The following is a 72,089-nucleotide window of genomic DNA, read 5'->3' on the forward strand; positions in this document are numbered from 1 at the left end:
ACCAGCACGGTTGGATTCTGAATATTCCAAAGTCTCAGCTGGTTCTGGCGACACGTCTACTGTTCCTGGGGATGATTCTGGACACAGTCCAGAAAAAAGTGTTTCTCCCAGAGGAGAAAGCCAAGGAGCTGTCGTCTCTAGTGAGAGGCCTCCTGAAACCAAAACAGGTGTCGGTGCATCATTGCACGCGAGTCCTGGGAAAGATGGTAGCTTCCTACGAAGCGATTCCATTCGGCAGGTTCCATGCCAGAACCTTTCAGTGGGACCTGTTGGACCAATGGTCCGGATCGCATCTTCAAATGCATCGGTTGATAACCCTGTCTCCAAGGACCAGGGTGTCTCTGCTGTGGTGGCTGCAGAGTGCTCATCTCAGAGAGGGCCGCAGATTCGGCATACAGGACTGGGTCCTGGTGACCACGGATGCCAGCCTTCGGGGCTGGGGTGCAGTCACACGGGGAAGAAACTTCCAAGGACTTTGGTCAAGTCAGGAGACTTCCCTACACATAAATGTTCTGGAACTGAGGGCCATTTACAATGCCCTAAGTCAAGCAAAGCCCCTGCTTCAAAACCAGCCGGTTCTGATCCAGTCAGACAACATCACGGCAGTCGCCCATGTAAATCGACAGGGCGGCACAAGAAGCAGGACGGCGATGGCAGAAGCCACAAGGATTCTACGATGGGCGAAAAATCACGTGTTAGCACTGTCAGCAGTGTTCATTCCGGGAGTGGACAACTGGGAAGCAGACTTCCTCAGCAGGCACGACCTCCACCCGGGAGAGTGGGGACTTCATCCAGAAGTCTTCCAACTGATTGTAAACCGTTGGGAAAAGCCACAGGTGGACATGATGGCGTCCTGCTTAAACAAAAAACACCGGATCCTAAAAGAAAAGGGTATTCCGGAGGAAGTAATTCCTACGCTTATTAAAGCTAGAAAAGATGTAACCGTACAACATTATCACCGCATATGGTGAAAATATGTTGCGTGGTGTGAGGCCAGGAAGGCCCCAACGGAGGAATTCCAGCTAGGTCGATTTCTGCACTTCCTACAGTCAGGGGTGACTATGGGCCTAAAACTGGGTTCCATTAAGGTCCAGATTTCGGCTCTGTCGATTTTCTTCCAAAAAGAACTGGCTTCACTGCCTGAAGTTCAGACATTTGTCAAGGGAGTGCTGCATATTCAGCCTCCTTTTGTGCCTCCAGTGGCACCGTGGGACCTCAACGTGGTGCTGGGTTTCCTAAAGTCACATTGGTTTGAGCCACTCAAAACCGTGGATTTAAAATATCTCACGTGGAAAGTAGTCATGCTTTTGGCCTTGGCTTCGGCAAGGCGTGTGTCAGAATTGGCGGCTTTGTCATGTAAAAGCCCCTATTTGATTTTCCATATGGATAGGGCAGAATTGAGGACTCGTCCCCAGTTTCTTCCTAAGGTGGTATCAGCTTTTCACTTGAACCAACCTATCGTGGTGCCTGCGGCTACTAGGGACTTGGAGGACTCCAAGTTACTGGACGTAGTCAGGGCCTTGAAAATTTATGTTTCCAGGACGGCTGGAGTCAGGAAGACTGACTCGCTATTTATCCTGTATGCACCAAACAAGATGGGTGCTCCTGCTTCAAAGCAGACTTTTGCTCGCTGGATTTGTAGCACAATTCAGCTTGCGCATTCTGTGGCTGGCCTGCCGCAGCCTAAATCTGTAAAAGCCCATTCCACGAGGAAAGTGGGCTCTTCTTGGGCGGCTGCCCGAGTGGTCTCGGCTTTACAACTTTGCCGAGCTGCTACTTGGTCAGGGGCAAACACGTTTGCAAAATTCTACAAATTTGATACCCTGGCTGAGGAGGACCTTGAGTTCTCTCATTCGGTGCTGCAGAGTCATCCGCACTCTCCCCCCCGTTTGGGAGCTTTGGTATAATCCCCATGGTCCTTACGGAGTCCCCAGCATCCACTAGGACGTCAGAGAAAATAAGAATTTACTCACCGGTAAATCTATTTCTCGTAGTACGTAGTGGATGCTGGGCGCCCGTCCCAAGTGCGGACTGTCTGCAATACTTGTATATAGTTATTGTTAACTACAAGGGTTATTGTTGAGCCATCTTTTGAGAGGCTCTGTTGTGTTCATACTGTTAACTGGGTATATTATCACGAGTTATACGGTGTGATTGGTGTGGCTGGTATGAGTCTCACCCGGGATTCAAAATCCTTCCTTATTGTGTCAGCTCTTCCGGGCACAGTATCCTTACTGAAGTCTGGAGGAGGGTCATAGTGGGAGGAGCCAGTGCACACCAGGTAGTCCTAAATCTTTCTTAGCTGTGCCCAGTCTCCTGCGGAGCCGCTATTCCCCATGGTCCTTACGGAGTCCCCAGCATCCACTACGGACTACGTGAAATAGATTTACCGGTGAGTAAAATCTTATTATATATATATATATATATATATATATATATATATATAATCTCTATTTCTTAAAAGTATTTGGCCACATCTGTTGATTATTGAATTCAGGTGTTTCAATCAGACACGTTGCCACAGGTGTTTAAAAATAAAGCACCTAGTAATGCAGTCAGTGGCGGAACTAGCGAGCGGTGGGCCCATGTGCGACAAAATGCTTTGGGGCCCCCCCCCCATCCCATCCAAGTCCACCCCCTCACCCCTGGAGAGGATCTGGTGAGGGGGACCTGCTCAGGGCCAGAGAAATGGATACCTAGCAACAGTGCCGTAACTAGACATTTTAGCACTGTGCAAGAAATGGTATCTGAGCCCCCCCTACTCCATGCAAAACAGGGGCAGTGCGCGCCGAAGGCACGCACAAAAAATAGGGGCATGGCTTCGTGGGGAAGGGGTGTGGCCACAAAATAATACCAATTCATATAACGGTGCACAGTAGTCTCCATTATTAAAATTACGCCGCACGGTAGCACCACTACACTAGGTAGAGCCCCTTTTACACCTTACGGCAGACAGATTCCCCTTTTTACACATTACGGCAGGCTTCGTCAACCTTTTACACATTACGGCAGACAGCGTCAACCTTTTACATATTACGGCAGACAGCGTCAACCTTTTACACATTATGGCAGACAGCGTCTCCTTTTCATTACGGCAGACAGCGTCCCCTTTTTACACATTACGGCAGACAGCGTCCCCTTTTCATTACGGCAGACAGCGTCCCCTTTTTACACATTACGACAGACAGCGTCCCATTTTTACACATTACGGCAGACAGTGTCCCGTTTTTACACATTACGACAGACAGCGTCCCCATTTTTACACATTACGGCAGACAGTGTCCCCATTTTTACACATTACGGCAGACAGCGTCCCCATTTTTACACATTACGGCAGACAGCGTCCCCATTTTTACACATTACGGCAGACAGCGTCCCCATTTTTACACATTACGGCAGACCGTCCCATTTTTACAAGGCAAGAGATGCAATCTCAATATAAAAATAAATAAAATAAATAAATAAATAAATATATATATAATTATACATATGCAACACAATTAAAGACATTTAAAATAACGAATTCCTACCAGGGGCTGTTGCTGCACATAGGGAATGACCAGCAGCTCCTGCAGCACCAGCATTTTATTACAATGCAGGAGGACGTGTGGAGGAGGAGGCGCTGGAAAGAGGAGGAGATAGGAGAGCGTTCCCTCCTTTCAGAAGCAGCCAGTGAGACCAGTAGGGTTTGTATGAGGGAGGGACGGCCCCTCCTCCCTCTCCGGCCGGGACCCCTCCTCCCCGTTCAGCCGAGCTGCCGCAGGCGCTGACTGTGATAACACAGGCGGCGGGCGGCAGCGTAGCTGGTGCCCCTGGTCTATGTGTGACACGGGCGGCGGACGGGAGTGTAGCTCGCGGCCGCGGCGGCATGATACAATGAGTCATTGTGACTCATTGTAATGCCGGCGGCTGTGGGCCCCTGGAGTGCGGTGGGGCCCCACTGCAATGCACTGGCTGCACTGCCAGTAGTTCCGCCCCTGAATGCAGTCTTAATTTGCAAAAAATTGTGATACAAAATTGTTAATTCTGAAGTGCTCAATGGCTTCAAGCGTGGTACTGTTATAGGATGCCACCTTTACAATAAGACTTCGTGAAATTTCATCCCTGCTGGATAATCCAGGGTCAACTGTAAGTGATATTATTAGAAAGCAGGGATGTGCAGGCAGGGGAGGCAGTGCCTCCCCTGTCATAATGCTTCAAATAATACAAAGAAGATATTTATAACATATTCTATGTCATATATATCTTCTTTGCATTTTCCTTATAATTGTTGCCCTGAAACTGCAGCAAAATCGGAGTGGGAGGCAGCGAAGAGGGCTGCCTCCCACTGACAATAGTAAACTGCTGAAGCGGGGGGCGGGGCCAAGCCACGGGCAGGAAAAGCCCATTGAAAAAAATGAAGAAAAGAGGCAGCTGTACATTTGCCTCACTGATGGGGCTGTGCCTTCTGCTCACACTAAAGCACGCCCCCTGCCAGTCATTCGACAACAGATCCATCACTGCTTCTGAGGAAATGGTCAGTGAGTAAAGAAACACCCCCATACTGTGACTATTGCGGAAGCCACCACAGCACACTGACTGCTGCAGCCGGGGCAGTGAAGGGTTTCCGGCATATTTATCTTCTCAGCTGATCTGCATGACCCCTATCAGGAGCCTCGAGGCTGCTAACATCCCGGAACACAGCAGAGCTGTGCACACATGGACACCAAAGGTTAGCAGACAGGGGCCATTAATCATCTGTCACTGTGCACTTTATGACTTTACACTGGAGACAGCAATACAGGGTGAGTTATCCTCAGCACTGTATTACCCCTTTCACATCGCACAAATAACCCGGTATCGACACGGCATATTGCCGTGTCGACACGGGTCAGTGTGCGATGTGAAAGCACTTTCTGAGAATCAGCGGGTCGCCTGACCCGCTAATTCAACCCGGTATAAAAGAAGGATTATACCCAGGTTGAATACCGGGTCAGGTGCAGTGTGAATGGGAGCCGCGTCGATGCGACACGGTTCCCATTCACAGCATAGGGAGAGGCGGCGCAGGAGATGAGCTCATCTCCCAGCGCCGCCTCCACCCCCGCCCCTGCTGCTGCTGCGCCCCCCCCCCCGCGGGTCGGAAAGCCAGCAGAGGGGAGCAAATGCCGGATCCCACCCGGTAAGGACACGTTTCATTTACCGGGTGGGATCCGGCATTAGCGATGTGAAAGCGGTATAACTCTTTGATTACACACACAGGGTAGTGTTTCTCCCTTCTTACTGCACTATGGGGGTTATTCAGAGATGGATGCAGATCTTGCTTCCCGCAGCAAGATTTGCGTCCATCCATCTATTCAAATGCTAGGGGCAGTCCAGCACAGGGCAAGGCCACCCAGCATGTGTGTGTCACTGCCTCATGATGCGTCCGCATTGATTTGAGGTTGACCCCTACCAGAGACATTTTTTTTTTTTTGGGAGCATCTAAGTCAGCACCGTAACTACCTGGCATACAGCGCAGTTGCCCTGGGGGCGCAACGGCCAGCGGCTTGTAATGAGTCAAATTGACTCATTACAAGCCGCCTCTGCTGTGTGCGCCATGCTGGAGAAGCCGGAGGCAGGGGAGCAGAGCAGCAGCGCCGGAGGGAGGGGGACTGCTGGAGCCGCAGCAGCACTATGCAATTGGTAGAGGCGCCACTGCAGCAGTCCCCTCTCCTTCCGCATTGGCTGCTCGCCGCCGCTGTGAATGCTGGGATGCGCTTCCCTCATGCCAGCATTCACAGCGGCGTCGGCCAGCCAATACGGAAGGAGAGGGGACTGCTGCAGCGGCGCCTCTACCAATTACATTGCGCTGCTGCGGCTCCAGTCCCCCTCCCTCCTCCTCCTTCTCCCCTGCCTGGGATCTGCCAGCACGAGGAGGCTGACTGTCAGCGGGGAGAGATGGTTAGTATCTGTCTATCTCTCTCTCTCTCTCTCTCTCTCTCTCTATCCTGTCTGCCGCAATGTGCAAAAAGGGGACGCTGTCTGCCGTAATGTGTAAAAAGGGGACACTGTCTGCCGTAATGTGTAAAAAAGGGGACGCTGTCTGCCGTAATGTGTAATAAGGGGGACGCTGTCTGCCGTAATGTGTAATAAGGGGGACGCTGTCTGCCGTAATGTGTAAAAAGGCACGCTGTCTTCCGTAATGTGTAAAAAGGCACGCTGTCTGCCGTAATGTGTAAAAAGGGGGACAGGCTGCCGTAATGTGTAAAAGGGGCTCTACCTGGTGTAGCGGTGCTACTGTGCAGCGTAATTTGAATAATGGAGACTACTGTGCACCGTAGTATGAATTGGTATTATTTTGTGGCCACGCCCCTTCCCCGTTAAGCCACGCCCCTATATATATATTTTTGTGCGCCTGCGGCGCACACTGCCCCTATCTTGCATAGGGGGGGCGCCAATGCCGTTTCTTGCACACAGCGCTAAAATGCCTAGTTACGGCACTGAGCTATGTATGACGTCACACAGATGCTCCAAAAACGCTCCTGACATGCCACCATTTTGCCCGCCACGCTCTTGCAACGTCATGTCGCCTCCCTCCCCAACGGCCACCGCTGTCAATCTCCTTGCGGCCGCATCCTGGTATAAGGTGTAGGGTCATGTACACGCACTTCTGCCAGTGTGCATGCGCAGATCCTCTGAATGCAGCCTCTGCATAGATGTGCGGCTGCGTTCGGGTCTGAATAGACCCTAATATATTGTGTCTTTAAATCTATTTTTATCATCCATCAAAAAGGTCTGCATCGGACCTGATTGTTTAACTGTGTCATTGTGCAGTAACGTTTCAACCATTAGAAAGCACTGGGATCTATACTTCGACGAAATCCTGCTCATAATAACTGGTTTACAGTTATGTATATTTCGAACAAGAAATCTGTGGCAACGTGTGAGGCCTGCGTTATATTGTGGGTTTATTCACACAAGCAAAACTCTAGAGATGGCACCCCCTCTTTCACCCCCATGTGTGCCTCCCCAGCCACTGACCTCACCGCACGTCACTGTTAGAAAGTGGAAACATTTAGGAACAACAGCAACTCAGCCACGAAGCGGAAGGCCACGTAATATCACAGAGCAGGGTCAACGACTGCTGAGGCATATGGTTCGTAAAAGTCGCCAACGCTCTGCTGATTCCATAGCTGAAGAGTTCCAAACTTCTACTGGCATTAATGTAAGCACAAAAACTGTGCATCAGGAGGTTAATGGAATGGGTTTCCATGACCGAGCAGCTGCATGCAAGCCTCGCATCACCAAGTCCAATGCCAAGTGTCGGATGGAGTGGTGTAACGTACACTGACACTGGACTGTGGAGCAGTGGAAACGTGTTCTATGGCGTGTCGAATCATGCTTCTCTGTTTGGCAGTCAGATGGGAGAGTCTGGGTTTGGCGGATGCCGGGAGAACGTTGCCTGACTGCATCATGCCAACTGTGAAGTTTGGTGGAGGAGGGATAATGGTATGGGGCTGTTTTTCAGGGTTTGGTCTAGGCCCCTTATTTCCAGTAAAGGGCAATCTTAATGCTTCAGCATACCAAGACATTTTGGACAATGCTATGCTTCCAACTTTGTGGCAACCGTTTGAGGAAGGCCCTTATCTATTCCAACATGAATGTGCCCCAGTGCACAAAGCAAGGACTATAAAGATATAGGGGGTCATTCCGAGTTGATCGTAGTCGTACTAAATTTAGCACAGCTACGATCATCTTCCCACACATGCGGGGGGAACGCCCAGCACAGGGCTAGTCCGCCCCGCATGTCAGTCCGGCCTCCCCCGCACAAGTACAAAAGCATCGCACAGTGGCGATGCTTTTGTACTTGAAGAGTAACTCCCGGCCAGCACAGCTCCTGCAGCTGGTCGGGAGTTATTCATCACTGCCTCGGGTCGCAGCGGCTGTATGTGACGCCACGCAGCCGCTGCGGCCCACCCCCCGCACGGTCCGGCCACACCTGAGTTGGCCGGACTGCGCCCCGCCGTGCCGCCCCCTCCCGCCCAGAGACCGCCTCTGCCTGTTAATCAGGCAGAGGCGATCGCTAGGTAACGACGGCTTTCGCCCATCTGGCATGCGACGGTGTACTGCGGCGCCGACGCATGCACAGTTCCGAACAAATGCAGCTTGCGATCGGGTCAGAATAACCCTCATAGTTTCATAAGTTTGGTGTGGAAGAACTTGACTGGCCCGCATAGAGCCCTGACCACAACCCAATCAAGCACATTTGGAATTAACTGGAATGGAGATTGCAAGCCAGGCCTTCTCGTCCAACATCAGTGCCTGACCTCATAAATGTTCTACAGAATGACTGAGCACAAAGTATATGTATTTGAATAAAATGTAATTACAGTCCCTGTTGGTGTAATAGTCAGGCGTCTGAATACTTTTGTCCATATAGTGTATATATTATATATGACATCCAACACTTTCACCTTGACAAAGGGGCGTGAGCCCTGAAATGTCGGCTATAGATTGTGTTGCCACTAATATACTGAAGCCACGCACACACACCGATCAGTCATAACATTAAAATCACTTACAGGTGAATTGAATAACATTGATAATTTTGTTACAATGGCACCTGTCAAGGTGTGGGACATATTGGGTAGCAAGTGAACACTGTTCTTGAAGTTGATGCGTTGGAAGCAGGAAAAATAGGCAGCGTCTGACAAGGGACAAATGGCAGTGGTTAGATACCAGAGCATTTACAAAATGGCAGGTGTCTTATTCGGTGGTCCCGGTATGCAGTGGTATACCTACCAAAAGTGGTACAAGGAAAGACAACCAGTGAACCGGCGATCGGGTCATGGGGAGCCCAACGCTCATTGATGCGCATGGGGAGCAAAAGCTAACCCATCTCTTCTGGTTCCACAGAAGAGCTAATAAAACACAATGGGGTAACTCCGACCTGATCGCTTGGCAATAATTTTTGCAGCCCTGCGATCAGATAGTCGCCGCCTATACGGGGAGTGTATTTTAGCTGTGCAAGTGTGCAATAGCCTGTTTAGCGGAGCTGCACAAACAGATTTTGTGCAGTTTCTGCGCAGCCCAGGACTTTCTCAGCCACTGCGATTAATTCAGGCTGTTCAGGACCGGATTTGACGTCGGCCTCCCTCCCTGCAAATGCATGGACTCGCCTGCGTTTTTCCAAACACTCCCTAAAAACGTTTAGTTGCCACCCACAAACGCCCTCTTCCCGTCAGTCTCCTTGCGATCGCCTGTGCGAATGGATCATTTGCACAAACCCATTGCTTAGCAGTGATCCGCTTTGTAGCCATGTGCCTGATCGCCTGCGGTGCAGAAGCACACAGCAGCGATCAGGTTTGAATCGGCTCCAAAATTGCGGAAAAGTTCATATTGGATATCCTAGATAAGTATCAGAGCACACAGAACATCGCAGCTTGCTGCGTAGCCGTAGAATGCCCATTTTAACCCCTGTCCACCGCCATGGGGCGCTTTAAGAAAGGAGGAGGCCCGGGTGCAGCCTGCTCCATGCGGGCCCCCTCCTCTCTGCCGGCAGCGCTCAGACTTTACTGCGCATGCGCAGATCTTCGGGAAAATGATGCTGCAGCATTTTCCCAGTGATTTTTAACGCGGACGCCGGCGCGGGACTCTTCAGGAAAATGGGTGCAGCGAGTGCGGTGGGAGCCCCCTCTGGACTCAGGGGCCTGTGTACACCGCACATATTATGGATACGCCAGTGCCACCGCCGAAAGCACATGCATTGAACTCGAGCAGAAGTTGAAAGGGTCGCACAGACGCCTACTGTTCTTTTATATATATATTCCTTAATGTCATGCATAAGTCCTTTCCCGTTTAATGAATAATTTAAATTGTGTATCCTTCAGGAGGTGCTCCTGGTATATAGTTTAGCATGTAGTAGAACCCAAAAAGAAAGGAAGTATTCCCTATTATGGGCACACATGGACTATTATACTCAAATAATCACTTAAAGTCATATACCTTGATAATGTCGATATTATCTTAGACCGCAAAGCTATACCTCTAAATACACTTTTATCGCGGAGCCGCAATGGCCGCTAGACTGAATACACATGCTACGCACTTTGTACGCTATTTGCGTACAGAGTCCCGCACGTGGTACGTACTTGGCATACACACGCCGCGCTGAGTGTATGGAGTACGCTCAGCGTGCGCACACACAATTGATAACCCTTAAACCTTGTTAATGATACAATGCAATGATATGATTACACTTTAAACCTTAAGTAGCGCTGGCGGTATGAAGTACCCGCAGTGCGTACACCTTATCAATACCAATACACCCTATACAGATAAATCTACTTTAAAGCCCTTGCAGGAAAGTGAAGACACCACACCGATTTGTAGTTGCAACCACAAGGTTCTAAGGTCACAGTGGATTAATTCCAAAAGGTAAAACAATACAAATCATACACTACAGGCTAACAAGTAAATCTAAACAGAATAATGGCTACAGAGAATGTACATACGTGAGAATGTTCGCAAGCGCAACCCGGCCGATCCTCCGCTGGTCATACAGATAGCGTTCAGAGTCTTCTGACCGGCTAGGCAACAATGGTCTTTTTATACATAACATGCATACACAATACAATGGTCACTGTAATCTCATTGTCCATTGGACACAGGGATGTGTCTACATTACAGAAGAGGTCATAGGTGGATTTGAATAGATGGGCGATGTCTTTCCCCAACTGCTCTTGTGGGTGGTATCCTCTGGATTCCCGCCGCATACATAATATACTGTAAATACAGTTAATGTTCATATTCTACTTTTGTACATAACTATACGCAGGAACAAGCGATCTCTCTCTAACTAACACCGGAATGTTACCCTCAAAATACCCTACAGCTGGATACTAGATATCACCTTCCAACCTTTATCTGACCCTTCCTATCATGCAAAGGCGAATCTCTTAGTCCATGAACTGTTTAAACTATTAGTACTCGCTGACATGGTCTAGGGGAACTATATCTACAATGTACACTATAAGGGTTAAATATGTAATGTTCTAATAACCCTCTATGCGTTCACAAACCCTACCGTAAATGCGCATACCACGCGCTAAGGCGCATGGCCGCAAAAAGCTCCGTTACGCAAATTGCGGATATGCGCACGCACGGCAGAGCGAGTGCACGCGCAGCGGGCATGTGCATGGGGTTAGTAAAAGGCATATGCATTACAATATTTTTCGACTTTAACAACCTTTTGGGTAAATGACCACTAATCTTAAAATATAACTTTGATTTATTTAATTAAAAAGCAAGCGAAATATAGTTCTAGTGAAAAAATGTGAACAAATTAAAGGTGAATAAAATGCTTAACCACTGTTGTCACAGTTATTTCTTCCTGTCTCTTTTTTTTCTCTTTTTTTAAGTGTCTCAAATGTTGTTACAATAGTTTGTTGCTACAATAACTCTTTCTAATGTTAAATCAGATAATTGTATCCATTGGAGTTAGTTATTACCTGTTACATGTGTACTGACTGTAGATTAAATTAGCCCTTAACATTACTCAAATGTCTAATTTTATGTAGACCAATTGACTCCCAGTGCTGGCAGTGTGCGCATCACTGCACCGTAATACACCCTTCATCTATATCACCTTTTTTTATCTCAGATTACATGTGTACCTTTTATTAACTGGTACCCAGAACATTGTTTTTTATTCATGCTGGTCGTCTATATGATGCTTTTGTGCATAAATTAATTGTTCAGTATGTTATGGGAACTGTAAACCATTATTATTCTAATGGTCTAATAATTTTCACAATATACACTGGTCAGCTGTATTTTCCCATTCGCTGCTTTGCAGTAACTTTTATTATATTTTAGTAGTCGCCTAATGTCACAAAAGCATCAGAACTGGATCACAGAGCAGTGGAAGAAGGTGGCCTGATCTGATGAATCCACATTTTCTTTAATATCATGTGGGCAGTCAGATGCGTGTGTATCTTTTATCTGTGGAAGAGATGGCACTAGGAAGAACTATGGGATGAGGGCAAGCCAGCTGAGGCAGTTTGATGCTCTGGACAATGTTCTGATGGGAAACCTTGGGATCTGGAATTCATGTGGATATTACTTTGACACGTACTGCCTACCTAAGCATTGTTGTAGACCAAGTACACCCCTTCATGGCAACAGTATTCCCTGATGGCCGTGACCTTTTTCAGCAGGATTGTTCAGGAATGGTTTGAGGAACATAGTTTAAGGTGTTGACTATCAAGCATCGGTGATGTTACAGTTCTTGAGGTGTGTGTGTGTGTGTGTGTGTGTGTGTGTGTGTGTGTGTGTGTGTGTGTGTGTGTGTGTGTGTGTTTGTTTTCCCAAAATGACGATCGCACTACTGCCAGTATAGTGGATCAATGGTTTATTAACACACAGGGTATAGTAAAGAAATCAGAGTAACTGGCAACTATTGAGAATCAGAAAATCCACAGTAAGAATGGGTTAGGTTCAAAATGCAAGCGGTCGGGATGCCGGCAGTCAGAATACCGACTGCGGCATCTGGACAGTGATAATGCTGACAGGGGGAAGGTAAGTATACTTTCCTTCTACCCATGGTCCTCTAACCCTCCCTTCCCGCAGCCTAACTCTAATACCTCCACCTCCCCGACCGCCGGGATCCTGACTAGTTCCCGTAAGAATAATGCCCAGGATTACTTTTGTTAGTGTAAAGCAAATTTGCAGGAAACGGGGACAGAGCACTTGGATCCCCAGGTAATAGAACAGGTCACTAGACAGAAACTGGGCCAGAGTGAATCTGCAATAGAGTGATGTGGAACCAATCATGGTGAACTCACCGCAGAACATAATTCCAGGAACGTGGAGCTGGCACCCACTACTGGGAACTCAAGGACACAAGACCTCAGGAAACATAGGACTGCATAAGCTACAGCTGGACGCAAGAACTCAGGACTCAGAACTGAATCTAGGAATGAGGGACTCAGGTCTGCACTGATCTACAGATGCACAGGCTTGAAACCTACACACCAAAGTAGAAAATGTCGCACAAACACCGATTTATCTTTTTATTTGCTCATTATTATCATGCATTTCCCGTTCCTTATATCATTCAAATTATATGTCCTTTGGGAAGTACTCCAGGATTATAGTTTGACATATTATAAATCCAAAAGAGAACACAACACAACAGAAAATACTTCCTTTCTTTTGGGTTTATAATACCTACACACCGAAGACAGAACTAGAACCTGAACACAGGGTTAGACCTCACTACCAGTAACCCAGAACAGAGAGACCAGACACCTGCAGCTGATGGTATATTAGCAGAGTACTGTTTATAACCAGGTACTTGCCATAGCAAGGGAGGGGGGGGGGGGGGGTTGGGGCGAAGGTGGAGGCGGCGCTGGGAGATGAGCTCATCTCTGCGCCGCCTCTCCCTATGTAGCAAACGGGTCCTGGGTCGCATCGACCCAGGAGCCCGTTTACGCAGCCACATACCCGGGTTGAATTGCCGGGTCAGGCGACTCGCTATTTCGGCAAGGCCCCTTTCACACCGCACGCCGACCCGTGTCGACCTGGCAATATGCCGGGTCGATACCAGGTTATTTGTGCGGTGTGAAAGGGGTATTTGTGTGTCATATGTGTGAACAAAAAAGAAACATTTGAATATCGCCTCACTATCTCCTTTAACATTTTAGATGGGAGATCTGGTGCAAAAAAAAATAATTGAATAGCTTCCTTGAGTGTAACAGAAATTGTAGGGGAACAGGCACTTTGTGAATACTTGCAGAGATGCAGACACTTGGGACATACTTGCCTACTCTCCCGGAAGCTGCTGGAGCCTCACACTTTTTGGGGTAGTCCCCTGCAGCCCTTGAAGGGTAGATGACTATGCTGATTCCTGCCACTTCCTGCTAAAGCGGGGTAGGATAGGGATAAAATCCTAAAATATTGGTGGCTGTGTGAAGGGAGAGAACATTGCTGAGAAGCAAGGAGTAGTATGATGCTGGGTGCGAGCGACTCACCTACTGTACCAGTAGGTGGCGGTGAAGGGGGGTGGAGTATGGTAGCACCACCTGATTTTTCAGGAGCCTCGTGGCTGTTCAAGGAGAGCAGGCAAGTATGTATCGATGTCTTTGTGCCAGATACCACCTAACACCTTCAGTGGTCTTATGGAGTCCATGACTCAATAGATCAAAGTTGTTTTGGCAACAGCGGAGGACCTACACAATATTAGGCAGGTTGTTTTAATGTCCCATATATATCTGTGTGTGTTTATAAAGAACCCTAACCATTCAAGAACAGGCGGTACTTAATCTTAGTTTGATATTTATTCCAACTAATACATTTCATCCTCATTCTGGTCAAAAATACCACATTCAATTGCCCTTGACATGTACTAATACACTTGTGGTGTGCCTGATTAAATGCCCATGTTTTAAGTGCACTAAATGGCAAGGTGGATATTATATAATCTCATAGGGTTTTTTTTTTAATAGACATCAGTGTTCAGTGCAATTTTTACAATCTTCATTATTTACTTGTTTACAGTTTTGGTGGTGGTTATTTCAGTCATTTGTTTATATTCACCATGGCAATCTACACAGTTCAGTGTGACTAGCTTCAGGGCAGTCCCATATGTGATGTCAGTCCGCTGGACATCCAGGAAGCCATTGGCATAGATTTTGTTCGCCGGGGTGTATATAAGGTGAGTCTGGATTATTTTTATTCATTTTTTTTATATGCCTAACAAAGGAATTATATCTGATATGTTGAATCTTCAGTGAGTGTTAAACTTAAGTTATTAACAATCCCATGATTGCAACTATTTTGTACTCTCTGATATTATTTGGTGGGTTATAATTTTTTATATATATGTGTGTGTGTGTGTGTGTGTGTGTGTGTGTGTGTGTGTGTGTGTGTGTGTGTGTGTGTATGTATGTGTATATATATATATATATATATATATATATATATAATATAATCTACACATACACACACAGAAAATTTGCACCCTGTAATGGAAATACAGCCTGTGACCTATTTTCCTAAAGATAGCAACTGATAGCAATTACATCACAAGGAGTGATTCCCTGTATATACTTAGATTTGTGTATGAACTGACACACGCACACACACACACACACACACACACACACACACACACACACACACACACACACACACACACACACACACACACACACACACACACACACACACAACAACCCCATATATACAGGCAATGTCATTAAAAACTATCTTCAGTGTAAGGAAAAATAAGGAGTCTTGGAAGCACCCACAGAGCTCTGATCTCAACATTATCTAGTATGTCTGGGATTACACAAAGAGATAGAAGGATTTGATCAAACCTAAATCCACAGAAGATCTGTGGTTAGTTCTCCAACATGTTTGGAACAACCTGCAGAGTTCCTTCAAAAACTGTGTGCAAGTGTACCTAGAAGAATTGATGCTGTTTTGAAGGCAAAGGGTGGTCACGTCAAATATTGATTAAGATTTCAGTTCATTCACTTTGCATTTTGTTATATAATATAAATACATTTTGAGGTATAATTAAATTTGAAGCCACATTTTAGATTATTCTGGAAAACTTTTCCAGGTATTCTGTTTATGATATTTTTGCAAAATTAGTTGATGGTTACCTTTGGGGAAAAAGGTTGCACAAGTTAGGTGCGTTGAAGAGTAATCACTTTTTTTTTTTTTCCCCCTATTCATTTTATTTTTCTACTGCAGGGGACCATTTAAGTGAAGATTACTTCAAGGTGAATCCACTACGTAAGGTTCCAGTGCTCAAGGATGGAGACTTAACAATGTCTGAGAGGTGAAAAACAAAGCAACCCCTACAAGACTTTAGAGTAGGCTACGCTGCATCACATCCCTGGGGCAGAATTCGGGGACCATGCATACCGTTTATGTAGTCATTTATTTGGCAGCTAATGGGTAACTCTCAGTATTTACATAGTTAAAATAGTGAATTTTCAGTTTCACAATTACATTTCATGCCATTAATTTCAAAGTAAATTGTACTAAATTGTGCCGTAGTGTGTTAGTGCCATTTATTTATATAGTGTAGTGTTTTACAATTGGGAACAAACACCATAAAAAATGAGACTGGGCATTACAAGATACATCACAGTAAGCAGCCGTCAACTCTGAATTGCCTAACCCAGATGTTTTCAAACGCGGTCCTCAAGGCACTGCAATGGTCCAGGTTTAGGTATCAACACAAATGGTTAAAATAAATTGACTGAGGTGCCAGTTAAGTCACCTGTGGCCAAGCATGGATATACTTAAAACATGAACCTTTGGGGTGCCTTGAAGACTGCGTTTGAGAGCCTCTGGCCTAACCTCTAATGGGAATCTGTGGTTACTATACCATGCACAGTACATAGCATTTAAGGGAATGTAGTCAGGAGAGACAGTTGGCATGCCGATTAGCAAGGACTATTTCCACTCATGGGTGACCATGACAGCCATAGGGGCTTTTTGCGCTTGCCCCCCCCCCCCTCTTCCTCCCCCGCTTGCATACCACTGCCGGGATCCTGCCATCGGTATGGTGACCGGCAGTCAACTGACTGCTGGTTACGCATACCTAACACCATTTAAGAATTAGATAATTTACCTGAGGCTCATGTGAGAATACATTACAATATGGGGATATAATGCTGTAATGAAGGTTACATATATATGCAGCATACTATATATATCTTGACCTCTGATGATAAACATTCCACCCTAAAAGTTAAAAAGATTTAGCCAGAATGCAACTAGCTGATGGTTGTAGGAATGAATCCACTTTTTAAATTATATAATTGTTAGGAGATACATACACTAATATTAATATTTTAATAGTAATCAAATTGTTCCCCCTTACTTTCCTTTGCCAGCACTGCCATGCTGCTTTATATGGTAAACAAGTATAAGACCCCTGATCACTGGTATCCATCTGACATAAGGAAGCGTGCCCAGGTTGACGAATATCTTGCTTGGCAGCATTTAAGTACACGTCCACTTGTATCAAAGCTATTTTGGATCAAGGTGAGAATATCGGGCTGTTTTGGATGTTATTTTTCTTTCTGTTTGCTTGTATGTATGCAATGAGGCTACAGAAGCAGACAATATCCTGCTGCTATGCAGGGCTGCTAAGAGAAATTCTGGGCCCCGGTACAACAACTTCCTGGGCTCCCCTGCCCACACTGGAGGGGGTGTGACCGCAGCATGCTGAGGGCATGGCCACTCCTCTTTGGGGGCATGTCTAGCACATCATAAGCACCCACTCACAGAAGCATGGCATGCCTCCCAGCCAGGGCAGTAGAGAGCCTGGCTGGGCCCAGGTACTTTTCAGGGGGTATGCCCTAATCAAAGGAGGTGAGAATCTGGGCCCCTTTATCAAACCCTCGACGCCACTGCTGCTGTGACTTATTACACGTAGTCTTGGTGCCCCCGTATACCCCAAACTTTTTTTGATCAGAAACTCAAAAGAATCAATACTCTAGGGCACAGTGATTCAAAAACGTTTAAGGACCACAGTCTTATACCATAATTTATGCACTTCATTTGAGAGCCCTTGTTATTTTGTTACACTATCCTTTATTTTAAATCACACATTTCTTAGCAGTCACATCCTCTTTTATTTAAAGCACAAATGTAAAAATACTTTCATACCCAGGATTCGAACCCATGACTTTCCATATTGCAGTCAGACACCTTACTTATGTAGCTGTTTGCTTGTGTAAGGGAGGTGTCTCAAAACGGAGATTATCTGCGCTCCCCAGTCATGCTCTATCTTACTTCTGCTGCAAGCCTGGGCGTGATCCCTCATTTGTGCACTCCCCTGATTTCCTCCGCCACCAGCCGCAGCACTCGGGACTCTGTACCAGCGTCTCTCTGCCTAGCGGCCATCCACGGCCGCAGAACACCAAGGTTTCCATCGCTCAGTTCCATGGATGGGAGGTATTCATGTGACCGGCGGTCAGGAGACAGACGACATGACCTCCCCCAACATCCTGCCCCCTCACTATCCCAACACCACACCCAAATGGACAGCGCCATGACAGTCTCCAGTCAGCTGACCTTCCTGGAGTCAAACCGGATTCACTTCCGCATCATGTGATCCACTCATCCACTCAACTGTAAGCACTGGGTATAAAGTCCAAGTCTCAGCACTGGCAAGCTGTCAGTGCTTTGGTATCTCTCAGCCTGGCCAGAATCTCCTGCTGGTATAGACTCAGTGCAGTTGTCATCTCAAGCACTCCCTGACTGCCTAGATGAGTTAAAGGGCCATACCTGCTACTCCATCTCAGCATCTTCAGATTCACTGGAAGTCCTCCAATGATCCAGAGGGACTGTCCTGCATCCCTTAGTGGCATTAGAGACTCTGCTGGTTCCTACCAGCATCCAGTTAACCTGCTGTGCAAAGTTAGCGCACTTCAGTATCCGGAAAACCTGCCACTGCTGTCTTACCACCCTTTAGCATTAACTAACATACTGTGCAGAATTACCACATCCCAGCACCTGGGAATCCAGCAGTGCTGGCACTGCATTCCACAACATTTGGAATCCCACTGTGCTGCCACAGTATTGCTAGAATCTGGAAAACCTGTATTGTGGATATCCTCAGCTTCCTCTGCAACTCCTGTGCTGCTTCTGTCCAGCCTTCTGTGAACTGCTTGCATTGCTGATATCCACAGCTTCCTCTGCAACTACTGCGCTGGTTCCGTCCAGCCATCTGTGAACTGCCTACATTGCTGATATCCCTCAGCTTCCTCTGCAGCTACTGCGATGGTTCCGACCAGCCTTCTGTGAACTGCCACGCTGGTTCAGTCCAGCATCCGAAAACCCGGCTGTGCTGGTTCCGCCCAGCCTTCCATTCCTGCATTGCTGGTCCCTCCCAGCATTCCGTCACTCACTAGTCCTCATGTGACTTTTAGTTTGGTGACAACCCAGCTACTCATTGCACTGGTGGCTCTCACTACCAGTGTTCCAGTACCCACAGCTGGTCACCTTTCACATAGAGCCTTCTGCCTAACTGCCACGTCTGCCTGAGCAGATTATTCATCAAATCATACCAATTCTGTCCACAGTGCTCAAGACCAAACCCAGTGTCCAGTACTAGTGCGGGTTCACAAACAACCACAGCCGTGACAGGAGGTAGGAGAGAATTTTGAAATGTTTGCCCTAAATAAAGGAGTGTATGACTGAAGGTGCTTAGGAACGTGAGGGGGATATGGGGAGCCCAGGTGATCACGGGGATTAAAGAGGAGGAAGTTGCAATTGAGATTGTTTATAACATAAAATTGCCAGGTGCTGCAGAACAGCGCCCCCTGCTTTTGTGGTGCCCTATGCAGTGGCACATGTCGCATCACCCTACTTACGCCCCTGCTTACATTAATATACAACCAAAATATGTTGACCGTATGGGCATGAGATGGAAAAGTCAAATATGACTTACCACGTCTGATGTGAAAAGAAAGCATCATCCCCTAACCCCATACACCTTGCTAGGTTTAGCAGACACACGTGAATCACTCGCATCAAAATCTGAGCTACACTCATGAAAGATTCTTCACAACCCAGTTTTTGAGTGATTTATCGCCCATTTGACATGATCTAGATAGCACCTAACCAGTAGGAATCCTAACTTTGCACATTAGGGGAACTTTTGTTGTCTGTTTTTTAGACACTATTCGTATTTCTAATTTTTTTTTTTTTCCATTTTTTTTTTCTGTTGCTATGTTCAAAAGGATAATGCACTAGATGTGCCTAAGCACTAACCCGGCACCATGAAGTGTTCCAAAGAAGTTCCATTCTATGGAGAAAAGATAATGTGATATGCCTATACTCCCATTTTTAATAGTATTTAACTCTTTTTTTTATTTTTCGTCTAATGGTGAGGCAGTATATTAACATAAAAGACATTGTATATAACACTTAACACTGCATTATTTTTCCACACCAGATTTGTACTCTGTGTGAATGATCCATCACTTCACTTTACCTTGGTGAAAAGTTATAATTTATATACAGCTATGATTATATTTGATAACTGTTAATCTTTTTTTTTTTCTTTTCCCTTTTTCATGCAATTTTATGTGATTGACGTTCCAAACAAATATTGCTTCTTTGGAGTTTCTGATCCAAGGACATTAATGACTGATGTATTTTGTTTTAACTTGTGTTTTGGCTTCATACACCTTTTACCACAAAGAAGTACTTTGATGTTTTTAATGTAATTTGTGCATTAGCACCAGTCACCAGGTCATTCATATAATGTGTATTAATGTTCTGGGTCATGCTGTGGGCTCTGGGTATACAAGTAGCTTTTTTTTATGATTGCAATCAATTCATTACACAGAAATGTCAATGACACCATATTATGCGTCTCAGTTATGCATCTGACAACATACTATGTTATACCCCTGACACCATATTATGCTTCACAAAGTAATGCCCGTGCCACTTACAAATTTTGCTACACTACGGGCCGGATGTAATGACGCCCAAGATAGCTGGAGGTGCAAGATGCTGGCCGATCTCGGAATTTTTTTTAAAGGGGCAATCACTTACAAGGCATGGTTTTGCCTTTTAAGTGACTGCCCCTTTAAAATAAAAGTCAGAGATCGGCCAGCATCTCGCAACTCCGGTGATCTCGGAAGTCATTACATTCGGCCCTACCTGCTCATTGTCAGGGGAATCAATGTTTGATGCCGCTACCATCTCTACCTGCAGCATCTATAGGCCGGGATGTACTAAAGGGAAAAATTCGTTAAAACCCCCGTTTTCGGGGGTAACTTTGGATGGGGATACCCTGGGCTTCTTATCGCTGCCTGCCGCATCCAGTCACCGCTACCCAGCTCTGCTCACGACGATCCCCCCTGCCCGGCATACCTGTGTGCACTGCTGCTGGTGTGTCCCCCAACCTCCTACGCCCCCGCAACACAGCCTTGTCTCTTCCGGCTGCAGGGAGGAGGAGGAGCCTGGGACTGACTACAGACGTCACCTCCCAGGGCTGGGAGGCGACAGAGCCCCCTGCAAACCCTCTCACTCAGCGGCACAGGTAATGCAGAGGGCAGCTCTTAAAGCATTGCAATACTTATCGCATATGTTAGTACATATGCAATAAGTATCAATGCGGAATGTGGCGGAATGTTACCGCCATCTTAGTACATCTCAGCCTCATTCTGAAACACACTCACACCCCCACCACAGGTCAGCGGTCCTGGCACTTCCGAGGATCGCTGTTTGTGCCTCCCTCCTTTCCTAAGCTTCTAGTAAATGTCCCGCCCAAAATGGCAGCCACCTCCTCTAGCATCCTTCACATTTTCAACAGTATTCCATGCAGCGGGCTAGATCACATGGAATACTGTGCAGTCACTACCCACAGGCGACCCGTGCAATTGCATGGGTCGCCAGGCCCTAGAAACGTCCCTTCCCTTTAGAAAGTGTAGTGTAGTGCTAGTAGAGACAACGAAACAATGAAACATTGAAAAATACGGCATGGTAAAATAGTAAATGGTTTACAGCATTATTAAACTGCAAATGGAAAGTAGTAAAACTAATGACACAAGTTAATAACAGAGGCATGAGATTACCATACATACTGGATTGTTGCAGATTTCTTTTGCTCAGTAAAAAGAAAATATATATGTAAATCTAGGGGATGGGTTTTTTTGCACCCCCCTTCCTCCATCCCCCACGTGTCCATAGGCCCCCATTATAAAATGCACCTTCCCAGAATAGCGGGGCTGAACCGAATTGGGTTGCTTCCATTAAGGGAATGATCTCAAATATTTCTACAAAGCTATCCCGCAATGAGAAAGAGACGCAATACTTAAAACAGACCGTGGATGAGTTTATGAATAGAGACTCATTCCTTAAACCAGTGTCTCAATCCCCTCCCATTTGTCCGCAAAAACGATCTCTGGCCCATATCCTGCAGTCTGACTCTCACGGGTCAGATATGGAGGAGTGTGAGGTGGATTTCGAGGGGGGGGGGGGGGGATGCTACTCTGTCACAGCGAATAGAGGCTCTTATAGAGGCTATCAGAGATGTTCTGCAAATTCCAGATAAGGTGTCAGAGGAGTGTGAGGAATCTTATTTTAATGTAAAAAAGAAGTCCTCAGTCACTTTTCCGGCGTCAAAGGAATTGAATACCCTGTTTGAAGAACCGTGGGTTAATCCTGATAAGAAATTCAAATCCCTAAAAGGTTGCTCTCAGCTTTTCCTTTTCCCCTAGAGGATAGGAAAAAATTGGAAAATCCACCGATAGTGGACGCATAAGTTTCTAGGCTGTCACAGTTTCTAGGCTGTCCTGCCATTCACAGGAGAGGCCTTGTTTGGAGATGAACTAGACAAATGGATCTGCAAAGCTACTGCGGATAAGTCTACGTATCTTCCTTCTGCAGCTCCCCCAGCCAGGAAAGCTTATTCATATTCAAATTTACAGTCCTTTCGGACGGCCAAGTTTAAGGGAAAATCCAGAGGTGCAAGAGGTAAACCATGCAAACCAGCAATGGCAGGTGCTCAGGAACAGCGTTCAGGCTCTGCTTCCTCAAAGCCATCAGCATGACGGTGGACCGCGTGGCCTAGAGGGCTGTCAGGTGGGAGCCCGACTAAAATTCTTCAGTCACAACTGATCAAGTTCGTGCCGAGTTCCCTGGGTCATAGATCTTATTTCCCAGGGCTACAGACTGGAGTTCCAAGACCTCCCACCTCACAGATTCTTTAAATCAGGCTAACCAGCTTCACAAGAGGCAAGTATAACTTTACAGCACGCCATCCAAAAACTGGTACAGACTGAAGTAATTTTTTCAGTTCCACTTCATCTGCACAACAAGGGGTACTATTCCAACTTGTTTGTAGTACCGAAACCGGACGGTTCGTTACGACCAATTCTGAAACTAAAGTCCTTGAATCCGTTCTTAAGAGTATTCAAGTTCAATATGGAGTCTCTGAAAGCGGTGATCTCAGGTCTGGAGGAAGGGGAATTCCTTGTGTCTCTGGATACCAAGGATGTGTACCTTCACATTCTGATCTGGCCGCCTCATCAGGATTCTCTACGGTTTGCACTGCAGGACTGTCACTACCAGTTCCAGGCCCTGCCATTTGATCTCTCCACGGGCACGAGGGTATTCACCAAAGTGATGGCAGAGATGATGTTTCTCCTTTGCAAGCAGGGAGTGAACATAATTCCGTACCTGGACGATCTTCTGATAAAGGCCCTGTCCAAGGAGAGGTTGCTGCCTAGCATTGGCCTCTCAACCAAACTTCTCCAGGATCACGGGTGGATTCTGAACCTTCCGCAATCTCACCTAGAGCCAACACGGAGGCTCCCATTCCTGGGAATGATACTGGACACTGAGTCACAGAAAGTGTTCCTTCCATTGGAAAAGAGAAAAGACCATTGGTAATCCAGTCGATGGTGCAGCTCTGCATTCGACTTCTGGGAAAAATGGTGGCCTCTTACGAGGCGCTTCAATATGGAAGGTTTCACGCAAGACCCTTCCAGCTAGATCTGTTGACAAATGGTCCGGATCGCATCTTCACATGCACCAGAGGTTCTGTCTGTCACCAAAAGCCAGGATCTCCCTTCTGTGGTGGCTACAGATTTCTCACCTCATTGAAGGTTGGACGTTCGGAATTCAGTACTGGATCCTGTTAACCACGGACGCAAGCCTCAGAGGTTGGGGAGCAGTCACCTATGGGTTGCAGTTTCAGAGAAGATGGTCAAGTCAGGAAGTCATCCTTCCAATCAACATACTGGAAATCAGGGCTATATACAACGCCCTTCTGTAGGCCTAATATCTTCTTCAAGATTGGGCCATTCAGGTCCAGTCGGACAATGTGGCGGCAGTGACATACATACACCGACAGGGCGGAACGAAAAGCAGAGCAGCAATGTCAGAGGTGTCAAGAATTCTCCTCTGGGCAGAAAAAAACGCTGTGACGTTGTCAGCGGTCTTCATTCTGGGAGTAGACAACTGGGAAGCAGACTTTCTCAGCAGACATGACCTGCACCCGGGGGAGTGGGGTATTCAGGTGCTTGACACATCGGTGGGGATATCCACACATCGACATGATGGCCTCTCGTCTCAACAAGAAGCTCAAGTGGTATTGTTCCAGGTCGAGAGACCCACAGGCAGTGGCGGTAGACGCTCTGATGATTCCATGGGTCTATCAAATGGTGTACATGTTTCCTCCACTTCCTCTGATCCAAAGAATTCTGAAAAGAATAAAAAGGGAAAAGGTTCAAACAATTCTTATTGCTCCAGACTGGCCAAGAAGGTCCTGGTATGCGTACCTCTTGGAGATGCTCCTCAAAGATCCATGGCTTCTACCTCTTCGCGAGGATCTTCTGCAACAGGGCCCGTTCATCTATCTGGACTTACCACGGCTACATTTGACGGCATGGAAGTTGAACGGCTGATTCTAGCCAGAAGAGGGATCCCTAACAAAGTTATCCCGACTATGATCCAAGCCAGAAAGGTGGTAATGTCTAAACATTACAACCGTATTTGGAAGAAATGCGTCTCTTGGTGTGAGGTCAGAAAATATTCTGCTGTGGAATTTCACCTGGACGTATCCTACTTTTTCTGCAAGCAGGTGTGGATGTGGGCCTACGTCTGGGCTCCATAAAAGTCCAGATTTCGGCTTTGTCCATTTTCTTTCAAAAACAATTGGCTTCTCTCCCTGAGGTTTTGAAAGGTGTTCTGCGCATCCAACCTCCCTTTGTGCCTCCCACGGCACCTTGGGATCTCAATTTGGTGCTGCAGTTCCTCCAATCGGACTGGTATGAACAGTTACAGGAAGTTGACGTGAAGTACCTTACGTGGAAGACCGTCACACTGTTGGCCTTGGCTTCAGGAAGACTTGTGTCGGAGCTAGGAGCATTGTCTCACAAAAGTCCCTACTTAATTTTTCATGAGCACAGAGCTGAACTCAGAACTCGTCAGCAATTTCTTCCTAAGGTGGTGTCCGCGTTTCACATCAACCAACCTATTGTGGTTTTGGCTGTTACAGACACCTCTGCTACTTCAAAGTCTTTGGATGTTGTGAGGGCTATGAAGGTGTGTGTAAAGAGAACAGCTCATCACAGGAAATCCGACTCAATGTTCGTTCTGTATGATCCCAATAAAATTGGGTGTCCTGCTTCAAAGCAGACAATTGCACGCTGGATCAGGTCCTCTATCCAGCATGCTTATTCCACAGCAGGTTTGCGAGTTCCGAAATCTGTACAGGCCCACTCTACTAGGTCGGTGGGTTCTTCCTGGGCGGCTGCCCAGGGTGTCTCTGCTTTTACAGCTCTGCTGAGCAGCGACTTGGTCAGGTTCGAACATGTTTGCCAAGTTCTACAAGTTTGATACTTTGGCCTCTGAGGACCTTCAGTTTGGTCAATCAGTTCTGCAGGAACCTCAGCACTCTCCCACCCGGTTTGGCAGTTTTGGTACATCCCCATGGTACTAAATGGAACCCCAGTATCCTCTAGGACGTAAGAGAAAATAGGATTTTAATTACCTACCGGTAACTCCTTTTCTCGTAGTCCGTAGAGGATACTGGGCACTCGACCGGTGCTTCATTCTTCCTGCCCTGTTACTTGGTTAAGTATTGTTGGTTCAGCTGTTGCTGTTCCTGTATAAAGTTGGGTTAGCATAGCGTTCTTCTGTTTTGTGTGTGCTGGTTCGGAATTTCACCACAATCTTTATATATCCTTCTTTCAAAGTATGTCCGTCTCCACGGGCACAGTTTCCTAGACTGAGTCTGGTAGGAGGGGCATAGAGGAAGGAGCCAGCCCACACTATCAAATTCTTAAACTGCCCATGGCTCCTAGTGGACCCGTCTATACCCCATGGTGCTAAATGGAACCCTAGTAGCCTCTATGGACTACAAGAAAAGGATTTACCGGTAGGTAATTAAAATCCTATTTTTCCAATGAACTGGACAGGGAGATAACACTATAGCAGGGAAACACGCAGGGTGGGGTCCCCCTCCATAACGTTAACCAGCTCAAACAGATCAGCCCAGGGCTGGAATCACTCCGAAAGTCTAGACACCCCACCCCAAAATAAATAAATAAAAATGGGGCCCTGAGGGTCAACCAGCCCTAACATTCTAATTTGTCTACATTTTAACTGTTGAAAATTTGACCCTACATTATGTCCATGTCAACATTTTGACAATATCTGCATATTGATTGTTGATATATAATCCATGTCTAAATATTGTACCTGTCGACATTATGGTGTCTACGTTTTGAATGTCTACATTATGACTGTCACGTACCCAACCCCTCTTAGAGCATTGCTTACAGTATATTGAACTCAAGGAAGGGAAAGATGCATTAGGTGGAAGTCTTTCACTTCAATTCACCACTGATACTTTTAGCATAGAGACAGGTTCAGTATGAAAAGCCGTCAGTCTGTATGCTTTTTTTCCCCTTCCCCCTCTCCTTCCCCTCCCTAAAATGGTGGTGAAAAAAGGTATATATTTTTGTATTATTTTAATCACACTTCACTTACATAGCACTTATGTGCTTCTTATTAACCACTATTAATTTTCACCTGTGTGCTGACCTGGGGTAGCCGACCTGTGCCGACGTGATGGGGTCCTGCACCCCGGACCCATACCTAGTATTAGGGACCCCAGTAACGCCTTGCTGATCAGCCTGGGGGCTTAACCCTATATCTGCAGATATACGCAACCAAGTTCTCCGTGTTATTTGATTATTATGTAGTATTATTTTTCACTCAGTGTGCATTAGGGATAACAAAATGTTTTTTCTTACACAGAATTACCCCTCCCTTTTAGCACCTGAGTGACATCACAATCTGATTGAGCAGCTTGCCAATAAATGTGCATTGAAATATGTGTTAGGAGCAAAAAATAAACTAGATGTATCCTGTATCAGGTTGCTAATTTAGGTGATGAAGATAAAGGGGATTAAATATGTCCTATGTGACTATAAATGGTATAGAAACATGAATTTATCCTATATAGGATATGTAGATAGGTGGTATGAGCGAAAGTTATAGTATAGATCGTCTATATATTGTATACAAATGTTACTAGAAATATATATATATATATATATTTCTCCAGCAATATTTATACCTCTATGCGAGCACCTGGACCGGGTGGAGTGAAGCGTGGAGTGCCGGCTGACTTGGATTGTTATATATATATATATATATATATATATATATGAATTATGTATCCTATATAAGATGTAGATTAAGTAATACATTTAAATAAATATGAGTTTATCCTATATAGTAAGATTGATTATGAAGCTAAACATGAGGAGGGGAGGAAAGTAAAAGAAAAAAAAAAGGAAGAGGGGAGGACTAGAGATATCTTTATATCTAGTGTATAACTCTCCACCCTTAACTTTAGGGTAACTATAGCTATCACTGTATTCTGTAGCCTGGGGGGTTAGGTTCATCAGGGTCAAATATATAGTGCTGCGCAGTATATTCTGTTAGCTGTATTTTGCTGTGCTCCTCAGTCACCTCATACCGCATTTATTCTCTGTTTATGTTCTGTATTTACTGTCATATCAATAAGGGAGTTTTTTGCAGGTATTGTATTTGTCTGGCTATATTGTACTGTTAAGCTCAATGGCTACATTCACTATAATGTCTGCCACAAAAGGCGGAAAACCTGCAGGCGCTCCTGCATCATGCATTGCTTGCGCCAAGGATTTACCTGAGAGGGAAGTTTTAACTGATAGTTTGTGTACTGGGTGCCATACATCTCCCAGTCAGCCCGCAGCCCCTGTAACCAATCAGGAGCCACCTTGGGCAGCATTCTCCAGTATGCTGAATACACTTGTGACACATCTTACGCCCCCTTTGGGACCTCCTGTGCCATTGCATCCACATATTGTCCCTGTAGTTAATCCGCCCTGGGCGGACACTCTGTCTACTCAGATACAACAATGAAATCAATCTTTGGTTAGACAAAAGTCTACCCCGAGTCCCGCTGGGGTCAAGGGGTCATCTAAGCGGGTGGCTTCCTCCTCACAATCCACTAATATTTCAGTTAATTCTTCTGAGGAGGATGGGGAGTATACTGATCCGTCAGACACTGATAGAGTTGCTTCTGACGAGGAACCTACAAATCAGGTTGATGTTCCTGACCTAGTGGAGGCTATTAAGCTGATTCTAAAAATTGATGATGAGGTAGATCCCACTACTGCGTCTAAGAAACCTGATAAGTTAAAACGTCAGAAGGTTGCTAAGGTAGTCTTACCACATTCTGACCATTAATAGAAATACGTCAGGAACCCTCGTCTTCTCCAGGAAAGAAATTCTCCCTGTCTAAGAAGATGCTAGGTCGTTATCCTATCCCTGCGGAGTTGAGTAACAAGTGGGAAACTCCACCGCCGGTGGACTCTCATGTCACCCGTCTTGTGGTGTCATCTACTCTACCTGTCAACCACTGTCACCTCACTGAAGGAACCGACGGATAAGCGTGTAGAGGGATGTCTGAAGTCTATGTACTCCCTTACAGGTGCTGTACATAGACCCACTATAGCAGCCTCCTGGGCCGCAAAAGGAATTGAAGCATGGGTTCAGGCATCAGAGGAAGAGCTGACGCAGGATATTTCTGACACTGCCAGACAATATCTGTCTCATATTTCCACTGCTTCCCACTATATTCAGGAAGCGTCCCCAGAGGCAGGTGTAATGGTGGCAAAGGCGGCCACTACTTCTATACTGGCTCACCAAATTATGTGGTTGAGATCCTGGAAGATGGACCTGGACTCCAAAAAGACCTTGGAGGTGCTCCCCTTTAAGGGAGACATCCTATTTGGGGAGGATCTGAATAAGATTGTGACTGACTTGGTGACTGCTAAGACTGCATTTCTCCCAAGTACTAATCCTTCTGCACCGAAGGCAAAGAGTACCACTTTTCGTTCCTTTCGACTTCCAGGGAAAACAAAGGGTCAGGTGTACCCGAGACAGGCTTGTGCTTCCAAAACCACTAAGCCCAAACCTAAACAATCCTGGGCTGTCCATCAGCCTGCTTCCAAACAAGACAAACCTGCTGTATGACGGGCCAGGCCTCCCACTGGGGAATTCCAGGGTGGGAGGCCGGCTTCTACAATTTGCCCTGGTCTAGTTAGGGACCACTTCAGACACCTGGGTGCGGGAAGTTGTCTCTCACAGGTACACTGTCTCTTTCAAGAGATGTCCCCCTCGCCAGTTCTACACAATGGTTATTCCTTCAGATTCGTTGAAAGCGCAAGCTCTACACCTGGTTGTGCAATCCCTCCTGGACACAGGAATGGAAGTGCCGGTACCTCTGTCCCAGAGAGGCATGGGATACTATTCAACCCTGTTTCTAGTCCCGAAACCCAATGGGTCCTACCAACCTACACTCAACCTCAAATTATTGAACAAATTTGTGAGAGTGTCCAAATTCCATATTGGAAACTCTGCACTCTATTGTACTGGCCATGGATCCTGAGGACCATGTGGTATCCCTGGACATACAAGATGCTTACCTGCATATACCTATTGCCATATCGCATCAGCAATATCTGCGGTTTGCTGTTGGTAACCTAAATTATCAATTCCAGGCTCTGCCATTTGGACTGGCCACGGCCCCTCGGATCTTCACCAAGGTCATGGCCATGATGACTGCCCTTCTCCGCCATCAGGGAATCGGGATCCTACCATATCTGGATGATCCTGGCGAACTCCCAAGATGTTCTCCTCAGTCATCTGGACCTGATGGTCCAATTCCTACAAGCCCACGGGTGGCTCATCAACTGGAAAAAGTCCTCACTGGTCCCTGCTCGGAGCATGGTGGACCTGGGGGCACTGCTGGACACACACAGACAAAGACTGTTTCTGTCTCCAGAGAAAGCCCTGAAGCTTCAGGACAGGATCAGATACTTCCTTTCTCGCCCAAGATTGTTGATAAACTCGGCGATTCAAGTACTAGGCTTCATGGTGTCTGCTTTCGACATGGTAGAGTCCACTCAATTTCATTCCCGCCGTCTGCAGAGGTTAATCCTTTCCAAGTGGGATGGCCTACCTGATCGGATCAGGTCTCAAATGATCTCCTTGACTCCGGAGGTTCGTCTGTCACTGAGCTGGTGGCTACAGGACCAACAGTTGAGCAGGGGCCGTCCCTTGTGGATCCCCAACTGGGTTCTACCTACAACGGATGCCAGTCTGTGGGGTTGGGGCGTGGTGTTGGAGCAACACTCTCTCCAGGGTCGGTGGACCAAGGAGGAATCTCTGTTCCCAATAAACTTTCTGGAATTGCGGGCAGTGTTAAATGCTTTGACTCTTGCCCGGCCTCTGATACAGAACAGGCCTGTTCAGGTACAATCAGACAACGCCACCACAGTGGCATACATAAATCATCAAGGCGGCACAGGAAGCCGCATGGCAATGCTCGAAGTGTCAAAAATCCTTTGTTGGGCGGAACGCCATCTGCCAGCAATATCGGCAGTGTTCATTCCCGGAGTCCTCAACTGGGAAGCGGATTTCCTCAGTCGTCAGGACGTACACGCTGGTGAGTGGAGTCTTCATCTGGAAGTCTTTCAACTCCTAGTGGACAAGTGGGGCCTACCAGATGTATACCTGATGACGTCTCAAAACAATCACAAGGTTCCGGTCTTCAGATCAAGGACAAGGGATCCTCAAGCAGCATTCATGGATGCACTGGCAATTCCATGGAATTTTCAGCTGCCATACGTGTTCCCTCCAGTGTCACTCCTGCCCAGGGTACTACGGAAGTTCAAGCAAGAAGGAGGAATACTACTTCTAGTCGCTCCAGCGTGGCCCAGACGGCATTGGTTCTTAGACCTGCAGGGTCTAACGATCAAGCGTCCTCTTCTACTTCCTCAACGCCCAGACCTCCTCGTTCAGAGCCCTTGTGTCTACCCGGACCTGGCCAGACTGGCTTTGACGGCGTTGCTCTTGAAGCTTCACTCCTGAGGACCAAAGGATTCTCTGAAGCTTTTATCCAAACTATGCTAAAAGCCCACAAACCGGCTTCTGTACGGATTTATTACAGGGTATGGAATTATTACTTCACCTTGTGTGCTGCTAAGAATTATGATGCATACAATTTCAGAACTTCCAGACTTCTGGCTTTTCTGCAACAAGGCCTGGACTTAGGCCTTCGTCTGGCCTCCCTCAAGGTTCATATTTCTGCCTTGTCGGTGTGGTTTCAGAGGAAGATTGCATCTATTCCTGACGTTCATACAGTACTTTCACTCAAGAAGTTTTACGGATTCAGCCTCCCTGTGTCCCTCCTGTGGCTCCATGGGATCTGTCTGTCGTCTTGAATGCCCTACAAGAGTCTCCATTTGAACCTCTTGAGTCTGTGGGCCTTAAATATCTTGCGCTTAAGGTCGTTTTTCTGCTGGCTATTGCCTCTGCTAGGAGGGTGTCAGACTTAGGCGCTTTGTCCTGTCGTCCACCTTTTCTGATTTTTCACCGTGACCGGGCAGTTCTCAGAACTCGTCGCGGTTATCTACCTAAGGTGGTATCCTCTTTCCATCTTAACCAAGAGATTGTGGTTCCGGCTTTTATCTCTTCTGGTTTGTCCTCCAAAGAGCGGTCTTTGGATGTGGTACAGGCTCTCTGTGTTTTACGTGGAGAGGACTGCCTCTCTCCGGAGGTCCGATACCCTTTTTGTACTTTTTGTTTTTCACAAACATGGCTGGCCTGCGAATAAGCAAACCTTGGGCAGATGGATTAGAATGGTGATTGCACAAGCTGGTCTTCCAACTCCTGCTGCTATCAAAGTCCATTCTACTCGGTCTCTTGGACCTTCCTGGGCAGCCTGCCGAGGCGCGTCCACTGAACATTTGTGCAAGGCGGCTACGTGGTCCTCAGTGAACACGTTCATTAGGTTTTATGCCTTTGATACTTCTGCCTCCCAGGATGCTTTTTTGGACGCCGATTTCTTGTGCCTGCTACGGTGCATCCCCTCCTATGAGGAACTGTTTAGGGCATCCCCTCCTATGAGGAACTGTTTAGGACATCCCCGATGTATTCCCTGTGGAACACCGTGTACCCCACTGCAGAAAAGGAGATTTATGGTATACTTACCATGGTTAAATCTCTTTCTGCGAGGTACACTGGGTTCCACAGGGCGCCCACCCTGACGCACTTAGCTTCTTTGGGTTTGTACGACATTAGCCACTGGTCCCTTCTCCTGTCGTGATAATGTGGTTCTATGTGACTAACATCTGCCTTCTCTTTTACCTGCTGCTGCATTGGACTGGTTAATGAAACTGAGCTCCAGTGTCCAGAGGCAGGGTTATAGAGGAGGCCATGCAATGCATTCTGGGAACAGTCAAAGCATTAGCCTGATGGTGCCTCTGGATCACGATCCAACTCTACACCCCCTGATGTATTCCCTGTGGAACCCAGTGTACCTCGCAGAAAAAGATTTAACTAATGGTAAGTCTACCATAAATCTCCTCCTTTTTTTTTTTTTCCAATCATATAATACTTTTTAATTAATTTTACAAACATTACAGTTAGAAATTAGCAAAAAGAAACAACCCTCTCCCACCGCTATCCTTCAGCAAAGAGTTTTCCTGGGGCCGATAAAATATAATGTTCCTAACAATTGCATTTACAAATTGTTTAGACCTGAAAAAGCTTGAAGAATAGAATACACTTGAATATCTAAGCCCTGAGTTATCAACAACATTATGAAAATAGTAATATTAGTGTACAATGGATACAGCCCGGGCTTCCTGGACATCGAGAGATCTACACTCAGTTGACTTGTAACTGAGATTGCAGAACAAATATAAACTTCTGTCAGCCTTTCCAGATTCCGGGAAACATGCCAACCATGTCCTTGTTACTATAACCTTGGCATGGCTCATTGGGATTAATACATATTAGAATACATTAATACGTATTAGAATACATGACTATTCAGAGTGTAGTTTTTTGATAAACCAAAGTAAATTCTCCACTATCTGAGGGATATCTACTCCTATATAGACATACATTTCATTACTGACAGAGCAAATACCAAAATTATGCTTTAGGATGGTCATAATTATTTCTCTTTCCAACTTTATATCTCACACCTGTCAGGTCTGGGTTTATGTCTGTTCCCAGTGGGGGCACTAGTGGGTCAGTGGTGGTGTGATGGAGGAAACAAGGAGGCTGAAGTAAGTTCCTGCGCATGTGCGCAAATTGTATTTATTGAATATACACAGGAAATATAAGTATCTGGAGCAATGAATATGTAAATGTATGATTCAGCATGGAAGCCGATACAGTCTCTGAAATAAAAAGTAACATAGAGATAGTTCGGTCTGGGAACCAATGGTAACTGGGAGCAATTGATGATCAGCCTGGGAACCGATGGTGAACTGAAGCAATAGATGATCGGCCTGTGAATCGATGGTGAACAGCAGCAACTCTATGATCGGCCTGGGAAGAGATTGAGAACAGGAACAGATGACGATTGGCCTGGGAACCGATGGGTAACAGGAACAATCTATGATCAACCTGGGAACCAATGTTGAATTGGAGCAATCGATGGTCAGCCTGGAAACCGATTGTAAGCAAGAGCAGATGACTATCAGCTTGGGAACCGATAGTGAACAGGAACAATTGATGATCGGCCTGGAAGCCACTGAGAGCAGGTGCTGGAATTAAACATGCAGTTGGTACACTAAGCAGCAATGGAATCAGGTTTGGCTAAGCTGGAGACAGCTGTGGAATAAAGCAGGATTCCCAATGTAGATAGAATGGCACTGATACTGCTGCAGGCAGCTAACAAACAGGTGTGAGTAATAATGCTGCACCAAGAGAGGGTCTCTGACTGCTAGTGAATGCTGAAGCAGATGGAGCTGCAACTGAACTGGATGGCTGGTGCCTGTAGTTCCATGGAGCAAAGACATGGGAATCTCTGAAGACAGGAGACTGGAACCAGTAAAAGCTTGTTCACAGGATGGGACACGTTGTTCAAGGCAATGATACAGAACAGGAACTCTGGCTATATACCCCCTGGTCAGCAGCGATTGAAGAATCAAGTCACGTGAGGGCTCCAGTGCTCAGGAGTGGATATCACCAAGTCAGCTGATTGCAGGTGTCATGGCGGCGCCCATATGCCAGAGATGGTGGGAATACATCGGGGTACACGCTGTATGACAAGCGTGGTACACACTGAAGAGAGTCTCTGCACATTGCAGGCAATCATGGAACATGCTGCCAGGCTGATGATGTGACCTCCAGAGGACAGCACATCAGAGCACTAGGTAAGTGACATGATGCAAAATGCAGATTCCTGACAGTACCCCCCCGCCCCCTTTTAAGGGTGGGCACTGAACACCCACATTGGAACTTGATGTTCCTTGTAGAAGAACTTACATACAAAAATAACTTGTAATAGTGAAATTCAGAAAAACTTAGGAATACACAAAAGCAGAGCTTCTCAAAAGTCTTCCCAACTTTCATATTCGGAAGACTGACTGGTCACCAGAACAAGTGGGCCATTGACTGTCATTTGAGACAGAATTTACTTCCTGGGAGAAGACATAGCTAGGAAGAATAGAACCTCCCATAATGTGACTTGAGTCGTCATCAACAAACTCACTTTCAGAATCAGAGTCCAGGTTTCATGTGGTCATGGAAGTCTATTGTTTAGGAACAACAATGGCCCTCATTCCGAGTTGATCGCTCGCTTGCTGTTTTTAGTAGCCGTGCAAACGCATAGTTGCCGTCCATGGGAGAGTGTATTTTCACTTTGCAAGTGTGCGAACGCCTGTGCAGCCGAGCTCTGCAAAAACTTTATGTGCAGTTTCAGAGTAGGTCTGAACTTACTCTGCCCTTGCGATCACTTCAGTCTTTTTGGTGCCGGAATTGACGTCACACACCTACTGTGGTGGCGTTGTCTGATTGTACCTGAACAGGCTTGTTCTGTATCACGCGAAGGTTTGCAGGTAAGAACACTGTGACGTTGGGACCCGTCACCAACTTTTGACTTGCGGAGAGAACAGTATTTAATGAGGTGACTAGAACTAGAGATGAGCGGGTTCGGTTTCTCTGAAACCGAACCCGCACGAACTTCATGTTTTTTTTACGGGTCCGAGCAGACTCGGATCCTCCCGCCTTGCTCGGTTAACCCGAGCGCGCCCGAACGTCATCATGACGCTGTCGGATTCTCGCGAGACTCGGATTCTATATAAGGAGCCGCGCGTCGCCGCCATTTTCACACGTGCATTGAGATTGATAGGGAGAGGACGTGGCTGGCGTCCTCTCCATTAGAAATTAGATTAGAAGAGAGAGAGAGATTGTGCAGAGTCAGACAGAGTTTACCACAGTGACCAGTGCAGTTGTTGTTAGTTAACTTTTATTTATTTTAATATAATATATCCGTTCTCTGCTATATCCGTTCTCTGCCTGAAAAAAAACGATACACAGCAGCAGCCAGTCACACAGTGTGACTCAGTCTGTGTGCACTCAGCTCAGCCCAGTGTGCTGCACATCAATGTATAAAAGGCAAAGCTTATAATAATTGTGGGGGAGACTGGGGAGCACTGCAGGTTGTTATAGCAGGAGCCCCCAGGAGTACATAATATTATATTAATTTAAAATTAAACAGTGCACACTTTTGCTGCAGGAGTGCCACTGCCAGTGTGACTAGTGGTGACCAGTGCCTGACCACCAGTATAGTAGTATATTGTTGTATGTATTGTATACTATCTCTTTATCAACCAGTCTATATTAGCAGCAGACACAGTACAGTGCGGTAGTTCACGGCTGTGGCTACCTCTGTGTCGGCAGTCGGAACTCGGCAGGCAGTCCGTCCATCCATAATTGTATTACAATATATACCACCTAACCGTGGTATTTTTTTTTCTTTCTTTATACCGTCGTCATAGTGTCATACTAGTTGTTACGAGTATACTACTATCTCTTTATCAACCAGTGTACAGTGCGGTAGTTCACGGCTGTGGCTACCTCTGTGTCGGCAGTCGGCAGGCAGTCCGTCCATCCATAATTGTATTATTATTATAATATATACCACCTAACCGTGGTTTTTTTTTCATTCTTTATACCGTCGTCATAGTGTCATACTAGTTGTTACGAGTATACTACTATCTCTTTATCAACCAGTGTACAGTGCGGTAGTTCACGGCTGTGGCTACCTCTGTGTCGGCAGTCGGCAGGCAGTCCGTCCATCCATAATTGTATTATTATTATAATATATACCACCTAACCGTGGTTTTTTTTTCATTCTTTATACCGTCGTCATAGTGTCATACTAGTTGTTACGAGTATACTACTATCTCTTTATCAACCAGTGTACAGTGCGGTAGTTCACGGCTGTGGCTACCTCTGTGTCGGCAGTCGGCAGGCAGTCCGTCCATCCATAATTGTATTATTATTATAATATATACCACCTAACCGTGTTTTTTTTTTCATTCTTTATACCGTCGTCATAGTGTCATACTAGTTGTTACGAGTATACTACTATCTCTTTATCAACCAGTGTACAGTGCGGTAGTTCACGGCTGTGGCTACCTCTGTGTCGGCAGTCGGCAGGCAGTCCGTCCATCCATAATTGTATTATTATTATAATATATACCACCTAACTGTGGTATTTTTTTTTCTTTCTTTATACCGTCGTCATAGTGTCATACTAGTTGTTACGAGTATACTACTATCTCTTTATCAACCAGTGTACAGTGCGGTAGTTCACGGCTGTGGCTACCTCTGTGTCGGCAGTCGGCAGGCAGTCCGTCCATCCATAATTGTATTATTATTATAATATATACCACCTAACTGTGGTATTTTTTTTTCTTTCTTTATACCGTCGTCATAGTGTCATACTAGTTGTTACGAGTATACTACTATCTCTTTATCAACCAGTGTACAGTGCGGTAGTTCACGGCTGTGGCTACCTCTGTGTCGGCAGTCGGCAGGCAGTCCGTCCATCCATAATTGTATTATTATTATAATATATACCACCTAACCGTGGTTTTTTTTTCATTCTTTATACCGTCATAGTGTCATACTAGTTGTTACGAGTATACTACTATCTCTTTATCAACCAGTGTACAGTGCGGTAGTTCACGGCTGTGGCTACCTCTGTATCGGCAGTCGGCAGGCAGTCCGTCCATCCATAATTGTATTATTATTATAATATATACCACCTAACCGTGGTTTTTTTTTCATTCTTTATACCGTCGTCATAGTGTCATACTAGTTGTTACGAGTATACTACTATCTCTTTATCAACCAGTGTACAGTGCGGTAGTTCACGGCTGTGGCTACCTCTGTGTCGGCACTCGGCAGGCAGTCTGTCCATCCATAATTGTATTATTATTATAATATATACCACCTAACCGTGGTTTTTTTTTCATTCTTTATACCGTCGTCATAGTGTCATACTAGTTGTTACGAGTATACTACTATCTCTTTATCAACCAGTGTACAGTGCGGTAGTTCACGGCTGTGGCTACCTCTGTGTCGGCAGTCGGCAGGCAGTCCGTCCATCCATAATTGTATTATTATTATAATATATACCACCTAACTGTGGTATTTTTTTTTCTTTCTTTATACCGTCGTCATAGTGTCATACTAGTTGTTACGAGTATACTACTATCTCTTTATCAACCAGTGTACAGTGCGGTAGTTCACGGCTGTGGCTACCTCTGTGTCGGCAGTCGGCAGGCAGTCCGTCCATCCATAATTGTATTATTATTATAATATATACCACCTAACCGTGGTTTTTTTATACCACCTAACCGTGGCAGTCCGTCCATAATTGTATACTAGTATCCAATCCATCCATCTCCATTGTTTACCTGAGGTGCCTTTTAGTTCTGCCTATAAAATATGGAGAACAAAAAAGTTGAGGTTCCAAAATTAGGGAAAGATCAAGATCCACTTCCACCTCGTGCTGAAGCTGCTGCCACTAGTCATGGCCGAGACGATGAAATGCCAGCAACGTCGTCTGCCAAGGCCGATGCCCAATGTCATAGTACAGAGCATGTCAAATCCAAAACACCAAATATCAGAAAAAAAAGGACTCCAAAACCTAAAATAAAATTGTCGGAGGAGAAGCGTAAACTTGCCAATATGCCATTTACCACACGGAGTGGCAAGGAACGGCTGAGGCCCTGGCCTATGTTCATGGCTAGTGGTTCAGCTTCACATGAGGATGGAAGCACTCAGCCTCTCGCTAGAAAACTGAAAAGACTCAAGCTGGCAAAAGCACCGCAAAGAACTGTGCGTTCTTTGAAATCCCAAATCCACAAGGAGAGTCCAATTGTGTCGTTTGCGATGCCTGACCTTCCCAACACTGGACGTGAAGAGCATGCGCCTTCCACTATTTGCATGCCCCCTGCAAGTGCTGGAAGGAGCACCCGCAGTCCAGTTCCTGATAGTCAGATTGAAGATGTCAGTGTTGAAGTACACCAGGATGAGGAGGATATGGGTGTTGCTGGCGCTGGGGAGGAAATTGACCAGGAGGATTCTGATGGTGAGGTGGTTTGTTTAAGTCAGGCACCCGGGGAGACACCTGTTGTCCGTGGGAGGAATATGGCCGTTGACATGCCAGGTGAAAATACCAAAAAAATCAGCTCTTCGGTGTGGAGGTATTTCACCAGAAATGCGGACAACAGGTGTCAAGCCGTGTGTTCCCTTTGTCAAGCTGTAATAAGTAGGGGTAAGGACGTTAACCACCTCGGAACATCCTCCCTTATACGTCACCTGCAGCGCATTCATAATAAGTCAGTGACAAGTTCAAAAACTTTGGGTGACAGCGGAAGCAGTCCAGTGACCAGTAAATCCCTTCCTCTTGTAACCAAGCTCACGCAAACCACCCCACCAACTCCCTCAGTGTCAATTTCCTCCTTCCCCAGGAATGCCAATAGTCCTGCAGGCCATGTCACTGGCAAGTCTGACGAGTCCTCTCCTGCCTGTGATTCCTCCGATGCATCCTTGCGTGTAACGCCTACTGCTGCTGGCGCTGCTGTTGTTGCCGCTGGGAGTCGATGGTCATCCCAGAGGGGAAGTCGTAAGCCCACTTGTACTACTTCCAGTAAGCAATTGACTGTTCAACAGTCCTTTGCGAGGAAGATGAAATATCACAGCAGTCATCCTACTGCAAAGCGGATAACTGAGTCCTTGACAACTATGGCCCTCATTCCGAGTTGTTCGCTCGTTCTTTTTCATCGCATCGCAGTGAAAATCCGCCTAGTACGCATGCGCAATGTTCGCACTGCGACTGCGCCAAGTAACTTTACTATGAAGAAAGTATTTTTACTCACGGCTTTTTCTTCGCTCCGGCGATCGTAATGTGATTGACAGGAAATGGGTGTTACTGGGCGGAAACACGGCGTTTCAGGGGCGTGTGGCTGAAAACGCTACCGTTTCCGGAAAAAACGCAGGAGTGGCCGGAGAAACGGTGGGAGTGCCTGGCCGAACGCTGGGTGTGTTTGTGACGTCAACCAGGAACGACAAGCACTGAAATGATCGCACAGGCAGAGTAAGTCTGGAGCTACTCTGAAACTGCTAAGTAGTTAGTAATCGCATTATTGCGAATACATCGGTCGCAATTTTAAGAAGCTAAGATTCACTCCCAGTAGGCGGCGGCTTAGCGTGTGTAACTCTGCTAAATTCGCCTTGCGACCGATCAACTCGGAATGAGGGCCTATGTTGGTGTTAGACGTGCGTCCGGTATCCGCCGTTAGTTCACAGGGAACTAGACAATTTATTGAGGCAGTGTGCCCCCGTTACCAAATACCATCTAGGTTCCACTTCTCTAGGCAGGCGATACCGAGAATGTACACGGACGTCAGAAAAAGACTCACCAGTGTCCTAAAAAATGCAGTTGTACCCAATGTCCACTTAACCACGGACATGTGGACAAGTGGAGCAGGGCAGGGTCAGGACTATATGACTGTGACAGCCCACTGGGTAGATGTATGGACTCCCGCCGCAAGAACAGCAGCGGCGGCACCAGTAGCAGCATCTCGCAAACGCCAACTCTTTCCTAGGCAGGCTACGCTTTGTATCACCGCTTTCCAGAATACGCACACAGCTGAAAACCTCTTACGGCAACTGAGGAAGATCATCGCGGAATGGCTTACCCCAATTGGACTCTCCTGTGGATTTGTGGCATCGGACAACGCCAGCAATATTGTGTGTGCATTAAATATGGGCAAATTCCAGCACGTCCCATGTTTTGCACATACCTTGAATTTGGTGGTGCAGAATTTTTTAAAAAACGACAGGGGCGTGCAAGAGATGCTGTCGGTGGCCAGAAAAATTGCGGGACACTTTCGGCGTACAGGCACCACGTACAGAAGACTGGAGCACCACCAAAAACTACTGAACCTGCCCTGCCATCATCTGAAGCAAGAAGTGGTAACGAGGTGGAATTCAACCCTCTATATGCTTCAGAGGTTGGAGGAGCAGCAAAGGCCATTCAAGCCTATACAATTGAGCACGATATAGGAGATGGAATGCACCTGTCTCAAGTGCAGTGGAGAATGATTTCAACGTTGTGCAAGGTTCTGATGCCCTTTGAACTTGCCACACGTGAAGTCAGTTCAGACACTGCCAGCCTGAGTCAGGTCATTCCCCTCATCAGGCTTTTGCAGAAGAAGCTGGAGGCATTGAAGAAGGAGCTAACACGGAGCGATTCCGCTAGGCATGTGGGACTTGTGGATGCAGCCCTTAATTCGCTTAACAAGGATTCACGGGTGGTCAATCTGTTGAAATCAGAGCACTACATTTTGGCCACCGTGCTCGATCCTAGATTTAAAGCCTACCTTGGATCTCTCTTTCCGGCAGACACAGGTCTGCTGGGGTTGAAAGACCTGCTGGTGACAAAATTGTCAAGTCAAGCGGAACGCGACCTGTCAACATCTCCTCCTTCACATTCTCCCGCAACTGGGGGTGCGAGGAAAAGGCTCAGAATTCCGAGCCCACCCGCTGGCGGTGATGCAGGGCAGTCTGGAGCGACTGCTGATGCTGACATCTGGTCCGGACTGAAGGACCTGACAACGATTACGGACATGTCGTCTACTGTCACTGCATATGATTCTCTCAACATTGATAGAATGGTGGAGGATTATATGAGTGACCGCATCCAAGTAGGCACGTCACACAGTCCGTACTTATACTGGCAGGAAAAAGAGGCAATTTGGAGGCCCTTGCACAAACTGGCTTTATTCTACCTAAGTTGCCCTCCCACAAGTGTGTACTCCGAAAGAGTGTTTAGTGCCGCCGCTCACCTTGTCAGCAATCGGCGTACGAGGTTACATCCAGAAAATGTGGAGAAGATGATGTTCATTAAAATGAATTATAATCAATTCCTCCGCGGAGACATTGACCAGCAGCAATTGCCTCCACAAAGTACACAGGGAGCTGAGATGGTGGATTCCAGTGGGGACGAATTGATAATCTGTGAGGAGGGGGATGTACACGGTGATATATCGGAGGGTGAAGATGAGGTGGACATCTTGCCTCTGTAGAGCCAGTTTGTGCAAGGAGAGATTAATTGCTTCTTTTTTGGGGGGGGTCCAAACCAACCCGTCATATCAGTCACAGTCGTGTGGCAGACCCTGTCACTGAAATGATGGGTTGGTTAAAGTGTGCATGTCCTGTTTTGTTTATACAACATAAGGGTGGGTGGGAGGGCCCAAGGATAATTCCATCTTGCACCTCTTTTTTCTTTTCTTTTTCTTTGCATCATGTGCTGATTGGGGAGGGTTTTTTGGAAGGGACATCCTGCGTGACACTGCAGTGCCACTCCTAGATGGGCCCGGTGTTTGTGTCGGCCACTAGGGTCGCTTATCTTTCTCACACAGTCAGCTACCTCATTGCGCCTCTTTTTTTCTTTGCGTCATGTGCTGTTTGGGGAGGGTTTTTTGGAAGGGACATCCTGCGTGACACTGCAGTGCCACTCCTAGATGGGCCCGGTGTTTGTGTCGGCCACTAGGGTCGCTTATCTTACTCACACAGCGACCTCGGTGCAAATTTTAGGACTAAAAATAATATTGTGAGGTGTGATGTGTTCAGAATAGGCTGAAAATGAGTGTAAATTATGTTTTTTGAGGTTAATAATACTTTGGGATCAAAATTACCCCCAAATTCTATGATTTAAGCTGTTTTTTAGGGTTTTTTGAAAAAAACACCCGAATCCAAAACACACCCGAATCCGACAAAAAAAATTCGGTGAGGTTTTGCCAAAACGCGGTCGAACCCAAAACACGGCCGCGGAACCGAACCCAAAACCAAAACACAAAACCCGAAAAATTTCAGGCGCTCATCTCTAACTAGAACTACCACAGTAGAAACACACAGGTGATGCTGCTTGCGATGCTGACGTTAAGCTTCCGAGAGTTTGGAGCACGGGTAGCTCTGGAATCTTCCCCCTCTCTGCACAGGAGGAGAAACTTTAGCTTTAAGGAAATCTGACATAGTGGTTGTATTAGTCTCAATAGGTTGAGTAGGACTTCTAACTGTGTTTAAAGTACCGCCTAGGATTTCTGGTATTATTGGAATAATTCTTGATAGAAGACTTTGAAGTTGTTGCAATAGATGACAGAGTCCTCATTGGTTTAGGTTTTCCAGCAGGAGACAGAGGAGTCCCGGAACCTTTGAAAGAGAAAGTTGCACTCTATCAAGAATTAGCTTTAAAGGGAGTGCCATAAAGCTGACTTGAACGAGGTCCAGGCATAGGAATGGATAGTCATAGCCAGATTAATGGGGGATGCAGAGCATACTGTACCCTGGACCCCCCCTGTCAGGGGGCCCCCTGACCAGAGCACACTGACATCACTAGCTTTCCCTCTTATGTAGCAGCAGAACCAGACAGCCAGAATGCATGCAGGACAGTATGCAGTGCAGGCAGAAACACAGGAGTATCAGATTTCATGAACTATCAATGGAGCTTCCCAACCAGAGGAGAGATAGGAGGGTGGAGAGAGCTGTGAGTGACACAGGATGGGATCCCTGTGTCACTTACAGCTCTCTCCACACCTGGGTGGGAACCTTGTGTAACTTGTTATCTAATGAGGGTCTAGAGAGAGAGAGACACACACACACACACACACACACACACACACACATACAGTCCTCCCGAGTCCTATCCCAGTTTGTAAGCAGTACAGAGGCTGCTGCTATTTTTGCATGTGACAAGATAAATTATAGATTTTATTTTTCTATGTGTATTTTAAGGTTGTTTTTAAGTTGTCTTTGTTCTACTTCACGAACATTTTTATAAAATAGTTGTCTTTCAATTAAGTGGAGCTATAAATTGTACCCAGGCATTATTAAACTATTATTTTAAATCTAATATACACCAATGGGCTAAATTTAATATACACAATCCATACATCCCAACATGACCCTTTCCAAAAGGGACAAAATGCTCTCTATCTGGACTTCCTACTTAAGTTATGATTGCAATCACCTGTGTTGAAATACCTTTCTTATCAATTAAATAGTTTAACACAGTTGACCACAATCATATATTAAGAGGGAAGTCCATGTAAAGAGCATGTTGTCCCTCCTGGATTGGGTCATTTTGGGAGGTATGCACAATCTTATACACAGCCCCACCACCACCACCACCTCCTGTCTAAAGTGCCCCTGGCACCCCAAAGGCTTACTCTGGCCCTGCGGGTAGTGCAGGAGAAGCCGGAATAACTGGAACAAGAGTGACTAGAACAGGAAATGGAGGAGAAACGTAACTTGGAAGGGATTGCTGCAAAGTATCCAAGCGGGTAGACATTCCCTGTAGAAACTGAATCACTTGTTGTTGCGCAGCCTCTTGACAATTGAGTCATGATGCAAGACCTTGGAGGACCCCTGACCACACACTCTGACCGCCGTCCGAGTCCATGGGCCTTGAACAAACTGTCAGGTTTGGGTTTATGTCTGTTCCCAGTGGGGGCACTAGTGGGTCAGTGGTGGTGTGATGGAGGAAATGAGGACGCTGAAGCAATTCCTGCGCATGTGCGCAAATAGTATTTATTGTATACACGCAGGAAATATAAGTAATAAGAGCAATGAAAATGTAAACGTATGATTCAGCATGGAAGCCGAAATAAACAGTCACGAAGAGACAGTTTGGTCTGGGAACCAATGGTAACTGGGAGCAGCAGATGATCGGCCTGGGAACCTATAGTGTACAGGAGCAATTGATGATCGGCCTGGGAACCGATGGTGAGCAGGAGCAAATCGATGATCAGCCTGGGAACCGATGGAGAAAAAGAACAGATGACGATTGGTCTGGGAACCGATGGAGAACAGGAACAGATGACGATCGGTCTGGGAACCGATTTGAACTGGAGCAATTGATAGTCGGCCTGGAAACAGATTGCAAACAGGAGCAGATGACTATCGGCCCGGGAACCGATGGTGAGCAGGAACAATTGATGGTCAGCCTGAAAGCCGATGGTGAGCAGGTGCTGGAATAACATAGGCAGTTGGTACACTAAGCAACAATGGAACCAGGTTTGGCTAAGCAGGAGACAGCTGTGGAATAAACCAGGATTCCCAATGTAGACAGAATGGCACTGATACTGCTGCAGGCAGCTAACAAACAGGTGTGAGTAATAATGCTGCACAAAGAGTCTTTGGGCGATATTCAATTGTTTGAAAAGTCAGATGGGTGTCTGTTTTTTCCTGTCTATTAGATAGGAAAAAACCGACACCCAACCAACTTTTCAAACAATTGAATTCTCCCCTCTGACTGCTAGTGAATGCTGGAGCAGAATGCAGATGGAGCTGCAACTGAACTGGATGGTTGGTGCCTGTAGTTCCACAGAGCACTGACACAGGAGAGTCTCAGGAGACTGCAAGTGAATGCTGGAGCAGAATGCAGATGGAGCTGCAACAGTACTGGATGGCTGGTGCCTGTTGTTCCACGGAGCAAAGACACATGGGAATCTCCGAAGACAGGAGACTGGAGCCAGGAGAAGCTTGTTCACAGTATGTGACGCGTTGTTCAAGGCAATAATACTGAGCAGGAACTCTGGCTATATACCCCCTGGTCAGCAGGGATTGGAGAATCAAGTCATGTGAGCCCTCCAGTGCTCAGGACACCTGCAATCAGCACTAAGTCAGCTGATTGCAGGTGTCATGACAGCGCCCATGCTACAGAGATGGTGGGAAGACATCGGGGTACACGCTGTATGGCAAGCGGAGTGCACACTGGAGAGTGGCTCTGCACATTGCAGGAACATGCTGCCAGGCTGAGAATGTGACGTCCAGAGGCCAGCACATCGGAGCACCGCTAAGTGATGTGATGCAAAATGCAGATTCCTGACAACACCCCTTAAGGCCCATATACACGGGAGAGATGTGTGCTGAGCGAACCGTTCAGCACACATCTCTCCCGCCGCTCAGCACAGCGCGATGTGTGCTGAGCGATGCGGGGGAGGACGGGGGGCTGCTCATTTCACCGAGAGGGTGAAATGAGCGATGTGCTAGATTGAGCCTGCATGCAGGCTCAATCTAGCACCGGCGATAGCGATGTGCGGGGCCGCGCATCGCTATCGCTGAGGGGGGAACACACGAGTGATCTGTGCTTAAAATCTAAGCAATCTAGTCAGATTGCTTAGATTTTAAGCATGGATCTCTCCGTGAGTACCCCCCTTTAGATTACATAATCTGTGAAAGATATACAAATTAATTGATTTATCTAGTGCCTGCTGGCATCAACGGTTACAGTGCTGAGGTCTAGTTTCCATTTACTGTACACCTCAATTTTGTAATCTTATCTGTATCAGCAAGTGGTAATAGAAGTGTATAATATTGCGTAGTTGAGGCCCAGTGTTGTCTTATTGAGGTAATAAAGTTTTTTGTCCTACCCTAATCAAACACATTTCCTGCTATTCCATATGGGAGCATCTGGGTCAGTAACTGTTCTGCTCAAGAACTAGTGTGCCATATCACATACATCTATTGCTAACCTACAGTATCTGGACATTTTGCAAACGGTTTATACATTTAGGTCAAGTTATCTTCTTTGTAAAATAATCCTACCTGACATGAGGTTTTTTTTTCATATGCAAATTTTGTATTCAAATTTTTATGCTGCTTTGAAACCTGAAAAAATAACATCCAACCAAGACTATTTCAGGATCCGTCACTGGGTTGTCCATTTAATTTCATAATTTTTTATATATAATTCATAATGTGTTTGTTTCTCCAGGCAATGACTCCTTATCTTCTGGGTCATGAAGCCACATCTGACAAGCTGGATCCTGTGGTGACAAAATTCAATAATACCTTGAAGAATATAGAAGAATACTTTTTACAGGACAAACCCTTTCTGGCTGGTGATGAGATCTCTATCGCTGACCTGGTGGCTATTGTGGAGATTATGCAGGTGAGAGAATAACTCCATGAGTATGGTTACACTTTATTTTGTCTCAGAAAAGCTGCTGAAGATCCTGTTGCCAGATAAGCGCCTCCCTGATCTATAAGTAGCTGGAATGGACTAGTCTGAGTATACAAGTTATAGCCAGGTATATTAGAATACAGAAGAATTGGGATGACCACCACCTGTTTAAAAAAAAAAAGTGTCCTCACTACTGATATCTATAGTGTTCTTATAAATGCTATTGGATCAGCATCCTGGCTGCATATGTAGATCTTACGGGGACAATGGTTAAAGTAACAAAATAACGTTCACATTTCTGAATTAAGGGGGAAATGTACTAAGCAGAGATAAAAGTGGAGAAGTGAGACAGTGCAGAAGTTGCCCATGGCAACCAATCGGCTGTACTGTATTCTTTTTATAGTATGCAAATTATAAGTGTTACGTCAATGCTGATTGGTTGCCATAAGCAACTTCTCCACTGGCTCACTTCTCTGCTTTTATCACTGTATAGTGCATCTCCCCCTTAAGTATGAAAAATATTAGCCCTGCCCCTGGATATCTGTATAATTGTATAAATCTTCCTTTGCAGCCAGTTGGTGCGGGAATTGATGTTTTTGAGGACAAACCAAAGTTGTCAGCCTGGAAGCACAGAGTGGAGGAGGCAGTAGGGGCAGAGCTCTTCAAAGACGCACATGAAGCTGTACTGCATGCCAAAGATTTGTAGAATCAGCCCATTCCTCCAGAACTTAAGGAGCGATTTAAAACCAAGCTATTCTATTACCTTCATCACTAGATTAGCCAAATGTGCCCCAATGTATTACCGCAGTAACTGACCTTTTGAAGTAAACAGATCTGTGGAAAGCCTGGCTATCCTGCACTTCTTCTAGTAACTTGCAATACATACGCAGTAGTAACTTAAATGTGAAAGTGACTTCATCTAGCAGCTGGGATCACCTAGCAGTAGCTTTTTTTCACATGTATTTATTCTAACACAACATTACCAACATAAGCTCTCAGCTAGCAGTGCAGTTTCCCTCTCTAGCACCAAACTGTAGAAACTGAATGCCGTATGCTTGTAATAATGGGTAATATTATACCACTTCCTGACCAGGTTCAGACTAAGGTTTGTGAAAGCTCCAGGGTAACTAACTTGTGGAGGCCCTTACTAATAAAATTGTCATTATTTGCTGGTGATGTTATTATTATAAGGTACTGTATACTGTGTAAATACTGCCAGCACCATAAATGTGCTGAACACACTATAGTGCAACCAGTTCACATTATACCACAAGGACACACAGTTCACATTATGCGACAGTGCCCCCCACATTATGCGACAGTAACCCCATGGTGATGTAGCTATGTGTGTGATGGTCCCTGGGCGGCCACCCTTTTGTTAATCAAACCCGTTTTGCCTTGCAAGGAACTCTGATCATCTTTATGGAAAAAAATAGACCTTCTTATTCCAGTAGGTATCAGATGATGATGATGATGATGATGATAATATGGCATATGCAATAGGACTCGAAGGGATTTACTTTTTTTTTATTATTCTTTTTATTGAATAAGGTAATCAGTAAATACATTTAACAGTAGTCACAATCGTAGAGGTAGAAATATAAAAATAAAGGATACCCCCTTTTCATAGAAATGGGTACAAAACGTACACAACTTTACAGAGGGCATACAAAAAAGAAAAAAAAATGCAAAAACCTTATAGTTAGTCAAATAAAGAATTGTGACATTATAAATGAGCCAGCTGATCATATACTCACTCGGGATAAATTGAAATTATTACCCATATGCCACCCCTAATCCCCTGCCCCCTCCCCTCTTTCCTCGACTCAATGTGGCATAGAGAGGGGAAAGAAAATGAAAAGAAAAGGAGAAGGTCTGGTGCTGCAAAACCCAAGTAAAAATCCATCAATTATATTGTTACATTAGAGAATAGAGGACATGAACAGGAGCATCCAGACTAACCAGATCTTTACCCAAACTTCAGGTGAGTTGATGATACAAAAACCAGGTTGTTTGATCGAACACTTTTAAAATGTGTCTTTCCCTGTGAAGGTAAATACTCAATAAACGGACCCCATCTTTTATAAAATTGACAAACACCCTGTTCAACACAAGGGAAAGCAGATTGCCTGTCAAAATAAAATACAACCGTTCCAATAATAGTACTCTCACTTCACCCACCATAGGGACCAATGCAGTAGTCTAATGTCGTAAGATTATTTTTTTAGCAGCCGTAATAATAATAGATATTAGTGGAAAAATTGCCTTCTTGTCTGGGCCAAGGTCCCAACTGACAAAGTTAGCACACAAAATGGCTAGGGGTTGTTTTGTGAAATTAAGATAAAAAATGTTGTTGAGAAAAGATACCATCTTGTCCCAAAATTGTCTAATTGTAGGGCATTCCCACAAATTATGAAATAAGTTAGCATTAGGTCTTTTGCATTTGGGGCAACTGCCTGTTTCCCCTTCCACTATATGTCTCCTATGACTTTGTGAAATCAGGGTTCTATGAATAATCTTAATATGAATTTCCTGTAAAAAGGAGGAAAGGAGGTGTCGAAGTGTGGCATCAGAATCAGAATCAGCTTTATTGGCCAGGTATACTTGCGTATACTAGGAATTTGTCTTCGGTTTGCTATACAACAGCCAAGTAGGTAACAGGTAAGCGTGGGGGGGCAAGTAAAGTTACACAGATAGGTATACCGTAGGAACACAAGTTAGTTACATGTACGTCATAATGACAAAGTAAAATTTCAGGGCTAGTAATCTCTGAGATCTCAGTCTTCCATTTAAGGAAGGGTGTGGACCAAGCTTTTTCGGCCAACATATTGACTAAATCTGAATATAAAGATTTAATTTTATAAGATATGGTTTGCGTATTCCTAAGCAATCTGTGCAAAGTATGTGCACTAGGCTTCGGTATATCTGGTAACGTAATTGTCAAGGCAAAATGGCGTAACTGTAAATATATGTAAAATTGACAGGGATGTGGTATCGTTGCAAATCCTGGAAAGATAAGATTATCAAAAATATTGCGTATTCTGCTTATACCATCGTCTTTCCATTGTAGAAATATTTTATCTATGCCCAGGGTAAACCTAGGATTACCCCAAATGGTGTCAAACATGGAGACTCCTGGTGGGTTACCAAATTTAGAATTAATCTGGAGCCATGCCCTAAATGTATCTATAAACATATTATATTCGATAGGATATCACTCGGAATGGAGGCCTTAGGAGTGTGTAAGAGAGCCGCCAGGGAATATGGGGTGAAAAGAGCTGCGTCTAGAGAAATGTGAGTATAGTAATCAGTATCATGCAGCCAATCTAATATGTATCTCAAAAACACTGAATTAGAGAAGGCTAATAATCAGAAACCGATAATCCTCCATGTTGTCTGTTTAATGCGGATTTAATCATAGAAATTCTGGGTTTTGTATTATTCCAGATAAATTTAGTAAAAAGAGCTGAACAGTAGGCCAAGTCAGTTCTAGATAAGCGTATAGGTAACATTTGGATAGGGTATGTCCGTTTTGGGAAGATCACACTCTTAATAAGGGCAATTCTTCCCAAGACTGAAAAAGGCAAGCCTTTCCAATTGTCCAGGTATTGTCGAATTTGTTTCAGAATGGGTGTAAAGTTAAGTTTGTATAACTTGGGTAATGAATGCCTAAGTATTTAAAACTAGTAAATGAGATTTGAAAGTTATGTGTCAAGAAATATGGTGAAAAGGGGGTCCTTGTTTGATTCAAAAACATTGCAGTAGACTTTGTCCAATTAATAAGTGATTTACATTTAATATTATTATTATTGTTAATAATAGTATTTATAATTTCATTATTCATATTATTAATAATTATAATTATTTTATTTATATAATGCTCTTTCTCCAATAGTATTAACATAATGCAGTACAGAAACTATAGACAGAAAAAAAGAGGTTTAACATTGCATGAAATACAGAGACCGTAGAGATAATACAAAGGGTGTGACAGACATTTTGGGTCACTAGTTGTCTGATTATTCATCCTAGCCACGGAGGATCCAGGTGAGGCAGCCATGGTAGGCACACTACATAGAACTACACTGGGCAGGATAGGCAATGCTTGGAAATAGTGGCACGTAATGGGAGACATACAAATAATAGGCAAGTTCATCAGAGCCATGCATTTTTCATTCTGCACAGAGCAGCAACAAAAGGCAGGCATGTTGGGTGCACTACATTATTTATAATGGTGCTGTGACAGGACGGTACCGTACGGAAGCACTCGCTGCTTTCGCGTCCCGTCGACTGCGCACAAAATGGAAGGTCAAGCCGCACGAGGCCTGACCACATAGGGGATTCCCGCTTACCGTCAGTAACCGCCTGGTACTGACTCCACCCACTGCGTTGTGGGCGGGTTCTCGCTGCCACCACCAAACTCCTAACCTGCCGTGGCGTTTGGAACCACGGTTCTGCTCTGTATGTGCCGACGCACTGCCTTACCACAGCTGTGTGGTGCTGACGAATCCCCACTAGCCACTTGCTAGGCCTCTACCGGTAGCTGGCGGAAGGCGGAGCTTGGAGACGCTAGGTACTTCCCTGGACAGCCGGAGGACGGGGCTAGGTTTGGCCTAACCCTGTTGGTCACAAGATGAAGCAGTCTTCTTGAGGCAAAGATGTTTATTTGCTCAATAGTTCTAAAGAGAACCCTTCCCTATTGCTAGGGGCAACAGCATACAATCAGATGTTTCAGCAGAATAAAGATGGTACAACTACAACTCTGGAGGCACGCAGGTCTCCTTTTTATGTCAGTTTTCCACACAGTACCACAGGGGGGTAAGCCCTCCCTGTCTTCTCCAACCAATCATGTTATTTTACAAAATACCAATAAATTACATTTTACAAGGATATTAGTGCAATAAAACAATATCCTCCTTCCTGTCACCCAGACAACGTTTGGTATCAGATTAACATCACTATTGATAAATTTATCACATATCTTCAAAATACAGATGTTTCTGGTCATTCACATCTACAGGCAATCCCAGTGTTTAAGATTACAACAGGAATGGCTACAATACAAACAAACAGTCTTCCTTCCTACATCGGTCGTTCGTATGTCAATTAAATCAGGTACATGAAACAAGTTCCAAGCCCATAGACCCAGTGATTAGCATCTCTCTCTAAGGAACTTACACATCAAAAGGTATTGTCCTTCACACCTCGCTGCTAGGACAGAGCCATTAGCATGCCACTTCCTATTTCCAGAGGATAAGAGTTGCTTATTTAGACATCTATAGTAACTGCATTTTTTCCTTTAAATACATTTCATTTAAACACGTGTTTCCCTTTAAATATACACAGAGCCTGTCTTGAATATAAAATAGATACAGTTAAACATGCCTTCCTGCAATGGTGCACAGAGCACTACGTATGACATGTTAAAACACATCATTCAACAAACTTTCAAACAGTCCGTAACATGGCGCCGGGCACGAGGGTTAACCCCTTCAGTGCCGCAGACGCCATTACATGTGTGGCTGGCTAGTCTCTCCGGCCACATTCCTCCCCCCCATTCAAGCGGGTCAACCAGGGACCCATGTCCCAACGATTTGAGTCCTGGTCCCGTAGTCCGTTGGGGTGAAGGGGACGCTACCTGGGATGTGTAGGCTCTGGCCTAGACAGTTCATCCATAGTGTAGTGGGCCTCTCTTCGTGGGTGCACAATGTTCAAATAGTCCACCTGAAGTCCAAGTTCAAGGCTCCACCACAAAAGTCTGTCAAATTTCCCCAAGGTAGGTTGCAGCCACCTAACAGGTAGGTGGTAAGTCACCACGGTGGGGGGCCGGTTACAAACAAGTGCCACCCACGGTGCCCCAATTGTGGCATACCCCACCTCCCACAATAGCAATATACTGCTCAACCAGGCCACAGGGTGCTCCTGCCCATATGGCTCTTTCTGGCTCGGTACTGCTCCCAGTCCGTGCAGTGGCGCAATAGTTCGTAACACACAGTCCTGGTCAAGAATGTGCGCCATCAGCACTGGAGCGGGTACCCGAGCCTCCTTTAATGACTGGAATGCCAACTCGCAAGTGGGTGCAAAGTCCACTGACTTGGGAATGCCCTTCCTAGCCATCTCAGTCAAGGGGTTCACTACAGGACTAAAGTCAATGACAACATGTCCGTAGGGCCTTACAGGTTCTAAGGTCAGTACCGGTCTGGGTGATGTGGGCCGGGGACAGCCTCTGGTTGCCTCCACCCCCTCTGGGTTGGGCCTACCCCTGTCTCCTCCCACATGGTGCCCCAGGCACTGCACCTCCGTCATACCTAACTGGCAACTGTCTGCCCTAACCGTCAGACCTGCCCTCCAATCCTCCTCCGTCGACCTATGACTCGGGAAACCTACCCTGTCACCTAGGCCTACTCTTCCCTCCTCGTCCGCTAACTGTGCCACAGTGATGGCGGCCAGACCACCAGCCTCTGGATCCTGTGTGGCATCCACTACAGGGAGGCTGCGTGTCTTCCCCGATCTACTGCGCACAGGCAGGGGACCTGCTATGTCCACAGCAACTTGCTGCAAGGGTTCTCCTATGGGCAGAGGCCCAGAGACAACACAACCGCTGGAGTGCCCCGGCTGCCAACGCATGGCACCAGCCTTACAGTTGGTCTGGGCGTCATCCGACATTCCAGACCAGGGTAAGCTCTGTGTCAGACACTTCAGGGTACGGTCTGTCCCCGGGTTACTGTCCAAAGGGGTTTCACTGGCAACCGACACCGGTTGCGCAGGAACGATCCCTGAGGGGACCAGTTGGACACATTCCCTATCTGGTCTATCCCCTCCCACTTTCCTGGCTACCCTGTACCTTAACCCTTCCCGCCAGGGCAAACTTCCTGCCCCAACCCTGTCAAGGCCGCTGCAAGAGTGGCGCCTCATGCCTTTCGGGGATGGGTCAGAGAGTTGAGCCTCCCTAAACTCCTGCCTGTGGCCCTCAATCTCTCCTAAATTGGGACACTCTACAGGGGGATCTAGGTAGGGACTACTAGGGACAGTCTGGTAGGGGTCAGTCATGAAAAAGTCAGTGTGGTTTCTCATACTCACCGCCGGAGTTGGCAAACCACTTGGGTCAGGAGCATCATTGGGCACCCCCACAGGATCAAACGAGCTGGAACCGACATCCTCTGCGTTGCTAGTGGACGTGGGCATACCAGAGGCAAAAGGCATGCGGGGTCGATGTGCTGATCTAGCCGCTGTAATCTTTTCCTCTGGGCTGGTTGATGCTGTGGTTGGCTGTGCTGGCAGTTGTCTAGCAGCTGTAGTCTTTTCCTCTGGGCTGGGCTGTGCTGGAGTAGCTGATGTCAACGGTGGGTTTGGAACTTGACTCCGGGGAATGACGCCAACAAACGTAGTGACGATCCCACCACCCAGGTCATTTCCTAGGACCACATCAGTTGGGAGACCATCCATGACGGCAACTTCTCGCAACTCTGGTCCAGCTCCCCAGTCCAGGTAGACTCTTGCCATGGGAACCGCTTTTTCTGTTCCTTCTGCCAGGGTGACCGTGGCAGTGCGACCCTGCAATACTGCAGCAGGATCTATAAGGTGGGGGCTCACCACAGTGATTGAGGCCCCAGAGTCTCTTAGGCCATCTCCCTGCAGGGGTCCCACGTGGACTGGCTGCAGGTGCCTCCACATGTTGTGTAGGGGCTGTTTGGCCATGCAGGTGACTCTCTCCGCAGAGTGCACCTGTCTCTCGCCACACTCCATCGGACTGACTGGAGGGGGAACAGTCTCTGTAGGCTCATCTCCTCTCGTCAAACAAGCGAGCCGGGCTCCAGCACTCGGATTTGGGGCACGAGTCTGGGGTGCTTGGGATGCAGGACAGTTCATCCTCAGATGTCCGATTTTCCCACAGCCGTAGCACTTCTTCTCCAGTCGTGGCACCGATGATCTCTGATCAGTTGCAGGGACGCTGCAGTGCGGTTGCTGGCCAAGAGCACCCGGGTTGGAAGATGCTTGTCTTTGGGGTTGATGAGCTGAAGAGGGTGGTCCCCTTGGTGGTACAGTCTGTTGGAGCTGGCTGCTGGCGGGGCGCTTCTGCCCCCGTGGCCGAATTGCCACATATTTGTCGGCTAATTGGGCAGCCATTTTTAAGCTGGGTGGCTCCCGATCTAGCACCCACTCCTTCACTTCTTGGGCGCACCTGCGGTAGAACTGCTCCCTGCAGATCAGGTCGATCAGTGCGTCCCATGTAGTGGCTTCCGAATCCTTCACCCACTTCACCACGTACTGCCGCAGCTGGGTGGCGAACTGCTCATGGGTGCTGCTAGGATTCTTGGGCAAGTCTCTGAACTTCTTCCTGTAAGACTCTGGAGTGATGAAGAATCGCTGGAGGAGGGCCTTCGCGACTTTGTCGTAGTTCCCACAGTCCTCCGTCGCCACTCCTCGATAGGCCTCCAAGGCCTCTCCATGCAGAGTGGGCACAAGGTGTCTCACCCACTCTGACTTGGGTAGATCATGTAATTTGCAAGTCCTTTCAAAAACTTGTAAATGTCCATCAATGTCCCCATCACTGTCTGCAAACTTGGCAAACTGAATACGTCCTGATCTGTGTACAACAGCTGACAACGGCTCCCGGGGTACCACGGCCTGTGATGCCCGCTCCACATGCCACATCCGAATGACAAGCATGCGTTCTTGCTCCGTTGCCCTTTCCCCCAATTCCGCTAGCCGATCTGCTAGGGTATCCGGGCCGCCCCCCCTGGGACGTTGGGATCTGGCCCTGCTAGGGATTGCTGGGAAACATTGCTGCTGTGAGAGAGGGCGGGGCTTGTGGTTCTCACCGGTTCCTTACGAAGGTCCACTGTTGGGCCGTCCTCTGCGATGCTGACGCCGTCAGTGCTTTCCACCTCCGCCCGATGAGACTCCTCCACGCTCCTGAGCGCCGCCTTCATGACGCTTCTGGACGCGTTAGAAGGGATATCCACACCCTTCCCCTGGCATACGATCTCCAGATCCTCCTTGGACATTCCGCTGAATTCCGCCATCTTGTGCGTTCTCCTGCGCTGCAGTTACTCCTCTCCTGAGTAACTCGGCTTCTCCAATCGGGTGATGAAAAGCCGCCTGGGAATATCCCACCACTATGCCACCAATTTCTGTGACAGGACGGTACCGTACGGAAGCACTCGCCGCTTTCGCGTCCCGTCGACTGCGCACAAAATGGAAGGTCAAGCCGCACGAGGCCTGACCACATAGGGGATTCCCGCTTACCGTCAGTAACCGCCTGGTACTGACTCCACCCACTGCGTTGTGGGCGGGTTCTCGCTGCCACCACCAAACTCCTAACCTGCCGTGGCGTTTGGAACCACGGTTCTGCTCTGTATGTGCCGGCGCACTGCCTTACCACAGCTGTGTGGTGCTGACGAATCCCCACTAGCCACTTGCTAGGCCTCTACCGGTAGCTGGCGGAAGGTGGAGCTTGGAGACGCTAGGTACTTCCCTGGACAGCCGGAGGACGGGGCTAGGTTTGGCCTAACCCTGTTGGTCACAAGATGAAGCAGTCTTCTTGAGGCAAAGATGTTTATTTGCTCAATAGTTCAAAAGAGAACCCTTCCCTATTGCTAGGGGCAACAGCATACAATCAGATGTTTCAGCAGAATAAAGATGGTACAACTACAACTCTGGAGGCCCGCAGGTCTCCTTTTTATGTCAGTTTTCCACACAGTACCACAGGGGGGTAAGCCCTCCCTGTCTTCTCCAACCAATCAGGTTATTTTACAAAATACCAATAAATTACATTTTACAAGGATATAAGTGCAATAAAACAATATCCTCCTTCCGGTCACCCAGACAACGTTTGGTATCAGATTAACATCACTATTGATAAATTTATCACATATCTTCAAAATACAGATGTTTCTGGTCATTCACATCTACAGGCAATCCCAGTGTTTAAGATTACAACAGGAATGGCTACAATACAAACAAACAGTCTTCCTTCCTACATCGGTCGTTCGTATGTCAATTAAATCAGGTACATGAAACAAGTTCCAAGCCCATAGACCCAGTGATTAGCATCTCTCTCTAAGGAACTTACACATCAAAAGGTATTGTCCTTCACACCTCGCTGCTAGGACAGAGCCATTAGCATGCCACTTCCTATTTCCAGAGGATAAGAGTTGCTTATTCAGACATCTATAGTAACTGCATTTTTTCCTTTAAATACATTTCATTTAAACACGTGTTTCCCTTTAAATATACACAGAGCCTGTCTTGAATATAAAATAGATACAGTTAAACATGCCTTCCTGCAATGGTGCACAGAGCACTACGTATGACATGTTAAAACACATCATTCAACAAACTTTCAAACAGTCCGTAACATGGCGCCGGGCACGAGGGTTAACCCCTTCAGTGCCGCAGACGCCATTACACGTGTGGCTGGCTAGTCTCTCCGGCCACAGGTGCTGATTGAGAGTTGCATGCTAAGCCAATTATTTTTTGTAGTTGAGCAATTATCGTCAGACTGCGTATGTGTTCAAGTCACACTGCACATCTGCCGCAATAGTCTTGTGATAGTGGTTTCAGAGAGGGTTTATTCACAGAGTGATTGACAGTCAGGGACCATTCGGGGCAGGTTACCAGGAGTGGCAGCAAAAACACAAACATGTTGCAGCCATTTTCTAGGCATGTTTGAGGCTGCAACTGCGATCCCATCATGAACATGTCTTTGTTCCAGAGGCCATGCTGTGCGACCATAGAATTGCTCTAACTTTTATAGTATACTGCTCTGCAAGTAACACTGCGTCTGTGTACGCAGCCGTTGGAATCTGCAAAGCTGCAGGTGGCAATCTCAATACAAAACCAGGCAGCGGCTTTTGCATATATTGGCCCATTAGCTGTGTACACATTTGCAGCTGCAATGCATTAGTGTACAACTCTGATGAGGTCCAATGTGAGAATAAGCACAACATGGAGATAAGACATGCAAAGATAAAATGAATAATGAACTAACAGGATGTCTACTGCATAAATAATTCAGTGGGTCGTTCATCCTGCCCGAGGTACAGCGGAGGTGGATTCTATGATGCAGCAGTAACATAGGCATTTCTATAATGGGTGCAGTGTGTGTGGTGTACATGGGCCTCTAGGTCCACACACACTGCACCCATATAGTATACTTACCCCTGCAGCGGCCGCGGCCTTGCAGTGTGGGCACAAATCACTTGTAAGATGGCCTCCGCAGCCATTTCCGAGTGTTTTGCGCATGCGCACTGGAGATGTCCCCGGGAACAAGGTGTGGACGATATGTTCCCGGACACCTGTGCAAGTGTAGTAGACTCTGGCATTATGCTAGAGTCGACTAGCTGCTGGAGAGGAGGGGGCCCGCAATGGAAGCTGCTCACGGGTCCCTTCCTCTCTTAAAATGCTCCTGGGCATTAAGGAGAAACAGTAGGTGGCAGAATCCACATCAATCACACCCCCGACACGCCACCGTTCGTCTACCTCCGTCCCCCATTCGAGACGCGCCGCCCCTGAGCGATCTGTCTCCTTGGAAACGGAGCGTTGCCCAACCCCGCGACCACCTATGCATGATTGACAGGCAGAGGGGATCGCATTTTCTACGGCCCCCCGCAGAAAGTGAGGGTGCATGCACAGGATGTGTGCTGCGCATGCGCCCACGGGGCCATCATAAAAATTCCGGTTGGATTGCGATTTGCAATCCAACCGGAATTAGCCCCTATGTGTTTGTTTTTTTCCTGTGGGGGCCATTGTGTATAATTCTGTACTTATTGAGGTCAATGTGTTTTTGTTATATTTTCCTGTGGGGGGGCGATATGTTTTTTTTCTTGTGCAATGCCTTTAGTCTGCATATGCATCTGAGTTGCACCACACTGGTGTCTCATGTGGTGTTCATACAGAGTTGCTGTACAGTCAGACACATGCAGCAAGAAGTGTATTAGTTGTGTTGCACATTTTGGCCAGACTGGGCAATTGCAGGACGTTGGCTAATCAGACGCAGATGTAGCATAGTAATGAACATGTTGCCGATAGTGACTGGGTACAGAGACGCTGCATTGCTCCCACTGGATGCCATATTGAGATGGACGAGCTGCGCCTAGCACAGTACTGGTGAAAGTCTCAATGGTGCAACTGATAGTAGCATTTAAAGATGCTAAAATATACCGTTATGGTAAGATCTTACCTTTGATAACGGAATTTCTCCTATGTCCACAGGTATCCACAGGATAACATTGGGATATGCCGGAGCGACAGCGGGAATGGCACCAAATAGTCACAAGCTTTCTGGCCTCCCAGGATGCATCGTGCTCCTCCATATAATCCCGCCCACTGACTCAGTCAAATCAGTTGTTTTCACAGCAATTAGGCAGGAGCATCATGTAGAATCCTATTCAGGCGATAAGAACACACATGCACACCCTTCCATACAAGAGGGAAGAGGCTTAGTGATTGTACAGATCCTCAAATCAGGTGCATCCTCAAATCAGGTGCGTCAGGGTGGGATACCTGTGGACATAGGAGAAATTCCGTTATCAACGGTAAATTCTTACCATAACGTATATTTCTCTGGCTGGGTCCACAGGTTATCCAGAGGATAACATTGGGATTCCCAAAGCCATTATTAGTGGTGGGGACGCTCCTGATTAACCAGGAGAACCTTTTGCCCGAATTCCGCGTCATGAGAGGCAAAAGTATCCAAGGCATAATGTCTAATGAATGTGTTAATGGAAGACCATGTGGGTGCCTTACAAATCTGTTCTGCTGAAGCACCATGTTGTGCTGCCCATGAAGGACCTACCCTACGTGTAGAGTGCGCAGAGACATTAGCCGGAACAGGGAGATCAGCACGAGAATATGCTTCTGAAATCGTCATTCGAAGCCATCTTGCTAGCGTCTGTTTAGTAGCAGGCCATCCTCTTTTGTGAAATCCGTAGAGAATGAAGAGAGAATCTGTCTTTCTGATAGCACTAGTACGATCTACGTAAATTCCTAATGCACGGACTACATCCAGCGACGCTTCTACCGCAGAAAGTCCCGATACCTGAAAAGCCGGGACTACAATTTCTTCGTTCAGGTGAAACTTTGAGACTACCTTCGGAAGATAACCAGATTTAGTTCTGAGAACTGCTTTATCTGGATAAAAGATCAGAAAAGAAGACTTACACGACAGCGCTCCTAAATCTGACACTCTTCTAGCTGACGCCATTGTCAGTAGAAAGAGAACTTTAGCCATCAACCATTTAAGATCTGCTATCTTAAGCGGTTCAAACGGAGCCCCCTGAATAATTTTAAGAACCAGATTTAAATGGACACGGGATTTCCCAGATATTACCATGAAATCCCTGCTCTCAGACTACCATGTTTTGAATAAACAACTTGTCTCTATGTCCTACGTAGAGATGAACCAAAGAATCCTATAAAGGGCGTACTTTACTCCCAAACTTAAATTTTTAATAGGAAAGGCTGATACATCTGCTTGTTTTAAGTGTGGATCCCATGACGCCGATATAATGCATTGTCTTTGGTCCTCTCCCCTAGTCCAACATTTGTGGACCGCCCTTCAAGGGTATATTACTCATGATTTACACCTGACTTTCATTATCAGTGATGCATGGGCCATCTGGGGGATAACCTCCGTTGAATCTAGAACTGGATTGTCCAGTGGTAACCTGAAATTGCTAAATAGATTGGTGCGAAAAAGACGATATTATCCCAATGGATATCCCCTGATCCGGTTTCTATAACTCTCCTATACCCCAACGTATTCTACCTCTTCACTGTTGATTGGTCTGATGTTTCCTTACAAAAGGAACGAAAGATGGCTATCTTCTTTGATATATGGTTGCCTTATATTAAAACACTACCCCCCCAGTGACCAAAACACTTTTACGTCAGAGCTTCCAGCTCACCGCATGGTATAATATGACGGTGCTGGATACTGGCCACCCATTTTGAGTTGAGGTTAGGATATTCTACATCTATATACTGTACTGTATTAATATTATGCACTGCGATACTACTTTTTGTATTTCTTGTACTATGTGATATTGTGTGAACTTATTGTACGCTTACAATTTCTACTGTCAATAAAAATGTAAAAAATAAAAAAAAAGAATATTCTATCAAACAAAATTGCATTTTCTCAACATAGTTGTCGCCTTTATTTCGTAGCTCTGTATTGGGCAACATAAAGAAGAGTGTCCAAATCCAATTGCTTAGGCTAAACCAACAAGTCTGCAGACCTGCCATTGGGGGTCATTCCGAGTTGATTGCAGCCAGCACAGGGATAGTCTGGCCCACATGTCAGTCCGCCCCCCTTCCCCTGCACAAAAGCATCGCACAGCGGCGATGCTTGTGTACTTGAAAAGTAATTCCCGGCCAGCGCAGCTCCTGTGGCTGGCCGGGAGTTACTCGTCGCTGCCCACGGGTCGCAGCGGCTGCGTGTGACGTCACGCAGCCACTGCGGCCCGCCCCCCGCACAGTCCGGCCATGCCTGCATTGGCCGAACCGTGCCACGAAAACGGTGGCTAAGCACTGCCGTGCCGCCCTCTCCCGCCCTGCGAACGCCTCTGTCTGTCAATCAGGCAGAGGCGATCGCTAGGTAAAGATGGCCTTCGGTTCGTGCGATCGAGTCGGAATGACCCCCATTGTGTGAGGTAAGTGTACACAGTACTGGAAAACTTGTTATGCAGGTCAGAAGCAGCCTTTTAATGGGAGAAGATATGACTGGTACTGTATCACAAAGAAACCTTTATGCGATTGAACCCACTGTATGCTGTGTGAGTACGGTATGCTAACCCATTATGATGACTGCTAGATATGGTGAATAGCTGTATACAAGTGGTGATGGATGGCCATTTTTAAAGAAACCTTTACATGCACCATATTCCCCATTCCAGTGAGTAGGCTATGCCATCTTGTTCCTTTCTACTCTGCTCTAGATGGCTTATTTATAAAGCAAGCAGGTAGGATCTTTATATCTATAAGCACTCTTTGGGATATCAGATACTGGAGGTGTTATATGAATACAAGCTTACTACACAATGAGTGTTTGTGTTTTGGCATATGAGTGAATCTGTGTCGATGGATCTTCCCCTGCACAAAAGCATCGCACAGCGGCGATGCTTGTGTACTTGAAAAGTAATTCCCGGCCAAAACGGAGCCCCCTGAATGATTTTAAGAACCAGATTTAAATCCCAGGGTACTGCAGGAGGAACATACGGTGGTTGAATGTGCAATATTCCCTGAAAAAAATTACGCACATCCTGTAGGTTAGCAATCTTTTTCTGAAACCATACAGTTAATCCTGATACTTGAACTCTCAAGGAAGACACCTTTAAACCTTTATCAATTGCTGCTTGGAGGAAATCCAAAATCCTGGATACTTTAAAAGATCTTGGATCCATACCCCCTTTATTACACCAATGAATATAGGCCTGCCATATTTGATGATAAATACGAGCTGAGGAAGGCTTTATTGCTCTAAGCATGGTTTGAATTACCTGTTGTGAGAATCCTTTTGATCTTAGGATAGAGGATTCAACAGCCACGCCGTCAAAGACAGCCGTTCCAGATGGCTGTGATAACAAGGCCCAGCATTAGTAGATTTTGACGTTGCGGAACTGGAGCTTCCACGGACATCCTTAGTAGATCTATGTACCAATGCCTTCTGGGCCAGGCTGGAGCTATTAGAATTACGGCTCCCTTTGCTTGCTTTATTTTCCTCACCACCCTGGATAACAGGGAGATTGGAGGAAACAGATATGCCAGATGAAATTCCCATTTCACTGAGAGTGCATCTACAAGGATCGCCCCGGGATCCTTTGTTCTCGACCCGTATGCCAGGACTTTGTTGTTCAAACAGGACACCATGAGATCTATCTCTGGCAGACTCCATCTGTTTACTAGAGTTTGAAATACTTCTGGGTGTAATGCCCATTCGGTCTCCTGAATGGTGTGACGACTGAGAAAGTCCACTTCCCAGTTGAGCACTCCTGGCACAAACACTGCGGACAATGCCGGAAGATGGAGTTCTGCCCACCTTAGTATGTGAGTTACTTCCTCCATCAGTCTTTTGCTGTGAGTTCCTCCCTGATGGTTGAGGTACGCTACTGCTGTTGCATTGTCTGAATGGATCTGGACTGGTCTTCCTTGCAGAATGTCCTTTGCCTGAACCAGAGCCATATATATGGCCCTTATTTCCAACAGATTTATTGGTAGGCAACTTTCCCTTGTGGTCCATTTTTCCTGGAACCAAACATTTTTGAACACTGCTCCCCAGACTTGAAGACTGGCATCCGTTGTCAGTACTTGCCAATCTGCTATCCAAAAGGGTCTCCCCTTGTCTAGATTGTCCGTCTGTAGCCACCAGGCTAGTGACCTTTTTACGTTTACTGGAAGCTTTATCATCTGTCTTTTTATTATCTGATGTTTTCCATTCCATCTGGTTAGGATGAGGTGCTGTAGGGGTCTGGAGTGGAATTGTGCATATTCCACCATGTTGAATGTTGACACCATCAGACCCATCAGTCGCATCGCTGCATGGACTGATACTGTCTGACTGTGCAACAATTCCTGAGTCATTACTTGCACCTTGGATATCTTCTTCTCTGGTAAGATAATCCTTTGTAGACTTGAATCTAATATGGCCCCCAAGTGAACCATCCGTTGGGATGGACTCAGGGACGACTTTTCCCAATTTATGAGCCATCCGTGTCTTTGTAGACAAGCTATTGTCTGTTGGAGATGGTCCAAGATTAACTCCTGGGATTGAGCTAGGATTAAAAGATCGTCGGGGTATGGAAAAATTCTTAACCCCTGCCTGCGGAGATAAGTTGCCATATCCACCATAATTTTGGTAAATACCCTGGGGGCTGTCGCTAGCCCAAAGGGCAAAGCCTGGAACTGAAAATGTTGCTGGAGGATGGCAAACCTGAGGTAACACTGAAGGGACCGTGCTATGGGCACATGCAGGTAAGCATCCTGTACATCCAGAGATACCATGTAATCTCCTGGTTTCATGGCCAAGACTATGGAGCGTAACGTCTCCATGTGAAACTTTGGAACCCAAATGTATTTGTTTAACCTCTTGAGATTGAGAATTGGACGGAAAGATCCATTTGGCTTCTGAATCAAAAATAGGTTTCAGTAAAACCCCCGTCCCCTTTTTGTCGGGTACCGGGATAATTACCCCAGACTGAAGCAATTTATGAACTGCTTCTTGAAGAGCTCTGGCCTTCGACTCTATACGAGATGGGCTGGTGCAAAAAAAAACCTTTGAGGATGCTGCTTCTTGAAAGGGAAGCCATAACCAAGAGATACCACCTTCTGCACCCAAGCATCTGTCGTCGACTGCTGCCATATGTGTGCAAAATGAAGGAGTCGGCCCCCAACCCTGGAATCCTCCAGGCGGAGGCCCGCACCCTCAAACTGATGGCCTCTGCTCTGGTTTGGAAGCTGGCCGTCGATTGGCCCATTGCTTCCTACCCCTAGCTGATTTATTGTGCTGGGGTTGGCTAGCATCAACCTTTCCCTTTGATCTACCTTGCCATCGAAATGGCCGAAATTTTGACCCCCTCGGTTTAGGGTTATAACTAGCCAGAAACCTGCCCTTTTTGGGTTCAGCTTCCGATTTAAGAATATCTGTCAATTGCTTTCTGAACATAATATTACCAGCGAAAGGCAACACTTCAAGAGCTTTCTTGGACTCTGAATCCGCTTTCCAAGTACGTAGCCAAATTGCTCTACGAGCGGCTACCGTTAAGGCTGATACTTTAGAAGCAATCGTACCCATATCAATTGCTGCTTCTTCCAAATATTGTGCAGCTTGTTTTATATAGCCTAGATGAGACTCCTGCTCCCTGGTAGGTGCGGAAAGGCCATTCTCTGGTTCCTCCACCCATTCTGACAACAAAAACTACAAAGGAGATCTGCACTCTCAAGTTATGTATTAGAAGATATTGAAGTGAGGAAAAATCACTTCTAATGACCCCAATATATACTTCAGGGATTCGTATACCTCAGTCTTGGGGGTGCTACCTAGGACAACCAATTAGCAACGCATATTACAGACAAAAGAGAATGGGGTTGTACAGGTAAGGTGCACACGAAGTCATTTAAAATATAACTTTTATTATCACATTAAGAGGCCAAAAATCGGTCAGCATAGCGAAATATATGGTTAAAAATAAGTATAAAGAAAGACTTAAAGTGCTCTAAGATGGAAAAGTGATAAGATTAAAAATATCTCCACTTTGATGGATGCAAAAACTACGGATGAGTAGGAATTCGTTTAATTTGCAATTATCAAATAAGTTTATTATATATACATGTAATTAAATCAAGCCTATAATTGCTGGCTGCTGTGAAACTTTCAATTCTCGGTGTTCTATCTGATGTATGTCTCTATTATGAGTTTTTGGTGTATCTCACACCTGGCACCTTCAGCCTTCAGATATCCTCATGTGTCACGGGGATTTCTCAAAGATATTTAGATTTGTGATAAAACAAGGAGTTAATGAATATACCAATAAGTGTGCCCTGGATTCACTGTTCTATATCACCCAGGCAGTCACTCCCGTTACATAGCCGTATCAACAATGATATGTGAGACAGTTTGGTTATAAACCGGCTTGATCACGGAGTGTGTCCTTCTATTGTATATATACTATGATCACAGGAATTATTGCCTCTACCCCCAAACGAGGCCAGAAAAGATTTTTTTATATCTGGCTGGGGTTAATTGTAAGATGTGCACACGGAGATTAATATCTCCTTTAGTATTCTTGTATGAGATACAATTAGTGGATGCTTCCTATTCACAGTAAAATGAACACTGCTTAAGTTATCCTTTATTGTCATAAACTTATTGCGTAATACCTGATTTGTGAAACGTTTTATGACTGTGAGGTAAATGGGTAGATGTGTTACTACAACGTATACCCAATCAGTATTTGCCCCCTTATTATTGCACCTGGTCTTATATTAAACCCAGTAAATGCATGCTATAAGGATAGAATGCATGGCATAGTATGTTTCAAAATTGCTGTGTGAACATCTGATAAGTCACATATTTTTCTATTACCATACAACTGTTCTATCCCTGAATGTCAGGGCCCACATCAAATAAGTGGAGTAGGGAGCATTAAAAATTAGCTCAATCAGCATGTATAGAGGCAGTACATATGTGCTCTTATTAATCCTATGTTAGTGTTTTCCCTGCTCAAATGAGCATTAAAATCTTCAGTATTGTCAGTGCCCCAGAGATATAAATGATTGTGGTTCACAAAATTAATTGTATCATTGATCACTCTATTATTCGTATACCGGTATTTCTTTTACTCCTTTAGTAACCATCTGGTATAATTGATATAATCAGTATAACGGAAAACACATGTGGCTGAAGGTTGCAAAGGTGAAAGTATTGTTACGGCATATACTATGTCAACATTCATTAGTTTTATCTGGCATGTCTATGCCTGCCATTTAACAATATGTCAGATCTTATACCCAATTTCAGGTAGACATAATACACAAAATATTGGGAGGCTGCGACACGCTGCAACGGCGTCTATGAAGTCGGCATTTGTCCGATCACGGGTAATCCCGTTTGACCTGCAGCGGGCCAGCTCCCTGTTGTATATGGAGTTTAACAGATAAATTTAAGGTAGACACAATACACGAGAGATTGGGAGGCTGAGACACGCTGCAGCGGCGCCTATGAAATCGGCATTTGTCCGATCACGGGTAATCCCGTTTAGCCGTGCAGTAGTCCAGCTCCCTAATATATATGAAGTTTTAACAGCTAACGTAGTTAATGCAAGGACATCTCAGTGGAGGAAGATGCCGATGCGCGCATTTCGCATATAGCTTTGTCGAGGCTTAACCCGACTGTCAATCCTGACAAGACATTTATTCATTTAGATGGGCCAATCACATCTGATCCTATGATCACGTGGCCACAATTTCCAATGTCAGCCCGTAACTTCCAGGTGATATTTAAAATCAGATTATGGCTGTCCCATATTGCATTGCGCTGCTGGATCGTATAATCATGATAGTAACGTCACTATCTATATCCTAGAGCTAATGCAGTATTCTACTTACACTGCATCTGCCCTACGTATGGGTGAGATAAGCATATACCAACAGTGAATCCCCACATTTATCGGACCTATATAGAGATCTGCAATTAAACTTCTCCTAATTCCAACTTAAGTGTCTGTGCTTAACTATTTGTGTCCAGATAAATTATGATAACATGTCCAATCTCGGACATCGCTGCTGTCCACTCCGCTTACAATAAAGGTTAAGTTTGATACAAATAGTCAGGGTCAGGCAATAAATGAATAAATATAAACAGATTCTCCTATCTTTCAGTTGTTAGGGTTGTCTGATTTGTCCACAGATCCCTGTTATTGAACTCACGTGATTGAAAATCCCTAATATGTAGCCCCGGACACTGGGATCGTTATGTCCTGCATGTCACTATTTCCAGTGCTCTAAAGGTGGCTCCAGATTCAAAATATCTATATTTCTGTATCTATCCTTTATATGTTTAAAAGATACAGGTTGAATTCTTATTAATGATCCAGCATCCTAATGTGAATTGTTAAAGAAAAATCAGTGTATTCCCCGATGGTGTTCGATAGTCCTGCATTTCATGTTTAACAAAATGGGACTTAAATTGTACATCTTATATTAAAAATTAAATTAAAAATTGGATAAGGAGTCCCTCAATAATAAAATAAAAAAAAGGGAAGATGAGAGTGCGTGAAATGAGTCGATCATATAAGCCGTGCTGCTAAGTAAACACTATAATGATCGATATGTGATATGTGTTATAGGTGAAATGTATGATCCTCTACCCACTTTACTATGTAGAGAAAAATGCAGAATATTACAAACGTGAAAAGTGCAAAAAAACAGTGTTGAAAAAAGAATCTGTGAAGAAAACACAACGTGACAACAAAGGTGTTAATAAATGTGCACTCCCTTTGCGGGAGATAAATGTGATATGCAGAAAAGCGACATATGCATTGCGGCTGGATCATAGAAAAATGTATCTTTAATATCTATGCAGCACTATATCAAAGGATTTATCCTGATGGAAACTAAGTGGATAAATAAATCAAGACATCTGTACCGGACCTAATTCACCTGCTAATTAATTGCTTGAGATTCCTATGGTATTTGCAGTTTAGGCTTATATCTCGCAAACTAATTTGGATGTAGATCTAAATATAGCTAGATGTAGAAGGTCTGAGATGGGCAGCGAAAAATTTTTTTTTTTTTTTTCCCCACTGAGAGTAATTAATGTATCAGACTGCCGTGACTTCACTGCTTACAATTCCCCATTTACAGGCAACCTTTACCCAGAAAGTTGATAGTGTCAATTATTAATAGACGGTTAAATATCTGTGAGGCCCTACATCACAGGATTTATCCTCATAATACATTGATGGTGTTACACATAAATCCGGATGATATGCAGAATATTGCGCCGTACTCATTACTAAAAGCCCCAAAATATTTAAAAAGGGGGGTATGTGATGTTCTTCTGATACCCATTCCTCCACCCATTCTACCATCGCTTTCGCCATCCAGGCTGAAACCATAGCTGGCCTTACAACAGCCCCTGAGAAAAGATGTTTTTCAAGAAACCATCTACTCTTCTGTCTGTGACATCATTCAGTGAGGTAGACGGTGATAAAGCTGATTAACTTACAGGACGAAAAAGCAATACCTTATTTCAATAAAGTTCAAGCCGGTGCGGCCGCTGAATATAATCCTTAACCTCTGTACTGTTTACACACCTTGCGTACACAAGCCCGTACTGTGTACGCACTCTGCGTACTCACGCCGAACGGGCGTAATAAGTACACACTTTGCGTACACAGGCCTACACGCTGTGAGCACAATGCAGCAACACGTGTGGCTGAGATACACTTTAAACCTTTAGCAGGAAAGGGACACGACACCAATTGTATTTAAATATGTCGGGATCCGACACACCAACAGTTATTTACTAAAAGGGGGTTACAACAATAATACAATCACAATAAGAGAAGAGGCTACAATCAATGATACATACATTTGTTTCACCAGCGCCACCCGGTCCAGGTCCTCAGTCAATCAAGATAGATGACCTTCAGAGAATGTGTGTGGCCGGCCAGGCAGCTGGGCTTTCATACATTTGTCCAAAACATAATACAATGGAAACTGTAATCTCTTCACCTATAGGTCACAGGGATGGTCATTTACAGTACAGGAGGGGTCATAGGTCGGTTTGAATAGGTGGGCGATGCCTGGTCCAGGTGTACTTGCAGTTCGTCTCCACTGGGTTCCCGCTGAATATCAGGAGTACAGTAAATACAGTTAATATTAATATTCTGTTCCTGCGCATATCTATGCACAGGGGCGTGCTATCTTCTGCAAACTGCTACCGGAATATTGCTCTTAAAATACTGTACAGCTGGATACCAAACACCACCTCCTAACCTAATTCTGTCCCCTCATATCCAGTAAAGGTGAATCCCTTTGTTGTTGTACCTTTTAAGCAAGTGTAACTCGCTGGTGTGGTGCATGTGGGCTATGTGTAAATCGTGCACTATGTGGATTCAATATGAAATGTGTCTTTGTGGCTTTTCCATGCGAATACATATGCTACCGTAATTACTCATACCACCCGCTAATACGCACTACCGCGATAGCGATTATACGCAACTTGCGGGTATGTGCACGTACGGCAGAACAAGTACACGCACGGAGGCCATCTGTGTGGTGTTTGTACTTGATGCGTGTGACAATAATATTTTCGACTTTGACAACGGCAATGGTAAAACTGATTTACGCACAAGTCGTACAACATGTGCATCTACTTTAGGAGGAACTTCTCTTTTTGAACAGTCCCCAGCTGGAAAAGGATAGTAAGAATCCCATTTTTTCGGAATCTTATACTTCTTGTTGGGCGTAGCCCAAAGCCCTTCCATAATTTCCGTCAGATCTTCTGACTCTGGAAACTCAATCCTAACCGTTTTTTGGATGTTTAGACACAGGTGCTTTAGATTTTGACACTGCTTTGGCTGGTTCCTCCAGACACAGAATAGCCTTTATGGCATCAATAAGCTCAGCTATATCCTCTGTGCTGAAACCCTCCGACTTATCATCATAATGGGTATTTGAATGCACTGTATCCTCATCTGTTGTATCATCTTGTATAGTCTGTAACATGGATGTATCTACCCTGGTATTAATAGCCTGGCCACTTGTAGAAGCTGTTGGCATCAAATCATAAGAAGGGAGCTGCATGTATGGGTTAATAGTGTAACCTATTCCTGGGGGTGGAACTGCAGGTGTTAATCTGTCCGCTATTGTAGACAAGGTCTGTGCGAACACACCCCATGGTGGCTCTACTGGTTGCTGAACCAGAGCCTGCTTTTTAGTTTGCCTATACGCAAAACAGTTTGCACACAACCCCTCATAAGTAAGATACTGGGCCATTCCATCCAAAATCCCTATTTTACAAGATAAGCATGTTAAGGGTGTAGGAGCCCCTGATAAAGTATCCTCGTCACTTTTGCCGCTCACAGACATGGTAAATAATCAGTTTTTACAAATACTACACTCTCTGTGAGTGAAAATCACTTATATAGATACAGAAGTGATATCAATCTGACCACAATCCGTGCACCTGAATTGAGGTTCAAAAACAATACTTGACAAACATATAAAAGTCAGCAATCACACAAGCAGTCAGTCACATGTTAATTATTAAACATTATCATATGAGAATATAATCAACCACAAAATACTTCTCCAGTATGTAGGAGTACAATTACTGCACTTCTGTTTTTAAACAGCTATTACCACAAGTTTTTCAGACAATGTTATGCAGAAAACAACAGTACTGTACAGGTCTCATATGCATTGTGTACCAAAATTAAGTATTCATACTAACAAGTAGATAGAATCTTAGTACTGTATAACCCTTACTCAGAGTGGGATACAGGGAGACTCAGCCCACTTCCAGGATCGATCAATACGCTCGAAAGACGCTGAGTGGACTCAGACGCTACTAGTGTACACTGCCGCTCCGGTAACTGATAAGAGACACAGACGCTCAATAACGGACCCAGATGCTCAGTGAACGATGAGTGTATGCAGACGCTCCTGTCTGTGACCCGGTCTTGGCGGCAACTCTAGTGTACACAACCGCAGCGGCCTAAGCTGCGACCGAGTACCCTCGTGGTAGCGTCTGAGACGGAAGTGAGGTCATCAGTTCATGGATGGGAGACGCACAGAAACTGGTCATGAACTGGGGGAGGGGCGACCAGGAGAGCGTCTGACTCCCCCTGCTGACATAAACTCCATGGATCGCGGTCTCAACCTAGTCCTGGCACCTATGATCCCTAAAGCATAGCGCTGGAGCACTTAAGAGTGGCGCCGCGTCAGCCACTGTTTGTAGTCTCCTCCAATACAGTGCGGCTGTGTCCGAATTCCCCTAGTAAGTGGAACCGATGCCTTACCTTCTCCCCATGCTCCGGCCACAGCCTGGTAACGTCTACTGGACCTGCTAGAACATCCGACACAGACGCCTGTTGAGACAGCACTAATACCCGAGGGTAAGCGTTGTTGCGACTCGGTGGAGAGTTGTTGGAGCGACTCTTTCCAGCATGTGTTTAAGACACTGTTAAGAAAGATCACTCAAAACATAGTAAGACTATAAAAATAAAATAATAAAAGCTTAGGGCTGCCTTAACAGCAGCCCTGTGAGCATGGTCCGGCTCCTGCTGCACCAAACAAAAAACTGATTTGACTGAGTCGGTGGGCGGGATTATATGGAGGAGCCCGATGCATCCTGGGAGGCCAGAAAGCTTGTGACTATTTGGTGCCATTTCCGCTGTCGCTCCGGCATATCCCAATGTTATCCTGTGGATAACCTGTGGACCCAGCCGGAGAAAGCATGATGATTTCAGTGCCTGTATACACTGACAGAGGGTGTCTCAGTTCTTGCACAGTCTGATGCATGAATGTAGACCAGGGAGGGCTGTGTAGCGGTATTAGCATACAGACGCAACAACAGCAAAAGACGCAAGGAGGCAGCAACTACTTCCAACTCAGAATAAGTCCTTATGAGGAGTAATCCAGCCCTCTTGACAGACCTCACCCCCTCAACAGACCCCGCCCCCACTAGGGCTGGTTCCGTAAATTTCCCGGGCTGGTTTCGATCCCAATCCGCTCCTGCATATATGTGTGTGTAAATCTGACTCCCCAGCAATAGGGGCCTATTTATCAAGCTTTTTTCCCCATAAAATTGTATAGTGCAGGAGAATTCACAGAAATCTTTTGCAGAAAACTAATTAGGGCTGAAGATCGCAGTCTACATTATTATCAGTGGAGGGTACAATCTGACCCCTATGTACCAAACCATGAAAAGCAAAACTTTTCACAGTTTGGCCACCTTAGTTCCAGGGGTCTTCACACCGTGGCCTGCTGAGCTGCTCTCCGTGGCCCGCCCACCAAGCACTGGTTTCTATATTGACTTTTTTTTAACGATCCTCTGGAGTGCACGGGATCTCAGCGCCACATCACGTGACTACCTGCACTGCAGCAGCTGCACTGGCTGCTGGGAAGTAGGGGGAGTAGCCGTCAGTGCAGCTGCTGTAGTGCAGGGAGTCACGTGATGCGTCGCTGAGCTACGGGTTGTGTGCTCCTTTCAGGATGACCGATCGTA

General features: G+C 45.9%; 1 protein-coding gene across 2 annotated transcripts; it reads left to right on the forward strand.

Annotated features, from left to right (window-relative positions):
* The first annotated feature begins 4,419 nt into the window (after positions 1–4,419).
* On the forward strand, positions 4,420–47,523 carry LOC134884805 (glutathione S-transferase theta-1-like). Of its 2 annotated transcripts, none has more exons than XM_063913031.1 (6): positions 4,420–4,711; positions 14,518–14,674; positions 15,721–15,842; positions 16,875–17,025; positions 46,166–46,342; positions 46,926–47,523. In XM_063913031.1, exons 4-6 carry the CDS (start codon positions 16,882–16,884, stop codon positions 47,058–47,060), a joined length of 456 nt encoding a protein of 151 aa, XP_063769101.1. In that variant the 5' UTR covers positions 4,420–4,711; positions 14,518–14,674; positions 15,721–15,842; positions 16,875–16,881; the 3' UTR covers positions 47,061–47,523. The 2 variants fall into 2 exon arrangements, with proteins under 2 accessions (XP_063769101.1, XP_063769090.1); XM_063913020.1 differs by having other exon boundaries at positions 4,421–4,711; positions 15,721–15,808.
* The last annotated feature ends 24,566 nt before the right edge of the window (positions 47,524–72,089 follow it).

This window comes from Pseudophryne corroboree, chromosome 1 (assembly GCF_028390025.1).
Source record: "Pseudophryne corroboree isolate aPseCor3 chromosome 1, aPseCor3.hap2, whole genome shotgun sequence".
Classification (NCBI taxonomy): domain Eukaryota; kingdom Metazoa; phylum Chordata; class Amphibia; order Anura; family Myobatrachidae; genus Pseudophryne; species Pseudophryne corroboree.

Coding starts and splice junctions, on each gene's coding strand:
- LOC134884805 (XM_063913020.1), top strand. Junction 17,026..46,165: donor CAAAGCTATTTTGGATCAAG/GTGAGAATATCG, acceptor TTGTTTCTCCAG/GCAATGACTCCTTATCTTCT. Junction 46,343..46,925: donor CTATTGTGGAGATTATGCAG/GTGAGAGAATAA, acceptor CTTCCTTTGCAG/CCAGTTGGTGCGGGAATTGA.